Raw genomic sequence first — 72,089 nt, 5'->3', positions numbered from 1 at the left:
TTATTTTGATAATAAGTATTTCTTTATATTCACTTTGCATTCTTGAACCATTGTTTGATTTTTATTGCATAATTTCTTATCGATGTGATAAAGTCGTATGATCATGAACTTACAAGAATTATAAGCTTGTATATTTTCAACTATACATATATATGACTCATTCTTGAAAATGAAATATGTTCGTAATTGTGATTTATTGAACCTGAAGTTCAATGACCCAATAATATATACGAGTTTGAACAAATATTAATTTATTGTGATATATTGAAATTCCTACAAGTTGTATTAATTTTTTAAATATTCTCTCGATCAAGGGGAGAGAAATGAAGTTGGATCAATGAATATTTTGAAAAATGTTCCTTGCACAAAATAAGAACTAGAAGTTCAAAATGATAAAATCATACATATATATGCCAACTGCAAATCAATATTATTTAAATTGAGTCAGAATGAGTCTAATAACACTTGAAGCGTAAGTTAATAAAGTAAAAATTATGAAAACAAATGTTTATTTGGTTTGTCTTGAAGATGTTGTAAGTAAGAGACACTCATGAAGATACCTTAATTTTATAAAATATTGATAATTTGAAAATTAAATAAAAATAGTGCTCCTGAAGAGATTCCTTAAAGAAATTATAGACATAACAAAGTTGATAATAATTAAAGCCATTGAAGTGGTTATACCTGTACCTATTAATAATATACATGTTTGAAATGATATACATATCTTTAAGTTATGTCAATATGGGAGGAAATTATCATATTATGAATTATTGTCGGCAATTCAAATGTTTGCATAAGAAATAAACTAATATGACATAGCAAGGATCATGATATTAAATGGGTCGAGAATTATCGATGTATATATAATTTTGGCCAAAATCATATGACGCAATCCAGGCAGTATAAATTTACTTACATAAAGTGAAGTAAAACTTGTAGGGGTACAAATAAATATTTGTATAAGAAAGGATAATTCTAATGAGAATTTTGTATATTTGTACACAAATGAATTATTGTACAAAATTTTCATAGACAAGAGAATGATAAATAAGGGCATATACATATTGTTATGAGAAAATATAATCAATATTTGATTATAGCCTGGAGTATATATATTTTATGAGAATTGATATGTGTCATATAAACGTTGCAACACAAATTATTTATTTGGAGCTCCTAATAATATGAGAATTTAAAATATGTCTTATGAGCTCCTAATATAAACTATTGAAGAAGGATTTCTTAAATATATTATTTGGTTATAGATTAAATTATGAGTAGAGAAGTCCCAAAGAAATTTGTATGCATAAAGAATCATAGTGTATATCATCACTTGGTGAAGAAATTAAAGAACATGTAACGAGAATGCAACGAATATATGGTCCCAAAACACCATCTATATTTCAAATGAAAATTGATATTGTCGAAGATATTCATTCATGTGATCATATTTAAATTTCAAATTTTTGATTGAACATAGTCATATATAATGAATATCCACAAATATGATGCATATTATAACATTGTTGATATGATATGATAATGAACAATGTTATATACATGATTGATTTAATATGTTGAATAAATATTTATATTCCATTCTACATATATGCTCTAGAAGAGTTATAATAAATATGTGATCATAGATAATTTATGGTGATTTATAATTACAATAAAAATCATATGAGATAGTTGATCACGAAAGTTACCATGGATATATGCATGACGGAGAGATATATACGTGTTGCACTATTTTTCCCTTAGTTCAGGTTTTGTCCAACTGGGTTTTCCTGACAAGGTTTTTAACAAGGTAACTTTGAATCATGTTGAGGTACTTGAAATTAATGAGGCAAGGGGAAAATGTGTGATTGAGATCAATGAAACAACATATTTCAGGAATATGTTGATTATCACCCGATAAAGAAATACCGATAATTCTCTTTAAAGATAATGAAGCATATACTGCTCAACTAAAATGATAATATCTTAAAGGAGATATATTTAAATACATTTCACCGCAGTTCTTCTTCACACATGATCTTCAAACGAGTGGTGATTCGATGTTCATCAAATTTGATTAAGCGACAATCTTGTAGACTTATTTATAAAGTAATTACCAACATCAACGTTCGAGAAGATGGTACATAAGATCATAATGCGTCGATTAAAGGATCTTCAAGAGCGTTGAAATGAGGGGGAGTAAATATACACTGCACTCTTTTCCCCTTGGCTGAGTTTTTGTCCTACCGGGTTTTTCTAGCAAGGTTTTTAATGAGGCAGTTTTCATGGACATCCAATGGGGAGTGTTATAAATATTATATATATGGATGTCCATAATAATGAAGAATCACTAGGTTGCCAAAAGTAAAATATCAACATTAATTCTTGATTGTATTCAGAGTAGTTACCCAATTTCCTTAGGGCTTATTTATCTGTATATATAAGGGTCCTTTCCCCATTGAAATAACACATACAAGAGTTTCACTCTCTCTTTAAATCTCTCTCTATTACTCTGTCTATTTCTTTATACTTTATATTTCAGTATTCTTAATAGTTTTATAACATATATATATAAATAAATAAATAAATAAAAATTTTAAATTAATTAATTTATTTGAGTTAGAGAAAATAAAATTGGTAAGTCAAAAATAGTTTTCAAATTTTTTGTTTCAAAAAATATTATCATCATCTTCTTTATTCAAACTTTTTCTCAGACCATAATCCAAGCTCTCATGTGTTGAGAAATACTTGTGATTCCTAAATTACAAACCCATGTGCTCTATGTGCCCACACATATCTTGAGGTGTAGAAAACACTCCGAAAGATCGTGGTTTGAGTACTCAAAGCATTGGATAAGAAGATCAAAATATATATGAAAATGCTCAAGGACACTTGATAGGCTTCAAGAGGTAAATACTTATGTTCTTGAATATTCATATATATATATATATGTTTATATGTTATATATAAATATACTATATATTTATATATATGTTGCATGATTAATAATATTATATGTTAATGTTTCTGTCCAGATGTTTTCTTGATCATATAAACTGTTTATATGAGTGATGAAAATTTTTATTGCTGTATAAAATGGGCCCACCATGCCGATTCCTCTGCGTACTCTAGTTATTTTTCCAACAATTGGCACCAGAGCAAGTCATTAATCTATGCATATTATTAATTGTTGTGTGAGATTATGTGCATTTTTATATTATATGTGATATATGTTTGAATGAATGGATGATTATTTTCAAGATGACATATTCTTAAGGGATGTTTATCATGGTGTTTTTGGGTTTAGGAATTGTTCTTAAAATTTATAGAATGTAACATCCCGTATTTTGAACATCGTTAGTAGCCAGTTAGGGTCGGTGAAGAATTTTATGAAATATTATTTCGATAAATAATATTATGTGAAATTATGTTATTTCATGAATTTTATAGATGTTGTGCTAATTTGATAAAGGGTTTAGGCCTGTGCAAAGAAAATTGGACTTGGACCGAAGGGCAAACCCTAATAACGGAAAAATCTCGGATTAGGTAAAATGAGGGATACTATGGCATAAAAATATTTGGCAACTAGGACTGTATAGTCGTGCCAATAAATTTAAGAAAAATTGATTTAGGATTTAATTCCAATCTACCGGGTTTAAGAATGGAAATTCTTGCCCAAGCCTGTAAGGGCATTTTGGTCAATTTGAGTAAATTACCAAAATTATGTGTTATGTGACAAAATTTATTTTTGGTTACAATTATTTTATTTTAGCTTGGAGATATTTAAAAAACTATAGGGTAAAATTTTTGTTAAATATGGAGAGTGAAATTACCAAAGGGCCCTGGAGTGCATTAGAAGTGAGTTAAAAGGGGCAAGTGCATTTTAGTCATTTCCAAAGGAGGAGAGAGGGTGTGATGGGCAGCTAGGCTCTGCCTACGTGTACTCAAGTGTCTATGACACCTATCCTAGGAAGAGTAAGAGGCTACCTCACCCATTGGCTAATCCTCCAATCATTTTTTTTTTAATTTCCTTCTTCTTCCTCAAGAAAACAAAAGAAAAGAAACTCTCTCCATTTCCCTCCCCAAAACTGAGAGGTCTCTCTCTTCCCTCTCCATTGCTGCCATTTTCTCTCCAAGGAGCAATATCACTTACTCTTCATTGAAGGAAGGAAGAAAACCCAAGAGCACACTAGGCAAGTGTAAGTTTCGAATCTAGTACATTATTTCCTTCTATTTTTCTTTCAAACCCGAAATCCTAAGGGGTTTTACTATGCATGCATGAGATTCTAATAGTCATGCATGGCATGGATCTTGTGTTCTAGGTCTAAAGGGATGTTGTTCTAAGAAGATCTCAAAGATTTGAAGCTTGTTGATGTTTTAGTGAGAACAATGGTAAATATTTTATAGTTTTGGTGATTTTCCACTCATCTCCATTTTCTACTCTAACATTCCTTTTTTAAAAACTGCATGTGGAACCTTGGGGCTCGGTTTGTGTAAAGATCCCTAAACTACTACTTTGCAAAACGTCTCCATAGTCATAAAATTATAGAAAGAAACCACTTAAAATATGAAATCTAGTGGGGCTTTGATAAAACATGCAAGTTGGGATCAATAGTTTAAAATAAAAATAAGAGTACTTATGCAACGTTTAAAATAAATAAAGTTTAAGTCCCACTGATAGTTTTAAAATTTAAGTCTATAACATCATTCTTTAAAATCCGGCGCTTAAGTTGATCATTTATTCATCCATAGGATACCCCCACGCCATACACACTCTGACGTTGGAACTCTTCACATCATAGCATGTGCCAAAGAGAAACCCTATTTATTACCTAAAAGGGGGAAAGTAAGAGGGTGAGCTAAAAGCCCAGTAAGGAAGTACAAGCAACATACAAAGAAAACACAATACGAACATGATCATATCCTAAAGCTCATAGCATACATCATATCCATACATCATCATACATCGTAATTAAACGTCATCATTATACATCGTAATTAAAAGTCACCATCATACATCGTAATTAAACATCATCATCATACATCGTAAATAAACGTCATCATCATCATCATATTCAAACATCATCATCATATTCTTTGTGAAAATGCGCCTCTATTTTCCATGTCACATCTTGAGGTAACCAGTAAAAGCATAAAATTGGAAAGACCTCCTCTGTGAGGTAAACATGAGGCTCTGGTCCTTGAACAATCTTGGCACGCCTGCCCTATGAGTTACGTCATATCCTTAGTAACTCAAGTTACATCTAATATCCTTAGTAACCCCTTTCTTATTTCTCATTCAACACGCTAACAACCATTTGCTTTTTCATACAACATACAAACACATGAAATCCATTAAAAACAACACAAAGGAAAACACATATTGCACACACATTCACCGTAGCAGTTCATGATAGACTTCATTACTTAATATTTCATGGTCCTTCATCATACATAGCATATCATTATTCTCATAATAGACCATTCTAACCATTTCATAGCATAAACATAGAAATTCTATCCAACTTCCTTACCTCAGGTCCGAGCAAAGAAAAATGAGAAAAACTTCAAAACGAGCCTCTTGATAAACTTGCTTAGCCAAGACTCTAGAATCGTGTCTCTTTACACCCTCACCACTTATCACAATAACCTCTTCCAAATTTTTGAAAGCCTACAATCATCTTGGCTTGGTGGTCAACTTTTCTATGAGGGTAAAACTCTTGAACCTTTTGTTAGTACCACCCCAAAGAACCTAGTTCATAGAATCCCCAACAACTTTTGCTTAGAGCATAGAAGGAGAAATAGTGAAAATGGAAAAATAAGAATAACCCTTACCTCTACCTCCTTGAGATTTGAAAATTCTACCCTAGTGTTGATGGCAAGAACTAAATGAGAGACAATTTTTTCTCTATAGTTTTTGGCGGCCACGAGGGTGTTGAGAGAAAGAGAAAAGAAAATGTGGAAATAAAAGAAAAGGAAACCTTCTTATGCAGCCTACCCAAACCCTAATGCCCTTGGACCTAATTTTATGTAATTGATTTATTTCTTAATCCCCTTTTTCCCTTGGTTGTCTATGGATAATAAAGGAAATTATGTTATTCTCATAACTTCAGGGTCCTGCAAATTAGAGCTGAGTTTTGAACAATCTTCGTTGCGTTTTAGGGAAAATATGATTTCACAAAAGTTGTAGGAAATGTCATTAGCTTTCTAACAATACCAATTTTTTCTAAATTGGATATAGACAGCCCATGTTATACCCATTTTACTAAGGCTGGGTCCAGGGTTACGGGAAATCAGAAGAACACAACTCTCTTTTTCTAAACTTGTTTCCCCAATTCTTATTTGTGAACACAAAGCTTACCTTATTTACTTTTTCCATTAATTCTCTTTCTAATTTAAATAAAAAAAATAAAACAAAACTAATTAATTACTAAGGGAATAATCTAGAATAAAGCATGGGAAAAATCCTTGCATGCTCACCATGCAATCATGCATATGCACACACCAAATTGCTAAGGTGCATCTCTACTTACCATGCACCTTGGTGCATTTAATTAAAACTCATTTTATAGAAAAATTAACATATAAATACACACAATTCCTACCAAACAATTCAAACAACATTAAAAATAATAATTCATAACACTTAAGAATTAAAAATAAAAGAAAGCACAAAAAATTAAAAAAAAAAATTGGTGTGCTACAATATACCCTCCATAAAGTAATTTCGTTCCGAATTTCTTTCTTACCAAATAACTCAGAATATATTTCTCTCATGTATTCCTCCAACTCCTATGTTGCTTCTTGTTCCATATTATTCTTCCACAGGACCTTAACTAATGGAATCCTTTTGGATTTCAGTTCCTTGATTCCCTTTTCGATAACATGCTCGGGTTGTTCATCGTAACTCAGGTCCTGCTTCAACTATAACGGCTCATAACTCAAAACATGAGTGAGATATGACATGTACTTACGCAACATCGAGATGTGAAAAACATTATGCGTTTCGGCTAGTGCTGGGGGCAGTGCTAAACGGTACGCAACTTGCCATACTTTGTCCAAAATCTCAAATGGACCTATATATCTCGGGCTCAACTTCCCTTTCTTCAAAAAACACATAACACCTATCATTGGCGAGACTCTCAAGAATACAAACTCACCCACTGAAAAATTGATGTCCCTTCTGTTAAGGTTCGCGTAACTCTTTTGCCTACTTTGAGCGGTAAGCATCCTATGGAGAATTTTCTCGATCGCCTTGCTAGCTTCCCTAACTGCCTCGAGGCCTAATATGTTCTTCTCCTCAACTTCATCCCAGTGCAAGGGAGATCTACACTTGCGCCCATAAAACATCTCATAGGGAGCCATCCCGATAGTGGATTGATAACTATTATTATAGGAGAACTCCATTAGGGGTAGGTATCAACTCCAAGACTCTGAAAAGTCCAAAGCACAACATCTCAACATGTCCTCTAGAATCTATATAGTCATCTCAGACAACCCATCAGTTTGAGGATGGAACGCAGTACTGAACTTTAACCTTGTTCCCATAGCTTTTTGTATTCCCTTCCAAAAGTTTGATGTGAACACTGACCCTCGATAAAAAATTATCGGCTTTGGAACCCTATGAAGTCTCACTATCTCACTCACATACAATTCTGCATATTGGTCTGTCGAGTAGGTGGTCTTAACTGGTAGGAAATGGGCAGACTTAGTGAGTCTATCAATTATGACCCAAGCAGAATCATGTTGCTTTGTGGTTATGGGTAGTCCTACCACAAAATCCATTGCTATATCTTCTCATTTCCATTCTGGAACGTAAAGCGGTGGAAGTAACCTTGCTGGCCTTTATGTTCTGCCTTGATTTTTTGGCATGTCAAACATGTTATATTATTTTATAATATAATGTTTTAGATGAAATAAATGTGACAAAGAGTGTCACATTTTGTAACATATAATAGAGAGTTACAATATTTAGATATATGTGAATATCCAAATATGTAACATATTTGGTCTTACAAATTCAGTCACATTTTTGTAACTTCCAAATATTACCCAATAATGTGTAGATTGTAAGTTACACATTTGAGATTTGATTTCACAAAGCCATGATGAAATATGGCTGTTGGAGACATGTTTTTAACTCTTATTAGGTGTTTGGAGGTTACAAAATCATGTGGGAAAGGATTTGGGACGTTTTGGAAAAATGACTTTTTTGTGCTGAAAATAGCCAGTGGTCGCGGCTACTGACATTCCGTGGTCGCGGCCTGGAGGACAGAGGATAGTGGCCACAACCACTGATAGTCCTGGCCGCGGCCAGTGAGGCCGACAGCCAACTTGTTTTTCAGTTTTTTCCAATTTGAACGGTTCTAACATCCCAAGTAACTCCCAAAATCTCCATTTCAATTCCATAAACATCCAATTAAACATTGGTAATAGCCATGGGGGTTGGTGGAATTTGAAATTCAAAGGGGTATCTCAAACTCTATAAATAGGAGCCTAATGCTCACTTGTATGACACACTATTTTTCCATCCACAAAGAACTTGGCTGGAAAATACACCATAGAGGCTTGATAATTCCAGAGTGTTATTTCCTAGAGAGATCTCTTAGTGTGTAGAGAATAGGGGGAAATAAGCTTTTGGACAAAGGTTTTGAACCTTGTTCAAGTTGGTGATCCCCACTACTCTACACTTTGGTTGTGTGAGAGTTTGTTCTTTTTATTGGTTTTATTTTCAATCTTTTGATCTTGTTGATCTTATTTACTTGTATTATTATTGTTTTGAGTTTGTAATCTTCTTCGTCTACATCTTTCTATTTACTTGTATTTTGAGCAATTGAGTTGTAATATTTCTTTAATCAATATTATCTTGTCTATTGTATTTTTGCATAGAGTTGTATTTTGGTTTTACCATTTCCATTGAGCAATAAAATATATTCTCTAACAAGCAAAAGCTTATTCCTTTTTTGTTTTAATGGAAGGTGAGACCATCAAGATCATGAACCAAGACCTAGTGAGGTTGGATAGGTTTGATTGATCCAATTTCACTAGGTGGCAAGACAAGGTGAAATTCCTTTTGACAACACTCAAGATAGCCTACATCCTTGAGTCATCCGACAAAGACACTCCCGAGGAGGTGGAGAAAAGAAGGAAGAGAGAAGAGGACAAACTTCTTTGTAGGGGTCATATCCTTAATGCCCCATCTGATAGGCTATATGACCTCTATACCAATACCAAATCCACGAAGGAGAATTGGGATGCCTTGGAGAGTAAGTACAAGGCCGAGGAAGAAGGTAAAAGAAAGTTCTTAATTTCTCAATATTTTGAATTTTCTTTCATTGATGGGAAAACTCTTTTACCTCAAATTCATGAGTTACAAGTGATTGTTAACAAGTTGAAAGTTCTCAAGATTGAGCTTCCCGAGGCCTTTCAAGTTAGTGCAATAGTGGAAAAATTACCACCAACTTGGAGGAGCTATAGGAAAAGAATCCTCCATAAGAATGAGGATTACACTTTGGAAGAGATCCAAAAACACATCAGAATTGAAGAGGAATCAAGAATAAGAGACAAGGGTGTGAATGAGTCTAAAGATGAGACTTCCAAGGCCAATGCGGTTTCACACAAGCATCCCAATGGCAACAACAACAAAAAGGGTAGTGGGAACCCTTTAGGTCCAAATAAAGATAATTGACAATTCAAAGACGTGAGAGGTCATTGTTTTATTTGTGGAAAATCCGAGCACTATGCTTGAGTATGTAGGTACCGAAAGGACCCACATGAGAATGAGGTAAATGCTATAGAAAAGGAAGAAGAGATCCTAGCATGATTACCATGTTTATGTGCCTTGTTGGGAAATTGTTATTTTGTGATAAAGCTTGTACTCTTGAAAGTTATCAATAAAATCAAAGTATTATTCTATGATAATTCTTTATTTTTCTATGAGACATTTGTGTGAGATATTAACAAAGTTTCAAAATAAACTTGTTAAAATAGGTAAGAGTGTAGACCTATTGTTTCATAATGTGATTATTTGTTTGAGAAATTCTCACATTACACTTGTGTTCACATTTTTATTTTGTGAAATACATAAAAGAAACTAAGTAAAAGTTGCTTTGAAAGAAGTGTGCCTTGCTTTAGCAAGTAAATAAATCAAGATAAACATTAAGGTTTTATCTTGAGAGTTTATCATTTTGCTTAGAGGTCTCATGATGAACTTTGTGAATTATAAGTCTAGATCTATCTTGGAGGATAAATGACTTAATAGAAATGAAGAGATTTCTATTTTAAAGTGATTATCACTATGTGAGAAATGTGGGGGTGATTCTCCAAAAGTTAATAAATTTATTTTGTTGACAATAATTGATTAATTTGGTCATCCTATCAAATAGGTGATTTGGAATTCCACATTCTAAATCATATTGGCTATATGTGTATAGAATGAACAAATCTAGTCATGTTTGGTGTCTAAAGTTATTGTTTTGTAATATTTCGATTCAAGAAGGAATCAATTTAAAACACAAAGGAGAATTCTAGAAACAAATAGGTTTCTAGAATTAATAATCAAATGTTTATCTTGGATATTAAACTAGTGGGAGTGTAGACTATGGTCAAAATCATTATTTTAAAGGAGTAACTATTTTAATCAAGCTATGGCTAGCAACAAAGTTTGAATAAAATAAAGAGAGTGTTTAAAGTATGCATGCATGAGAAAGGAAATGACTCCAATAGAATTATTTCTACATCTTAAGGAGTGGGACTTAGACTCCATAAAAAGATTCACGGTTGATGGTAACCTATCTTAATACTAGTAACCAAACTAGTATTAGGTTCAAATAGGTAATAACAAGTCAATCAAGTGAATAGTAGTAGTACTCAAATTTTTTCCCATCTAAGATATGAGTACTAATGTGTTACCAAAATGAGGGTTAAAATCGAAAGGTTTTTTAATAGAACTCAGTCTTGAAAATACAAATATTTTAGGGTAACAAAATATTATAAGAGTTCTACCTATATAGACTTAAGGGTGGTGCCGACCCTCATGAGAATTGGGAGTCATTCTCAAGAAAAGTCTATGAATGGAATGTGCACATGGCCATTAACGGTGCAAAAGCGAGACATTGAGATCTCAAGTGAACATAGCAAAGGTGTGTGTGTTATCACCGGTTTGTTATCAAGGGATAGTGGTTCAATGCTTCGGCAACCAAAATTTCAACAATCTTTGTGATAATTACACTAAGGTAAAATTCAAGTGGAAAGACATTTTACTTTATGCACCAATGCAAAGGTTTCTATAGAGAGTGATTATTTAATAAAGTGGGGGAATATTATATTATAATATAATGTTTGATTGATTAAATAAGTGTTACAATAGATAACTATTTACTCTAGTGGGGGAATATTATATTATTTTATAATATAATGTTTTAGATTAAATAAATGTGACAAAGAGCGTCACATATTGTAACATATAATGGAGAGTTACAATATTTAGATGTATGTGAATATCCAAATATGTAACATATTTGGTGTCACAAAATCAGTCACAAATTTGTAACTTCCAAATATTACCCAATAATGTGTAGATTATATGTTACACATTTGAGATTGGATTTCATAAAGCCACGATGAAATATGGCTGTTGGAGATATGTTTTTAACTCTCATTAGGTGTTTGGAGGTTACAAAATCATGTAGGAAAGGATATGAGACGTTTTGGAACATTTTTGAAAAATGACTTTTTTGTGCTGAAGATAGCCTGTGGCCGTGGCCACTGACATTCCCTGGCTGCGGCCTGGAGGATAGAGGCCAGTGGCCGCGACCAGTAAGGCTGGCAGCCAACTTGTTTTTTCAGTTTTTTCCAATTTGAATAGTTTTAACATCCCAAGTAACTCCCAAATCTCTATTTTAATTCCATAAACATCCAATTAAACATTGGTAACAACCATGGGGGTTGGTGGAATTTGAAATTCAAAGGAGTATCTCAAAATCTATAAATAGGAGCCTAATGCTCACTTGTATGACACACTATTTTTCCATCCACAAAGCACTTGGCTGGAAAATACACCATAGAGGCTTGATAATTTTAGAGAGCTATTTCCTAGAGAAATCCCTTACTGCTTAGAGAATAGGGGGAAATAAGTTTTTGGACAAAGTTTTTGAACCTTGTTCAAGTTGGTGATCCCCACTACTCTACACTTTGGTTGTGTGAGAGTTTGTTCTTTTTATTGGTTTTACTTTCATTCTTTTGATCTTGTTGATCTTATGTACTTGTATTATTATTATTTTGAGTTTGTAATCTTGTTTTCTACATCTTTCTATATACTTGTATTTTGAGCAATTGAGTTGTAATATTTCTTTAATCAATATTATCTTGTTTATTGAGAAATAAAATATATTCTCTAACAAAACATCTGGCAACAAACTCAGCAATGTCCTTCTTCATTTCAGGCCACCAATACAATGCCTTAAAGTCCTGGTACATCTTTATCGACCCTGGATGTAAGGAATATGGTGTTTTATGCACCTCTTTCATAATACTTTCCTTAATCTCATAATTATTAGGCACACAAATCCTATCCTTATATAGCAGTAATCCACCGTTGGACATAGTGAAGTCACCGCTACCACTTTCCTATACCAAAGCCTCTTGGTTCATTAGAGCTTCATCCACTTTCTATCATTTTCTAATTTATTCCAGTAGGGAGGATTGTAACGTGAGGTTCCTTAGGCCTCCTGTCACGAACTCAATGCCAGCGTTTATAATCTCCTTATGGAGAGGCACCTCTATTGTGCTCAGAGCTGAGACACTCCCATGTCCCTGCCTACTTAATGCATCCGTAACCACATTCACCTTGCCTAGGTGGTATAGGATTTCACAATCGTAGTCTTTCACTAGTTCTAACCACCTTCGCTGTCTCATATTCAGTTCTTTCTGAGTGAAGAAGTATTTCAGAGCTTTGTGGCCAGTGTAGATTTCACACTTATCCCCATAAAGTTGATGTCTCCATATCTTAAGTGCGAACACCACTGCTGCCAAGTCAAGATCTTGAGTAGGATACTGTTGCTCATAGTCATTGAGTTGCCTGGAAGCATAAGCTACCACCTTCCCATCCTGCATCAACACACACCCTAAGTCGTTCTTCGATGCATCACAATATACCACAAATTTCCCGCCCTCTATGGGAACACAAAGGATAGGTGCAGAGATCAACTTATCCTTCATGGTCTGAAAGCTTTCTTCACATTTCTCGGTCCATGCGAACTTCTCATGTTTGCGGGTCAAGTTGGTCAAGGGTGTGGCAATCTTTGAAAAACCCTTGACAAACTTCCGATAATAACCTTCTAACCGTAAAATGCTTCGAACCACTGAGGCATTCTTCGACTGGGGCCAGTCTCTAATGGCTTCGATCTTTGAAGAATCCATTGCTATCCCATTCTTGGACACTATATGCCCTAGGAAATTTACTTGTTCCAGCCAAAACTCACACTAAGAGAACTTAGCATATAGATGATGTTCTCGTATTCTTTTTAGGGACAACCTGGAGTGCTCCTCATGCTCCTCCATGGACTTGAAGTAGATAAGGATATCGTCTATAAATACTACTACAAACTTGTCTAAATAGTCCTTAAATAGCCTATTTATCATGTCCATGAATGTTGCTGGGGCATTAGTGAGTCCAAAAGACATCACTAGGAACTCATAGTGCCCGTAGCGAGTTCTGAAAGTCATCTTTTGAATGTCTCCCTCCTTTACTTTCAATTGGTGATACCCAGATCGTAGATCAATCTTTTAGAATACTGGTGCCCCTTGTAGTTGATCAAAAAGGTCATCTATCCTAGGCAAAGGATATTTGTTCTTAATGGTGACCTTATTGAATTCTTGGTAATCGATGCACATCCTCATGCTCCCATCCTTCTTTTTCACAAATAGGACTAGTGTCCCCCATGACGAATGACTAGGTCTTATGAACCTCTTATCCAACAATTCCTATAGCATGATCCTGAGTTCCTTCAACTCTGCACGTGCCATTCAATAGGGTTCTTTAGATATCGGTGCTATTTCTTGTGCAAGTTTGATCAGGAATTCAATTTCTCTATCCAGGGATAAACCTTGTAATTCCTCGGGAAACACTTCTGGAAACTCATAGACAATATCAACATTTTGTGATTTCAACTATGTCTCCTTGGATTTATCCACCACACTAACCAGATATGTCGAACACCCATGCTGCATCATATTCCTTGCTTCCAGTGCCGATATTATGGGTGTACGAAAACCGCTACTTCTCCTTTAGAAGAATAGAGTTCTGCTTCTTTTGGTTTGAACTCCACGGTCTTTTCCTGACAGTCAATCGTCACTCCATGTTTTGATAACCAATCCATGCCAACTATGGCATCAGTCTAGTATGTCTAATTCTGTAAGTACTTCCGGGCACTCCCTGCCCTTTATCGCTATAGGTGCTGACTGTAACCACCTAGTTGACAACATCATGTCTCCCGATAGTATCATTGTACTAAAACTATGCTCAAACAATTTACAAGGCATACCTAATTTATCAATCATATTCATAGCAATATCACAGTGAGTCGCTATAGAATCAATAAGGACTCTACACATCATACTAGAAATAGGGAGCTAACCTATGACTACGGTGTTATTGTTGGCTGCTTCATTTTGGGTTAAAGCAAAAACCTGTGCTAGCACTAGGTTTTTGTCACTATCCTATCCCACTTTCCATTGTGAGCAATCTTTTCTAAGATGTCCTACTTGACCGCACTTGTAACATTTGTTGGTGCCCTCCTAAAATTCTCCCATATGTTGTCTCGAGCATTTAGGACAGCTGGGGTGCTCAACTTTATTGCTTTGGTGATTCCCATGGTTTCAATCATTATTGCGACTGTTTCGGTTGTTTTGATTTCCATTGGGAGCTGCGACCTTGGGCCATTTGTCAGTGCTAATGTTTTGACCTTATTAGGCCCCCTCTTGTTACTCTTTCGAAAGACTTTACTCTTATTGGTCTCTCTCCTTGCAGCACCGTCCTTCCATATACAACTCTTCATGTACTCAGTGTCTAAAGCTTTGTCCAGAATCTCAGCATAGCTAACTACCTCTGTACTGGTCATTTTGACATCTCTGGCGATCATAGGCTTCAGTCCCTTTATGAAATCTTGAACTCTCATGACCTTTGTTGAGGCTATCTCATATGAAAACCTTGTTAGTCTGTCAAACTTCTAGGCATACTCTGTGACTGGAAGACTACCTTGTGTCAATGTCACAAACTCATTAACTCTAGTTGCTAGTACTGTAGCATTGTAATACTTTTTTGTTGAAAACTTGTACAAAGTCAGCCCAGGTCATCATGTCTAAAGTTTGTGTCTTCTTAACCATGTCCCACAAAATTCTAGCATCCATCTTTAGGATTGCTAATTATCTTGTTTTCCCTAGAAATCCTTAGTCTATACTAGTAGCCTTTGTGTTATTTTGTCATGTCGCAGCTCATTACTTATTCTCGTTGTTGCATCAGTTTGTAGCTTGTCATTGTCCTCTATGTTGAACTATGTTATCATGGATTTACTCGTCATTCCACCTCCTTAGCCTCCATTTACTCCATCGAGGTTTTGCTGTTGTTTGCTACTAAATGTTGTGGCGTGTCCACTTTGTGTGCTCCTCTGCTCCTGCACGTATCTATCTAGTTAACAACATCACCTCGCAAGATAATGTTGTGGAGTAAACTCCCTAAACTATGTATTTATTAACAATCGCATCACAAAGTTTATGTGTCCTTTGATATTGATAGTGTCCAGTTATATTATAATCATCGTATTCCATTCTTTGCTTTACTTGAAACTTGATAGTGTCATACTTGCGATTTCCTATGATGCATCTCATCCATTAAATACGTTCATTCATGACAAACATCATTCGGGGAGCTGATATCCACTCATCTCCATCGTTTACATCATCAATAAAAATCCTTGAGATCCCACTGATCTCATCGGGATGTTTCTTTCTAGAAGTCCTAATTACTAGAGGCATACTTTCTACAAAGCAATTGCAAAACTACAAAATTTAAAAGTAGGAAAGAATATAGATAACATTTAGAGCAAGAACTTACGATGCGGTGAGGTGAGATTTTCCCGTCTTTAGCCTGTATGGGGAGGGTCCTTGGAAACATGGACGACCTAGCTCTTATACCATTTGTAAACCATCCTAAACTAATACTTTGCAGAACATCTCCATAGTCATAAAATTATAGAAGAAAACCACTTAAAATATGAAATCCAGTGGGGCCTTGAAAAAACATGCAAGTTGGGCCCAATAGTTTAACATAAAATAAGAGTACTTATGCAACATTTAAAATAAATAAAGTTTAAGTCCCACTAATAGTTTTAAAATTTATGTCCATAACATCATTTTTTAAAATCTGGTGCTTAAGTTGATCGTTTATTCGTCCATAGGACACCCCCACGCCATACACGCTCTAACGTCGAAACTCCTCACATCACAACGCGTGCCAAAGAGAAACCTGATTTATTACTTGAAAGGGGGAAAGTAAGAGGGTGAGCTAAAAGCCCAGTAAGGAAGTATAAGAAACATACAAAGAAAACACAATAAGAACATAATCATATCGTAAAGCTCATAACATAAATCATATCCATACATTATCATACATCGTAATTAAACGTCATCATCATACATCGTAATTAAACATCATCATCATACATTGTAAATAAACGTCATCATCATATTCAAACATCATCATCATATTCTTTGTGAACATGGCGTCTCTATTGTCCATGTCACATCTTGAGGTAACCAGTAAAAGCATAAAACTGGAAAGACCTCCTCTATGAGCTAAACATGAGGCTCTTGTCCTTGAATAACCTCGGCGTGCTTGCCCTATGAGTTACATCATATCCTTAGTAGCTTGGGTTACCTCTAATATCCTTAGTAACCCCTTTGTTGTGTCATGTTCAACAAGCTAACAACCATTTGCTTTTGAATACAGCAAACAAACACATGAGATCCATTAAAAACAACACAAAGGAAAACACATGTTGCACACACATTCATCGTTGCATTTAATGATAGATTTCAATACTTAATATTTCATGGTCCTTCATCATACATATCATATCATTATTCTCGTAATAGACCATTCTAACCATTTCATAGCATAAACATAGAACTTCTATCCAACTTCCTTACCTCAGGTCCGAGCAAAGAAAAATGAGAAAAACTTCACAACGAGCCTCTTGATAAACTTGCTTAGCCAAGACTCTAGAATCGTGTCTCTTGACACCCTCACAACTTATCACAAGAACCTCTTCCAAATTTTTGAAAGCCTACAATCATCTTGGCTTGGTGGTCAACTTTTCTATGAGGGTAAAACTCTTGAACCTTTTGTTAGTACCACCCCAAAGAACCTAGTTCATAGAATCCCCAACAACTTTTGCTTAGAGCATAGAAGGAGAAATAGTGAAAATGGAAAAATAAGAATAACCCTTACCTCTACCTCCTTGAGATTTGAAAATTCTACCCTAGTGTTGATGGCAAGAACTAAATGAGAGACAATTTTTTCTCTATAGTGTTTGGCGGCCACGAGGGTGTTGAGAGGAAGAGAAAAGAAAATGTGGAAATAAAAGAAAAGGAAACCTACTTTTGCAGCCTACCCAAACCCTAATGCCCTTGGACCTAATTTTATGTAATTGATTTATTTCTTAATCCCCTTTTTCCCTTGCCAGTCCATGGATAATAAAGGAAATTATGTTATATTCTCGTAACTCTAGGGTCCTGCAAATTAGAGCTGGGTTTTGACCAGTTTTCATTGCGTTTTAGGGAAAATATGATTTCACAAAAGTTGTAGGAAATGTCCTTTTCTTTCTAACGATACCAATTATGTCTAAATTGGATATAGACAGCCCATGTTATACCCGTTTTACTGAGGCTGGGTCCAGGGTTACGAGAAATCAGAAGAAGACAACTCTCTTTTTCTAGACTTGTTTCTCCAATTCTTATTTGTGAACACAAAAGCTTACCTTATTTACTTTTTCCATTAATTCTCTTTCTAATTTAAATAAAGAAAAATAAAAAAAAACTAATTAATTACTAAGGGAATAATCTAGAATAAAGCATGGGAAAATCCTTGCATGCTCGCCATGCAGTCATACACATGCACAAACCAAATTGCTAAGGTGTATCTCTACTTACCATGCACCTTGGTGCATTCAATTAAAACTCATTTTATTCACAAATTAAATTAATAAATAAATATAATAATTAACAATTAAATACACACAATTTCTACCAAACAATTCAAACAACAATAAAAAATAATTCATAACACTTAACAATTAAAAATAAAACAAAGCACAAAAATTAATAATAATAATAAAAAAATTTGGTGCACTACAATTTGAGTGTATAGAAAACAAGGAGGATGTTTGAAAGGCTAAGTGAACCTCATCTCAAAGCTAGAACCATCAAAGGTAGATTTTTGGTTGGTTCTTGAGTATTTTTGGTTTATATTAGTAGATCTGGTTGTATAGACTCTTTTATTGGTCTTTGGAGTTTATTTTATGCTTGGGGGTTAGATTGGTTGATTTGTTTATTTGCATGCATGCATGTGGCTAGGGTTTTGCTAGTTGTGTTTTTGTTTGCTAGAATTTGTAGAAATGCATGTTGCCAAGTTTTCAAACCTAAGTTATGAAGTTTTTGGCATATTGATGCAATTTGACAAATTTCTGGGCAGCATGCACTGTCGAGATTGTTTTGAATATTGAACACGTTTTACTAAGCCAAAAGCCATGAAATTTGGTAAATTCTTAGTTTAAATATGTATAAGGATCACAGAAAACGTTTAGAGGAAAATGAAAAATGGTTTAAGAGTAATGGTTTTTCATAGTTTGCCTAATAATCTGAAAATGAAATTTCTGGGCAGCAAACACTGCCCAGATTGTCTTAGATTTTTTAATAGGTTCCCCTATCATAAAAATTATGAAATTTTTGAGAAAAACTAAATTATATACGATTAAAGATTCTGCTAAAACTTTAGGAAAAACTGGGCTATGGTATAAGAGAAATAATTTTTCAAAGAACCTTAAAAATCTGAGAAAAACTTCTCGGCAGCAGGCACTGGCCTAATTTCTTTAAATGGTTTAATGGGTTTTTCCTTCCCAAAAATTATGACACTTGGTGAGAATTTTTTTAAGATAGGTATTAAGGCCCGGCTAAAATTTTATATTAAAATATGCCACGGTTTAAGAGTAGTAATTTTTCTGAATTACCTAAAACCGGTAAAACTATTAATTTCGAACCTTAACAAAAAACGAGTTTTGGGAGGTTAGTTCTCCTAACCTAAATTGTATTTTGACGTAAGCTTTTGTCTAGTTCCCGTCATTAGGATGCATAATACGTGAATGAGATCTTAAAGGGTTGTGGTTAGAGATCCTAACATTGAATATGAGCTTAATAGCAGGATTTTTATCATGTTAAAATGAATAGTGAAAAAGTTAGGTTCGGAATTGGAAATGAAGTTGTTTTAAAAAGTAGCTAAAGTTTTGGATATTTAAGAAATCCCAAATAAGTTTAAGGTTATTGATAATTCATTTTTACCATTTTCTAAACACGGGGTTCAATTTCCCTTTGTTGACCCTTGATTTGGTCAACGACCCAGAGTCACAAAAAACAATAAGAATTAATATACTCACTACAAGAATTAAACGACACAAAGATTTTATATTGGTTCGGCCCTAGAGATCGGTAACAAATTATGTCCACTTAGTAATTTTATTGATGTAAACTCTAAAACATACAATCAATGAACTAGGATTCACTAAGTTTCACAAACTTGAAAGTGGAATACAAAATCGTGTATAAAAGCACTTGTTCTCTCGAATACCAATTTTTTTGTCCCCTTAAATGAATCCCACAAGTCCTATTTATAGGCTCTAGGATGTACATATGGGCCTATGGGCCATGTTTAATTTTTGTTACAAGCATATTTGAATAATAACAAAAATAATGATATTTACATATGAAGAGAAACAAATATCCTAGAAATATCCAACTCATAACTGTATTTGAATTCTGGCTTCCGTCCTACGAGCAGATTCGGTCCCATATGTCAGCACATCAGCTTCTCTGTTACTCAGCATGTTTCTCACACCTATCAGGCATCTCAAATTTTTCTTGATCTCTTGGTCGTGGGTCAACCAGGTCTTCATTAATAAACAATCATGTACTATTTATGTGCGCCTCGACCGTGCCACGTCGTCATGCAAATATTTTGGGTAAACATTTTCCCCTCAAGTTTATTTTAATGCGATCAACATTTAATAAACTTATTCGACCAGATATCCAGCTGACCTATCACATCTGACTGTACTTACTTTCTCGAAAATGAAAGTAATCATGACCTTTATTACATAACAAATCTCATCATTACATAACAAATACCCTTGGTCGATATAAATACCCCTCTCCTTCCTCTATTCCATTTTTACACGATCATTCTTTCTCTTCAAGAACACTCAGAAAAAACCTCCAAGAACCTCAGACATTTCTGTTCGATCTGAGATGTTTTCGAGCAATTCTGAGCAAAACTTTCGTGATTTTTCTACAATCCGTACTCCAAGTAAGATTTTGAACCCATCCTCTTATCTTTGTAGCAATTTTCATGTATTTTGGCCACAATGTTTGTTTTCACAACTGGAATTTGAATGTTCTTGATGAGTTTTTTGGTAAATCAGGTTTAGGCAAAAAATACTCGGAAATATTAGGATAAAAATAGGTATTGTAGGCAACATAGTACATAAAAAAATGTTTAGAAGGAGTATTGATGTGTATTTACGCTGATTTTGGGTCCAAAATCGAAGTGAAAATTCAATTTTGGGTATTTTGGAAAAGTTGGGTTTTTCTTGCCAATTTTCAAAGTTGAAAAGTTTTTCTAAAAAAACTTTTCAAATTCGCTTTTTAATTCGTTTTCCCAACCTGCTCGTATGTTTGTTGTGTTTTTATCAGGACACTACTTGTTGTATAAAAGCTCAAATTTTACACGAGCAACACTATCCTTGCTTTTCTTTTTCTTCTATCTATTGGTCGTAGATTCTCACTTCCTCTTTGCTCTTCTGAGATATTCATGCATGATCCCTGGGAAGGTGAGAGACCAATAGACGATGATCTTCTCGCTTTGCTGTTCGAGGATCATGAAAAACCTTCTCTGCCTTTTTCAGAACCTCCGACCTCACACCCAAACCCTACAACCAGTCTTTTTCACAATCCTTCACAGAACAAACCAAATATGGGTTGTGTTAAACACATCACTCACAGAAAAAGGAAACCCACAAACTTACCTACTAGCCAGCATGTGTCCAATACTGACGGTCCCTCAAATGACCCTCAACCCTTAAATTTTGCACCACCAAACATTCAGCCCAAGGTTCGTCCACGCCATGGCCCTCGAGCAGAGGTAGCCTGGTACATCACCCCTCCAAGCGTCATATCGACCAGGAGGGTGGCTAAGTATCCCAAGAAATATGGGCTTCCTGGGATCACTTTATACAAACCTACACCCGACCAGAGGGCACATGTGCCCGGAGGCGCCTGGTCAAGGTACCATATAGAAGCAGGGGCAATCTTTCCCTTGCATGACTTTTTCCATGGGGTGGCCAATTACTTCGAGGTCGCCCCTTTCCAAATAACTCCCAACGGATATAGAGTACTTTCAGCACTCTATATCCTGCACAACCACAAAAATTCCCTATGCCTACTCCTCATGAGATCAACTATCTATTCGATCTTAAATCCAACCCTAATCAAAGCAACACTGGGTTCTTCCACTTCTGTCACCAGGAAACCACTCGCACATTCCTAAGTGGCATAACTTATAAGTCCAACGTGGGAAAGTATTTCCAGGAGTACATCCTCACGAACAACTTGGTCGCCGACATCATGGCCTTTACACGAGGAGATAAACTTTTAATCTATGTTCGACATTTATCTAGTCACTTTGCATTTTTCCCTTGTTCTTAGTTGGCTTGCATTGTTCTTAGGTCCGTGATACTGACCAGACCTGTAACGACCCAAAATTACTAATAAGGCTTAAGGGCCTTGATTAGTGTGACGGGAGGGCATAATTAGATTATATGTGATTTAAATGATTAAATGCATGATTATGTGAAAAGCATGCTTATATGATTATATGAATATATGAGATGCATGATTTTGAGTATTAGTATGCATGTAGGCCCTGTTTAGGTTATAAGGATATATTCGTAATTTTGGCCTGTTGAGGGCATAAATGTAAATGTTTGTGATAAATTGTTGAGACCACATTATTATGTGGATATATCTGCAGCTTGTGACTCAAGGCAATCCTAGTGAGCGGTTTAGCGGAAAAGTCATGGTGGGAATTTATAACCGGCTCGTGGGATCTCGGTGGTATTTCTGGGAAATATATTGGAGATTATTTGATATTGAGGAAAGTAATTTGTAATTAGTTAGGTGTCGGGATTTAAGCGATAATTGTTAGGAACACTCGAGGAATTAGCGGGAATTTGGAGCAATGACCAAAATTCCGTTAGAATGACTTAAAGGTTTAGTTATAATTGGGAGGGCAATATGGTCATTTGGTTTAATAATAGATAAGTGACATTCAGCCTTTATGACTTAGTGGAATGTTTAGAGAGTGTTAGAAGCTGAAAGAAAAAGGGAAAGAGACAAAAGGAAAGAAAGAAAAACATAATTCCCAAGTCAACCCCTTTTTCTCTCACTTGATTCTTTCTTCTTGCACCATTTTTTGGGGCTTTTGGAGTTGTGGTTCAGAGGAGGATTAGGCCAAAGCTTAGCACTTGGGACCTTGGTGAAGCTAGGAGGTTCCATTGGAATTAAGTTTAATTGAGGTAAGTGTCAAGATTCTTGCTAAGTTTTTCTGAATTTTGTTGAGGTGATTTCTAAACTTGGTTTTGATGGAAATTAAGGGAGATAAGCTTGAGGAACTGATGAGCTTAGGGCTAGAGAGATACTAGAGATAACATAAGGTCAAATTTCCCACTTGAGGTAAGAAATTATGAGCTTGAACACTTGAATTATGGACTGTTCTGGTTCTCTTCTGTTGGGTTTTTGAGCTTCAAGCTCAAATATTGTTTTTTTCTATGTTTTGGGGTGCATGTGGAAAAGTTCTATATGGTTGGGTTATGTATGGTGAGATATAGATGATGGTAGGCTCATTTTGAAGTATGGTTGAGGTTTGGAGGAGTTTTGGTGGGTTTCGATTCGAGGAAATTCGAAGGAGACAAATCTGGGAAGTTGAGTGTTGTAACTAGCATTGTAGCGCTAGCCTTTGGGCGCTACAGCGCTAGGCCAGGGTGCCTGGGCGCTTTTTGGCTCTATTTGTAGCGCTATAGCGCCCACTTTAGGGCACTGTAGCGCTACCCTATTTCCATAAGGGGATTTTTGGGTTATTTCTTAGGGTTTTTGCCCGGGGGCTCGGGGTTTGATTCCATCACCCTGTTTGGTGGAATTAGGACTTCCCGAGGGCTCAGGATTGGTCCCGAGGCTAGATTTTGGAATTGAAGTTTAGTGATGATTCTAATTTGTGGCTGTGACTAGGTGTACGCTAGGGCTCGAACGGGATTGTGCTTGAGGGTCGGTTTCGCTAATCAAGCTGTCAGAATCTAAAGGTAAGAAAACTGCACCCGGTTATGTGATTATGTTGGGACTAAGAGCTCCCTATATTTGTATGATGTCGTAGATGGTATTATGCCATGGGGACATATGATGAACGACCTAAGAGTGCCAGAATCAATATTTGCACACAAGGCGTGGCTCGACCACTGGTAGCTGAGGACAGCTTAATATTCACTGAGCTCAGTTAAGCGGGTCGAAGTCTGTGGGATAAGTTGGGGATGCGACCTAAGGGCGTCGACCCTGATTAATATATGAATTGGTTATTAATGTTAATTGATGAACCTGGTATGATGAATGCTTAATTATGTAACTATTATGGATTGTTGAGAATGTGGTTATGCTTTATGAGTTGTCTGATTGTTGGTTTGTAAATTGATTGCTTAATGATTATGCTCTGTTATCTGGTTTCTTGATGGGCCTTGGCTCATGGGTGCTACGCGGTGTAGGTAACAGCAAGGGAAAAGTGGACCAGTCCTGAGTTGGAGAGCTTTGGGGCTGAATGTACATAGTCAGCTGATCGGCCCCCACAGCCGAGGAGTGGTACAGGACGGGAAAAGCCTGAATGTCTGTTTTGCCCTTAGAGTGGCTAGTAGCTGTACTTTTGTCTTGATATTTTGTAAACTGTCTTTTAAACGTTATTAATTTTGGGATCCCATGTACAAAAATGTTTGATTATATAAAATGTAACTTTTGTGACCGAAATCTTTTAACCCTAGCTCAATTATAGTCTCAGTAACACGTTTCTAACTAAATGACTTGATTAGCAAGTCTTGCACCTTTATAAACACACAGTGTAACGGTCTTGGCTATCCAGGGCATTACAAGACCCTACTCTAGAAATGGAGATAAGAGCCGTAACCCTGGCCAACATGACGAATATAGAAAAAGGAGTCAAAGAGCTAGTGATAGGGAGAAATTTGAGGCTAGTCGGTCTTTTGGAGCCTTACTAGGAAGTGAGGGAATCTATTGCGGGGAGTGCCACTAGAGATGACACTGAAGCACAAGAAAACCCTGAGCAGCAACAAGATGTGTCACAGCACCAAACACGTCGGCTAATGGGAGTGACCATTCCAGAACCAAGTCCCAACACTCGTCCAGCCCGTACCCTTCCCCAACATGGGAGGGGAAAATAAAAATGACCTAAATATACTAGTCCTATACTTGAATCTTCTGATGAGAACGGTATAGATCTTTCACTCTTAGATAAATTTCCCATCCCTCATCATCTATTTGATAGGGAAGGCAACTTTAACTTTACGACTAGTAGTTTTAGTTTGAACTTCTTCGAGGCAGATAGTGATTGTAGCAGTAGTTCCTTAGATAATGTAGCGACCAATAATTGTAGTTTGAGTATATTACTTAGAATTCCTTTTAGTTTGTCTTATTATCATGCAAAACTCTTTCTTGATATATCTGCTCATTTTTTTTTTCTTGTAGTCATGCAGAGTGATGACGCCTTTGACATCTATACCTCTGGAGGGAAAATGGCCAGCTCAAAGAAATCAAGTAGGAAAAGCACTGGAGATGTCAGCGGTAAACCTTTGCGGAAAAGGATGTGATCAGAGGATCCTCTAGCACCTACTCGGTCCAGAACTACTACACCTCCTCCACCTCCTCGTGTCGTGCCCTCCAATGACTAGGTGGCTCTGGCAGAAAAGTCGTTGAATAATGCCTGTCACTCAGCCAACGATAGAATTCAAAAGCTATCCAAATACCATCGTAGCCAAGAAAATTTTGTTTCTCTCTCCTCACTGCCACATAACAAGATCCTTGGTCGGGGTTTAAAAAAATCCTCAGTGTAAGTTCCTAGTGTTTAGTTGTATCCAAACATGCTTTCTTTTTATAATTTTTGACGACTTTATCTGTCTTCTATTTGCAGGGAATTCTTACCGTACACAACGGTTGGCGCCACACCGAGGAGATTAATGCCAAACATGCTGAGGAGATCAAGGCGTGGGAGGCTGAAGACAAAGATGCCAATTTTACTAAGGAGCTGAAGAAGAGCCAAGAAGATCTGGCTAAGGCTGTTGCTACCAAGGAGAAGTTTAAGGAAGCCTCCAAAAACAACTACAATGAAGCAGCCAAGCTTCAAGAGGATCTGGAGGCAAGCATGAAGGAGGCGAACAACCTAGAAGGGCGAGTGAAGCTGCTCGAAGAGCAAAATGCCCAAAACCTGAAGAATTTCCAAGGAGCTGCCTTCACCTACTTTTATATGTTCTGGAAGAACAACCTAGAGGAAAACTTTCACTATCTTCCTGAGCAGGTAAAACAGGCCTAACTTGCCAAGTGCACTGCTTGCTTAGAGGAAGAAAAAGATGCTCTAGAGTCTTCTGAAGTCTCCTTGGAAACGGGCATCGATGGTGCCAAGGAAGAAGATGGTCCTTCAATCGATCAACAAACTTAACAAGACCCCCCTTCAGTTGCACAGTAAATAATTTTGTTTATGTAATCAAAACACCCGAACAGATTGTCTGTGGTGTTGATACAATTATTGCTTAAGGCAGTTTTATTTACCTTTTCATATTTTTAATTACATTTGAGCAGCAATTGCTCGTGGTGTAAACACTTTATTATGATTTCGCAAATTTAACTAAAAATTTTGAAAAATATTCTAAGTGTCGTAGTATGCTTTCCCTTATTTTGCTCATGTCTTTACATATGTTTATGATATGCTCTACTCACTTAGTATCTTATATGCCCCCCAAGTGATCGAGGAGCCTAAGGTTCTTGGTCTCTTGCCATGACCAAGACCTGTTCGAACATTATTGCCCACGTACTTTTAAATAATCAATGATAATATAGAAAAACAACACACTTAGTGAGAAACTACTTGTAATAAATACAATAATTGGCAAGAATAACTGGGTGTGCACATTTCCTTTTATTTCTCATAAAAATGGACAAAATTTGTGTCTGTACGAGTGATCAAAAATTGATCTTACACTTATAAGCGACCAACCATCTAACTGGCCAACCTTTGTTCAAAAACTTATAAAAAGTAAAATTAATACAAGCCAAATCTTTAAGAAGAAATGTTCATCGATAGTACTTGCGCAGGTGTTTACCATTCCAATAGCAAGGAATGAGATCTCCATTTAAATGAGCAAGTTTGTATGTGCCTGGTTCAAGAATTTCTTCAATCTGATACGGACCTTCCCAGTTTGGTTCGAGTACTCCAGCAGCCTGATCGTAAATGTTGAGAAAATCTCTTCTAAATACCAAATCTCCCACGTCAAAATTTCTTTCCTGTACTTTAGAGTTAAAATATCGAGCGACCTTTTGCTGGTAAGCCGCAACTCATAATTGGGATTGCTCATGCCTTTCATCAATCAAGTCCAAGGACTCCATCAATAACTGGTTATTTGCATTCTGGTCGTAGGCTATCCTTCTATGTGATGGTGGATCTAACTTAACAGGTAACATGACTTCATACCCATAGGCCAAGGAAAATGGTGTATGACTTGTTATTGTTCAATGAGATGTTCTGTACGACCAAAGCACTTCTGGAAATTATTTTGGCCATGCTCCCTCTGCTTCTTCGAGTCTTTTCTTTAGTGTGTCCTTCAGAGTTTTATTCACAACTTCAACCTGCCCGTTGGCTTGTGGATGGGCGACTGATGAGAAGCTCTTCGTGATACCATGCCCCTTGCAGAAATCGGTGTGTCATTATCTCATAAAATCTTTTTTGGTAATCATAATGTTTTTTATAATGAAATCCAATACTTTCTTGGTCGTGATTGTTGCGAGTGGTTCCGCTTCAACCCACTTAGTAAAGTAGTTGACAACAACTATTGCATACTTGACATTCCCTTTTCTTCTGGGCAAAGATTCGATCAGGTCAATTCCCGAAACTAAGAATGGCCATGGGCCTTGCAACTGTTTAAGCACATTTGGGGCTGCTCGAGTTATCTTGGAGAATCGTTGGTACTTATCACATTTCTTAATGAATTCCATGGAATCCTCGATCATTGTAGGCCAGAAATACCCTTGTCGGAGAATCTTCTTTGACAAACTTTTCCCACAGCATGATCTCCACAGAATCCTTCATGTAATTCTTGCATCAATTCCTTAGCCTTTTCCTTTGAGATACATCTTAATAAGACATTGAATATCCTTGTCTATATAAGGTTCCATCGAGCAGGATAAATCGAGCTGATTGCCTTTGAAGTGTCCTTGCCTTATTCCTATCTGCAGGTAACAATCCTCGTTCGAGATATTTTATGATGGGAGTCATCTATGTGTCGGACACTTGAATTACTAGTGAGGATTCTTCTGCTTGATGCTGGGTGGTGATAAACATTCGACCGGTACTATGCTTAAAGTGTCGACATCTTTGGCGCTTGCTAACTTGGCTAAGGCATCAGCGTTTGAGTTCTGGTCGCAAGGTACTTGTTGGAGAGTATACTTCTTGAACTATGCTAGTAAGTCATTTGCCTTGTTTAGATATGCAACCATCTTAAGACCCCCAGTCTGATATTCTCCAATAATATGATTAACAACTAGCTAGGAGTCACTATATATTTCTAGTGACTTTATGTTCATATCCTTAGCTAGTCTCAAACCTACGAGCAGGGCATCGTACTCAGCTTCATTATTGGAGGCTGTAAAGTTGAATCTAATTGCACAGTGAAATCGATGTCCCTCAGGGGTAATTAAAATCAACCCTGCCCTCGAGTTGTGCTCATTAGATGACCCATCTACGAATAGTCTCCAAGTGGGTGTTTGGTCTTGACTATTTGTGTCTAGAATTGGCTCGCTGGCAGGGGGTCCAATGAATTCAGACACGAAATCTGCCAAGGCTTGTCCCTTTATGGCTGCTCAAGGTGCATATGATATTTCAAACTACCCTAGCTCTACTGCCCATTTTAGTAATCGACCAGTGGCTTCTGGTTTCTACAAGACTTTCCGTAATGGCTGGTCGATAAAAACTACTATGAGGTGAGCTTGAAAGTAAGGTCACAGTTTTCTAGATGCCAATATCAAGCAGTAAGCCAATTTCTCTATAGCTGGATATTGTAATTCAGCTCCCACTAGCCTTTTACTTATGTAATATACTGCCTTTTGAATATATTTTTCCTCCGTGATGAAAATGGCATTGGCATCATACTCAGTTATGGCTAGGTATATGTACAAAGTCTCTCCTTCGACCAGCTTGGAAAAAATGGGGGGTTGCAACATATGGGTTTTGAGCGCCTGAAAACCCTATTCACATTCTTCAGCCCATTCAAACTTTCTGTTTCCTCTGAGAAGATTAAAAAATGGGACATATTTTTCTGTAGACTTAGATATGAATCTACACAGAGTCGCAATTTTTCCTGTCAGGATTTACACATCTTTGACTTTGGCTGGTGACTGCATCTTGATCAGTGCTCGAATCTTTTTGAGATTGGCTTCGATTCCTCGCGAGTTTACTATGAATCCCAAAAATTTTACTGATCCAACACCAAAGGAACACTTTAGAGGATTAAGCTTCATCTGATATTTGTTCAAGAAGTTGAAGCATTCTTGTAGGTCCTTGATGTGTTCAGCAGTATTTCTCGACTTGACCAACATATCATCGACATAAACCTCCATGTTATTGCCGATCAGTTCTTTGAACATGTGGTTTACTAGTTGTTGGTAAGTTGCACCAACATTTTCAAACTGAAGGGCATTACTTTGTAGCAGTAAAGTCCTGTATCTGTTCAAAAGCTAGTGTGGTCTTCATCAGGTGGATGCATACTAATTTTATAATAGTCGGAGTACACATCCATGAATGACAAAACTTCATGTCCTGATGTAGCATCGACCAGCTGGTCGATTCTTGGAAGTGGAAAGAATCCTTCGGACAAGCTTTATTAAGATTCATGAAATCCATGCACGTCCTCCACTTACCATTTGGTTTAGATACTAGTACGGGATTAGAGACCCAAAATGGATAAAATGCTACCCTGATGAATCCATTTTCCTTCAGCTTCTCGACTTCTTCCTTTAAGGCTTTAGATTTTTCTTTATTGAGCGGCCTTCTTTTTTGTTGCACCGGTGGATTATTCTTGTCCATAATCAATACATGGCTAATCATTGTTGGATCTATTCCAACCATATCTTTATACGACCAGGCAAAGACTTTCTGGTGCCTCCTCAAGAACTCCACCAGCTATTTCTTTATCACTGTCTCTAAGTTTTTATCGACTTTCACAACTCTGGTCGGATCTTTTTCTTCTAGTTGGACCTCCTCAAGGTCCTCCAAAGGCCCAAAGTCTTCTTCATAATCCCCAAAGCGAGGATCTAAGTCCCTATCCTCAATTTGGGCAACACCCTATTTGGTGACTTGTTCACCTGATTGGGCTTGTGATTCATTTACCACCAGCAACCTTTCCTCTGATGTGCTCCCCGATCCATCTCTTCTTGCCTTCATGATCGAGGAGTTGTAACACTCTCTGCCCTCTCGCTAATTTTGCAATACGCACCCAACATCTGCTTCGGTTGGAAATTTCATGGCCAGATGCTAGACCAAATTTACTGCTTGCAGATCGACGAGTATGGGTCTTCCGATCACAACATTGTATGTAGATAGAAAATTAACTACTGTAAATGTAGTGAGAAATATCCTATTTTCGGGTGCAGTTCCTGCTGTAACTAGGAGTTTGATCGACCTTGTTAGTACTAGCCCCTCGCCAGAAAATCCATAGATGGTTTGGTTGCACGGTTCTAAATCTTGCACTGATAATTTCATTCTTTCTAGTGAAGATTTGTATAAAATGTTGACCGAGCTTCCTGTATCCACCAACACTCGCTTCACCATCATGTTGGCGATCTAAACATCCACGACCAGAGGATTTGAGTGGGGGAATCAGACATGTTGTGCGTCCAACTCAAAGAAAGTTAGTAATTCTTCCTCTATTGGAGCTTTATGGGAGTTCGCTCCTCGAAGTTTAGCATTTCGATGTCCTGGTCGTGACGTAGAGTTTTGGCATATCTCTCCCTTTCCTTACCACTTTCACTAGATATATGTGGTCCCTCGTAGATAGTTAGCAATGTACTAGCAACAGGAGCTAGCTGCAGAGGAGGCGAGCGTTGGCACACAAGTGCTTACTCGTTGCCTCTGTGTCTCTCCTGCTGGGAATTTCCCCTACTCGTACATATCTCCTCAGATGTCCTTGTCAAATAAGGAACTCGATCTCATCCTTAATCTAGTTACACTCATGGTATCATGGCCATAGTCGTTGTGAAAATGACAAAACTTAGTCATGTCCATTTTGGATATGTCTTTCCTGATAGGGGCTGGTCACCTAAAGGGAGCTGTGGTATGACTGGCCTGATACATTTCTGCTTGACTATTGACCAGGGCGGTGTAATTGGTAAACCCCAGCTCATATATATTCTATTTAGGGCGCTTGTTCACAAATGTTGTTGGTTAAGAATTTGCCCTTTTTCCTCAATTATTATTGTTTCCTTTGTTGTTGTTGTTGGGTTTAACAGACCCACTGGTGGCTTTGGTCGAGTCGTCCTTGTTACCCTGGTCGGCCCTTGGAGACTTCCCTTCATTAGCTATATCCTCCTCTAGCTTAATATACTTGTATGCTTGGTCTAGAAATTATTGAGTGCTCTTGACACCATTTTTTCGCAGGCTAGTCCAGAGGGGAGATTGGCGTTGCACTCCAGCTGTGATAGCCATCATCTTTCCCTTGTCTCCAATAGTTTTCACCCGAGTAGCGGCTCATTCCTTCTGCCGAATGTCGACTAGTTGATTAGCCTCTGTTGGATGTATCCGACCAACATAAATTGTCCATAAAGGTCCTTCAAAAACATCTCCCACGAAACTATGCTGGCTGATGGAAATTTGTAGTACCACTCCTGATTAGAGTCAGACAAAGTGGCAGGAGAAATCTTGCATCGTTCATCTTCGGACACCTTCTAGATGTCCATTTGTATCAAAAATTTATTTATGTGAGATACCAGATCTTCTTTTCCAGTGATGTTGGGCAGAACTAGCATTTTGAATTTGCTTGGGATTTCTGCCACAACAATTCTGTTGACGAATGGGGTACCCTTTCATCGCATACTATATGTAGGACATTTTATTTTCGACCAGCTGCTGCACGACTTGATTCAGGGCATCTATCTGAGCTTGAACAACATCTGGTATTTTAGGAATGGTTGGAGCCGGGGGGAAATATTTGTTGTGTCTTTCGCTTCGGTCATTGAGTATATCTCTAAGATCTTCATCCCTATGTGTCTACTCGCTTGCACCAAGTCAGTCAAAGATGTTGGGTTGTCTACGCTGTCCCCCAGCATTTTGACTTGTTGGTTGGTTATCCCATGGGGGAGAATTTTGTTGTCCGTCCCTTTCCTCCTGCTGCCGACCATTGTTCCTCCTACTAGAGTCTGCCTCATTGTTGTCATGGCCGTCTCTGAATTGCAACCTGTGAGTGCGGGACCTGCTGTACACATTGTTCCCTTCTCCTCTTCCTGGTCCATCCCGGTAAATAGGAGAGGGCCTACATTGGTCGTTGGGTCCCCTGACATTACTCTGTTGTAGGGGGTCCCAGACAACAAAGCCTGAGTCCACTTGCCTGATGCTCCCTGAGGGACGCTGTGCCCTACCAGGAGGGTTCTGTTCTCCAGCTGTTTGGTGTCTAGGGCTCCTGGGATGCTACTCATCCCTGTTTTGTCTGTGCTGCTGAGTGTTATCTCGACCAACATGAGCGGGTGGCTGTTGCTTGTTATTTCTGTTAGGATTCTGGGTTCACCTGTAATGCCCCAAATTTCCTAATAAGGTTTAGGACCTTGATTAGGAGGCCGGGAGGGCCATAATTGATTTATTATGGTATTTAATGATTATACGCATGTTTACGTGAATTATATTACTATATGATGGTGGATGCATGCATATGGGTTCACATTTTAATTATGAGGGCATTTTGGTAATTTGGCCGCTATGGGCGTAATTGTGTATTTTGGGTGCATGGTTGTGATTACTTATTATAGCCACATTATAAGGTGGATTAGGTTTGAGCTAATCGTCATGAGACGATCATGAAATGTAAGTGTTCGGTCTAGTCATAACGGATTTAAGTTCGGGGATCGGGGTGAGTCTCGGGGTCATTTTGATGACTAGAACATTACCGGGAATAAAAGGGTAATGGGATATGATTTATTGGTATGTGAGAATATTGAGAATAGCGGGAATTGGAGAGCGTTAATTATAATTAACAAGATAGGCGGGAAAGGACGGTTTTACCCTCGGAAGTCTTTAGAGGGATTTATTTGGTTTAAGGGCATTATGGTCATTAGAGCTTAAGGATTTATATCACCCTTTGAGTGTTTAGAAGGCTGTGGAAAACAGAACAAAACAGAGACTTATCTCCTTCTCTCCCGTACAAGTTTTCCTTCATTCTTTTCTTTGAGTTTTGAGAGCCATCTTGAGGAGTTAAGCTAGGTGATCAAAGGGGGAAGCTAGGGAACTTGTCTCAGCCATTAAAGGGGATTCAAAATCGAGTTTGAGGTGAGTTCCAGTCATGTATTTTATGGTATGCTCTGCTTTTCTTTTAGTTTCTCAGATTATGAATTCTTGTTGAAAGTTTGAATTAATAGAAGTTTAGGTGATGTTTACTTTGGCTTTTGATGAGGGTGAGTTGTAGAGGGTGTTTGGTTGTTGAATTGGGTGTTAGGTTGAGGATTGGGACAGGTTTGAAGGGCTTGGTTCCAAGGGAAAACGCAGGGGAGGCGAGCTGGTGCGTGCTGAGTTTTTGGCAAAATTGGGTATTGAGTCGCGGCATGGCTGTGGTGCGCCGCGGCTCAAGGTGTCTGGTAGAGGGGGTTACCTCTATCTAGGGGGTGCGCCGCGGCGCAGCTAGGGCGGGCCGCGGCCCTTAGTGACCTTTTTGACCAGAATGGTGTTTTTAGCTTGGGGATTCAAGCCTTAGGCCTCGGGGCTGAACCTAGTATCCGGTTAAGTGGGGATTGATGTCCCGGGGGCTAGATATTGGTTTGGAAACTTATGTTGATCATTTTTATTGATGGTATCTTATATTTGGTTATGACTAGGTGACCGCTAAAGGACTGAAAGTTGATCGTTCTCAAGGGTCGTTCTTTTAATCATTATTGCTCGAATCTGAGTTAAGAAAACTGCACCCTGTGTATATGTGACATGCATGGCTATTCTTGATGCATGTTGGTTGATTATTGAACGTGACATGCATGGCTATTATTGGTGCATGTTGGATGGTTAAGTATGATGCATGTGATGCACGAGAAACATGTGATTAGGACATGCTTTGTATACTGGGTATGATATCGTTTAGAGCTTGAGCCTCTGTGTTGTGCATGGACCTAATTGTACTAGTACCTGTTAAGTAAGCATGATGAATGCCTTGTTTATGGATATTGGACATGTGATATATGTTTGGTGGCATGGCTTACCTGTGTATGGCGCTGGCTTATTAGTCAGAATCGGCAATGATGTTAGATCCGTTTGTGAAGCTGTGACTTATTAGTTAAGTTCACCACGGGCTGAGCACTGGTCGTGTTTCACTGACCCAAGAATCAGAAGTGGCAGTGCGTTGTGAACGCGGGGCCAAATGGAGATTAGATCTAATCGAGGTTGGCATTGAATGACCCATATAGGGTATTAATGCTGGACCGACTGGAAGGTCAATGAGAACTATAAGCGCTTACCTGGTCTAAGACCAGATGTTCACACCCAAGGTATATGACCCCGGTGACTGTTTGTCACATGGCTGGGGGACGCTGTCCTTAGTTACGACTCTAGAGTCAGGAGGATGGTTATGTTGGTGACCAATCACCATGCACCTATCTTGATCAAACTTATGAAGGAACCACTTATCAATTAAGCCCTGGTGACCCTATCGTCACATGGCTAGAGGGAGCTGTACCCATTTCTGTGACTTTTGGCTACTGTCACCTATCTGTTTTGGACCGTTGGTCCTGAATGGCTATTATGATTATTGTTGATATTATATCATGCTTTATTGGGTTTTCTTGCTGGGCTTCGGCTCACGGGTGCTATGTGGTGCAGGTAAAGGCAAGAGGAAGCTGGACCATCCTTGAGTTGGAGAGCTTAGGTGATGATGTGTACATATGCAGCTGCTCGTCCGCCACGGCTGAGGTTTAAAGAGGAACTAGGGTTGAACCCTGTTTTTCCCCTTAGAACGGCTTGTTGTAAATATTTCCTGTAATAGTCTCTAAAACTATATTTTTGGGATCCCAGTATATATGTTAAATGTTCTAATGAAACGTTACATCTTATCCAAAGTTTTTAATCCCTAAACTGTTAATCATACTTAGTTACACGATTTTGGCCAAATGACTCGATTAGCGAGTTTAGCACTGTTTACAAAGCACACCGTAACGGTCCCTGGAGTTGGGGCGTTAGAACTTGGTATCAGAGCGAGCCAAGGTTTATGTTTCCTAAAGACAAGCTGGGCATGTACACTCATCACTGAAGATAGCTTCACTCAAGGAATGGTAACTATTTCTGTAGCTATGTGCATAGCTGTTTAAATAAAATGTCAATGCTTTACCTGCACATTGTATTAGGGAGCATGAGATTCTGATAGAGCCTGGCTCTTGACTATATGATTATATGCTCCGTGAATATATATATATATGACTGTGATCATATGATTACCTGCTCTGTGAATATATAAAATTGTGTTATTGGATGCTGGAGTTGAGGCATGGTGTGAATGTTGGAAGAGCAGGGATTATGAGTGATGTATGAATGCCATGGGTATGTTTGTAGCACTGCAAGTGGTTTATGATTGTGGTGTGGTGAGATTTATTCCGTGGGGAAAGCCCTTGATATGCTTATTGTGATTAATGGGTCAAGTTATTGACTGCAGATTGAATCAGCAGGTTTATATTTAAGGAAGATTATGAGGCCTGGTGATAGTTATACAGGGGCTGGGAATTACAGCCAGGGTATTAGTTCTTCGTCTGCATCTATGAATGTTCATCAGACGCTTATAGATTTGCAATTAAGATTGCAGAGGCAGGAGGAAGAGATCAGGTATTTGAAGAAACAGCGGAGTCTGTTGGGTAGTACCTCTTCCTTTGCCATGCCAGGGGTGGCATCAGTTTCATCTCAGCCTAGGGTTGAAAGTAGATGGGAATTCCTCTGTGGAAGATTCCTGAAGTTTTATCCTTCAATCTTTGAGGGAGGCCTAGATCCATTCAGAGATGAGCGATGGATGGGCATGATCAGCTCCATTCTTGATAGTATGGGACTGGTGGGTCACGATAGAGTGATCTATGCTACATGTGTGTTGCGGGATGATGCTCGGATGTGGTGGGAGGTAATATCCCAGACACGAGACACAGCTGTGATGGACTGGAAAGAATTTAGGCAGCTGCTTAATGAGAAGGATTATTGTGTTGTAGCTAAGACGGCTAAGATGAATGAGTTTCTGAATTTTGTTCAGGGTAATGCGTCAGTGACCGAGTATGTTACTGAATTTGATGAGTTAGCCAAGTTTTCTCTTGATATGGTACCCACAGATATAGCTCGGAAGGAAAGGTTTATTCAGGGGTTGAATCCTGGAATAGTTCAAGGCATTAGAGTTGCCTCAGTGCATGAAGTCTCTACCTATGCTCAGGTGGTAGGGAAGGCTCTTGCTGTTGAGAGCGCAAGACATCAGATTGGGCAGCAGAGTGCCAGGGTGTACAGAGCTCAAATAGTGATACCTCCACTTATTGGAACAAGTAACAAGGAAGGTTGGAAGACATATCCGATATGCACTTGGTGCAAGAGGCATCACCTTGGAGTATGTCGAGCAAGGGCATGTTTCTCATGCAGGATGTTTGGACATCATAAGAAGAATTGCCCACTGCGGAAGAAGAAAGAGCAAAAGGGGACGGACAGCTCGATTCCAACTCGAGTGTTTATTTCGGGGCAATCAGAGTGTGAGACCGAGACTAGTTCCTCGGAGGTGACAGGTTAGCTTTCTAGTTCTGAGTTCTGAATTACGCTGTTTGGCTTTGGTGCCATGCTATTCTTTTGTTGGTATATATGTAGAGAAAGGTATAAAGATGGTATATATATAGATCACATGGTTACGTTGTGATGGGGAATGTAAGATGGTGTTGGCAACTTAAGGGATAGGTTGGGTTATGGAAATGACTCATCAGTGATTTTGATAAAGCTGGTTATGACAGGTTCGGGTTTGATCTAGGATATGGGTTGGTTAAGTAATTATGGAGCAATCTTGAATGGCTAGGAAAGTATAGTAATTCTTGGGCTTGAGAGCGGAAAGCTTTGTGTTGGTCAGTTTGGTATATGGTTTTGTATGCTTATGAAACTTATAGCGAGAGCTAGAGTTTTGTGTAGGGGGATGCATGGAACTCTTAGCTAGTGTGATGGATATCACCTACCTAGGTTGTGCCAGTGAGATCAGGACAGACTGGATTAGTCTGTGAGTTCTGAATGTGTTACCAGATGGTTTGTCAGGGCTTCTTGTTATAAAGGAGACTAGAATGGTGATTGGATTAGTGTCAGAGATGGGATCAGATGTAAACACTGTGTTTGAGTGGCTTAGTGGAGTTATAAGAATAAAAGGTTTAGTTGCTGAGTAAGATGGAATTCTTTAAGGTGGATCTTGGATCTGGTTAGGACCAGTTAGAGATCAGAGAGAGGAAATTATATAAAAGATCGTGTTGGTATCAGGTTAGAGCACTGCGAGTGCTGAATATGTCTTGAGAATTGGTTTGATGCTAAGTGTTTGCGAATCAGATGAATAGAGCATTCAAAGGTTTATTTGAATGTAAGTTATGATCGTCTTGGACGATGGTATAGTGGTGTTTTCTCTGCGGAGATGTGCCAAGGTTGGAGAGTGCCTTGGGGACAGGAGTGTCCCTGGATGGTAAGGATGTTTCAGGTGCCTTGGGAAAGTATTTTGGGTCTTTTGCGGACCAGGATTAGTTAGTGGATGGTTATGACATCCTAGTGATAGAGAAAAGTGACTACCTATGCAACATGTTAATTAAAGAATTTGACCAGGACTGGAGTAGAGTTTCTGATGGGCCAGGTGGCCAGTTTATTGTTGAGATTATCATCTCAAGAAAGATAAAAAGGAAAGATGGTTAAGTGAGCCACGGATAGGAAGGATTGAATGGAAACTCTAGCTGGATTAGCTAGGAGTTGTATAGTGACAGATATGAATTTATTATGGTATAGAGATCGGACTTGGGATCCGATGGACATTGAAATTAACTGAGAGATTCTGGATGAATCTCATGCTATTCTTGTGTTCGCTTCATTCAGGCATCGTAAAGAGGTAACAGGTTATGAAGGCTTTATAGAGATGGCCTGAGATGAAGAGGGAAGTAATGAGATGCAGAACGAGAGAGAGAATATCAGGAAACAGCAAGGCCATTACAGCCTTTGGGTATTTCATAATGGGAATAGGAGAGCATTGCGATGAGTTTCACGGTGGGATTCCCAGGTTGATGGATCGGTATGAATTGGCATTAAGTCTTTGTGGACTGGTGGTCCAAGTGAGTTTATTTTATCAGTAAGGATAGGTGAATAGTACGGCTGATCAATATTCGAGTCTTCTTGTGAGAAGGTTAGAGAGCCTTCGTGAACTCAAGGTCTATCTTATCAGATAAAGACTTTATTGTGACTTCCAGGTTTTGGAAGGGTTAGGAAGGCGATGGGTATATAGATGGAACTCAGTATAGTTTATTACTCTCAGACTGATGGTAAATCAGAGAGAGAGGGTTATCTAGCTATTATTGGGAGAACATCTTATAAGATGAATGCATTGATGTATATCTGGATCCTGAGGTGGTTCAAGGGATTTATGAGATTGCTGGAGCTTGAATTTTGGATGCTCACTTCTCAGAATAAATGGAAAAGTGTTATTGAACTGGAAAGTAGGAACGTGGAATTCCAGGTAGGAGAATGTATCTTCTCTAAGGTATCACCATGGGAAAAGGGGTGAGGAATTAAGACAAGTTAAGCTCTAGTTTGTTTCAGCAGTTGGATCCTGATTGGGTCTGAATAGGGTGACTCTGAATCAGTTTACTTTTGGCACTGACAGTTGTATACAGTGATTTATGTGCTTCCATGCAGTGGGCATGGGCCGAAGCAACTTATGAGTTGAGTTATTAGAATCTGAAGGTTAAGGTTAAGTATTCCAGTAAGGAATAGCCAGTTCAGATGGTGACATAGGCAATGAGATTCGATTGAGCAGAATGTACCTTGGGTTAAGGTAAGGCTATAGAAATAGTGAGGTTAAGGAATGACTTAAGGAATTTGTGTCACTCGTGTGGAATTCTTGTTCTAATCTGTTGAGTAAATTTCGAGGACGAAATTTCTGTAAGGAGGGAATAGTTGTAATGCCCCAAATTTCCTAATAAGGTTTAGGACCTTGATTAGGAGGCCGGGAGCGCCATAATTGATTTATTATGGTATTTAATGATTATACGCATGTTTACGTGAATTATATTACTATATGATGGTGGATGCATGCATATGGGTTCACATTTTAATTATGAGGGCATTTTGGTAATTTGGCCGCTGTGGGCGTAATTGTGTATTTTGGGTGCATGGTTGTGATTACTTATTATAGCCACATTATAAGGTGGATTAGGTTTGAGCTAATCGGCATGAGACGATCATGAAATGTAAGTGTTCGGTCTAGTCATAACGGATTTAAGTTCGGGGATCGGGGTGAGTCTCGGGGTCATTTTGATGACTAGAACATTACCGGGAATAAAAGGGTAATGGGATATGATTTATTGGTATGTGAGAATATTGAGAATAGCGGGAATTGGAGAGCGTTAATTATAATTAACGAGATAGGCGGGAAAGGACGGTTTTACCCTCGGAAGTCTTTAGAGGGATTTATTTGGTTTAAGGGCATTATGGTCATTAGAGCTTAAGGATTTATATCACCCTTTGAGTGTTTAGAAGGCTGTGGAAAACAGAACAAAACAGAGACTTATCTCCTTCTCTCCCGTACAAGTTTTCCTTCATTCTTTTCTTTGAGTTTTGAGAGCCATCTTGAGGAGTTAAGCTAGGTGATCAAAGGGGGAAGCTAGGGAACTTGTCTCAGCCATTAAAGGGGATTCAAAATCGAGTTTGAGGTGAGTTCCAGTCATGTATTTTATGGTGTGCTCTGTTTTTCTTTTAGTTTCTCAGATTATGAATTCTTGTTGAAAGTTTGAATTAATAGAAGTTTAGGTGATGTTTACTTTGGCTTTTGATGAGGGTGAGTTGTAGAGGGTGTTTGGTGGTTGAATTGGGTGTTAGGTTGAGGTTTGGGACAGGTTTGAAGGGCTTAGTTCCAAGGGAAAATGCAGGGGAGGCGAGCTGGTGCGTGTTGAGTTTTTGGCAAAACTAGGTATTGAGCCGCGACATGGCTGTGGTGCGTCGCGGCTCAAGGCGTCTGACAGAGGGGTTGCCTCTGTCTAGGGGGCACGCCGTGGCACAGCTAGGGCGGGCCGCGGCCCTTAGTGACCTTTTTTACCAGAATGGTGTTTTTAGCTTGGGGATTCAAGCCTTAGGCCTCGGGGTTAAACCTAGTATCCGGTTAAGTGAGGATTGATGTCCTGGAGGCTAGATATTGGTTTGGAAACTTATGTTGATCATTTTTATTGATGGTATCTTATATTTGGTTATGACTAGGTGACCGCTAAAGGACTGAAAGTTGATCGTTCTCAAGGGTCGTTCTTTTAATCATTATAGCTCGAATCTGAGGAAAGAAAAATGCACCCTGTGTATATGTGACATGCATGGCTATTCTTGATGCATGTTGGTTGATTATTGAACGTGACATGCATGGCTATTATTGGTGCATGTTGGATGGTTAAGTATGATGCATGTGATGCACGAGAAACATGTGATTAGGACATGCTTTGTATACTGGGTATGATATCGTTCAGAGCTTGAGCCTCTGTGTTGTGCATGGACCTAATTGTACTAGTACCTGTTAAGTAAGCATGATGAATGCCTTGTTTATGGATATTGGACATGTGATATATGTTTGGTGGCATGGCTTACCTGTGTATAGCGCTGGCTTATTAGTCAGAATCGGCAATGGCGTTAGATCCGTCTGTGAAGCTGTGACTTATTAGTTAAGTTCACCACGGGCTGAGCACTGGTCGTGTTTCACCGACCCAAGAATCAGAAGTGGCAGTGCGTTGTGAACGCGGGGCCAAATGAAGATTAGATCTAATCGAGGTTGGCATTGAATGACCCATATAGGGTATTAATGCTGGACCGACTGGAAGGTCAATGAGAACTATAAGCCCTTATCAGATGTTCACAGCCAAGGTATATGACCCCGATGACTGTTTGTCACATGGCTGGGGGACGCTGTCCTAAGTTACGACTCTAGAGTCGGGAGGATGGTTATGTTGGTGACCAATCACCATGCACCTATCCTGATCAAACTTATGAAGGAACCACTTATCTATGAAGCCCTGACGACCCTATCGTCACATGGCTAGAGGGAGCTGTACCCATTTCTATGACTTTTGGCTACTGTCACCTATCTGTTTTGGACCGTTGGTCCTGAATGGCTATTATGATTATTGTTGATATTATATCATGCTTTATTGGGTTTTCTTGCTGGGCTTCGGCTCACGAGTGCTATGTGGTGCAGGTAAAGGCAAGAGGAAGCTGGACCATCCTTGAGTTGGAGAGCTTAGGTGATGATGTGTACATATGCAGCTGGTCGTCCGCCACGGCCGAGGTTTAAAGAGGAACTAGGGTTGAACCCTTTTTTGCCTCTTAGAACGGCCTGTTGTAAATATTTCCTGTAATAGACTCTGAAACTATATTTTTGGGATCCCAGTATATATGTTAAACGTTCTAATGAAACGTTACATCTTATCCAAAGTTTTTAATCCCTAAACCGTTAATCATACTTAGTTACACGATTTTGGCCAAATGACTCGATTAGCGAGTTTAGCACTGTTTACAAGGCACACCGTAACGGTCCCTGGAGTTAGGGCGTTACATCACCTTTCCTACTATGCAGCTAGAGGTTGTTCTGGTCTTTACGGACTCCTTGGGTGTGGTGGATTTTGATGACACTAGGGGTGATCTGACTGCGGATTTTGATGAGTGTGAGAGTTTGGTGGCTGATCTGGCTGAGAGGTTGGTGCAGGCTGTCCTCGAGCTTACTGAATGACTACCTCTAAAGCTACTGTCACATCTCTCTGCTGACGATCCATGTCAGCCTACTGCTCATTCAGTTCTCGGCACTGCCAATCAATCTCCATTTGTTTCATCACTATAGTTTCAGCCACATTCTCCTGGTTAGCTTTCAGAGTAACTAACTCCTCTTGCATCACTATCAAAATTGTTCGCAAGGTTTCAACATCCATCTCTTCCTTTTCCAGTTCCACTTGTGGCTCGTCCTCTACTACACCTTGTGGAGAAGGTTGATTTTGAACACTTTCAGATGTCTGCCCAGTTTGACCTGCTCTCCTGGAATTCCTTGCCATTTTTTATCTTGAAGTTCTTGAGTTCAACTCTCAATGAAAGCACCAAAATGTTGACCCTTGATTTTGTCAATGACCCGGAGTCACCAAAAACGAAAAGAATTAATAAACTCATTGCAAGAATTAAATGACACAAAGATTCTATAGTGGTTCGGCCCAAGAGAATGGTAACAACCTACGTCCACTTAGTGATTTTATTGATGTGAACTCTAAAACTTGTGATCAATAAACTAGAGTTCACTAAGTTTCACAAGCATCAAAGTGAAATATAAAATCGTGTATAAAAGCACTTGTTATTTCTGAATACCAATTATTCCGTCCCCTTAAATGAATCCCACAAGTCCTATTTATAGTGTTGACGCGGTTTTCTGCCAATAGTGAATTCAGCAAATAACAATGTTGATTAGTGCTTGATAATAAATCGAAATAAGAAATTAACTCTCAAAGACACAGATCTTTTTATGTGGTTCAATGGTTAAAATCCACCTACTCCATGAGTCTATATTATTACTATGTTTCTCTCTTTATTTTGGTAGAGTTTCAGTATTATAGAATCATCGTCCCCTTCCCTATCCAATATTCTCAGTATTTATAGAGAAATTCCTTGGACAGGTTTGGGTAACTACGTGAGTCAATCACAGATTTACATATTTATTACATTTAATATAAAATATTCCCATTTATACTAGGATATGATCAGATCACGAAATAAATGGTCTCCTATTATCTTGGACATTAAATATTACAGGCTGGCCATAAATGATCATACAAAAATAGCTGAGTCTTTGGGGATTCGTGGGTACGCAAGATATTTGAGTTACCACGAGATGGATATATCTCTAAGCTTTACTATGGAGGCCATATGAATTCTAGAAGTGCCACACAACCTCGCACCCCAGCACATTGGGAAGACCTTCCCGAACAACAGGAATTCTCGGTGCAAGAAGACCCATTGGTGGAAGAAACCCACTAGCTGATGCATTTAGAACAGAACAGCCGAAACCAATCTCGAAATGGTTTAGCGCGGAAAACTCCACTTGTGTTCGAAGGAACTTCGGACCCCCTGATGGCAGAGGAATGGGTCAGCATGCTAGAAATAATCTTTGACTTTGTGGCGGCTACCGAAAGAGAAAAGGTAATCTGGGCAGTGTATATGTTAAGGAAGGATGTCCGCATATGGTGGGATATTGCTACAAAAGGACGTGACGTGGCACGAATGGAATGGGCAGAATTTCTAGTCATGTTTAATGCCAAGTACTACAACCAGACAGTGATAGATCAGAAGGTGGTTGAGTTTGCCAACCTAGTCCAAGGGTCATCTAGCATACAGGAGTATGTGCAGAAGTTTGACCATCTCTCAAGATTTGCTCCGGATCTGGTACACACTGAAGCCAACTGAGTAAGTAAATTCATGAAGAGGTTGAAAGAGAGATAGCTCTGTTCTTGGACATAGGGAAGACCAGCCCGGATACTTATGATGAAGTTGTAGGGCGAGCAATCCACCAAGAATCCTGGTTAGTACAAGAAAAGAAGGAGCCCTACTAGGCTAAAGAACGAGCATATTTTCCAAAAGATTGAGGAAGATACTCTAACAACCAGAGCGAATGTTCTGGGAGATTTGCATCCAGAGGAAACCAAAGTATGGGGAAGACCAACACTCCAGGAAACTCTCGGTTTTCCAATGGTGGAAATAGTAAACGAAGAATGGAGCCACCAAGGCGAAGTTAAAACTTCAACAAGCAGCCAAGGAGAGAAAACAACTATTGGCCGCAGTACAACAAATGCAATCGGTGCCACCCAGGCGAGTGCAACAACAACAATTGCTTCACCTGTGGAAATCTGGGTCATTTCTCCAGGAACTGCCCGACTCGTAGTCAAAAGGAAGGAAACAACCAACCAAAGCAAGTAGGAACTGTACCACGAGTCTATGCACTCACCCAAGGTGATAAAGGAGATGAAACTTCTGACATGGTGTCAAGTCAGCTTCCTATGGCTAATAACTCAGCATATGCATTAATGGACATTGGTGCATCACATTCTTTTATTGTTGCATCTTTTGTTGATAAGATCGATAGGAAGCATGAGACTATGGTAAATGTATGTGGTGTATCCTTACCTTTGGTGGAGGATATGATGGTATGGTCTTGGGTTAGAGCCGTACTAGTCTGGGTGAAAGGTTTGGAGTTGACCGTGGATTTGCTAGTGTTATATTTACATGAGTACGATGTTTATTTTGGTATGGATTGGCTAACCAAATACGGGGTCGTTGTAAATTGCAAACAAAGAAATGTGACTTTTAATCCACCAGGGGAAGAACCGTTCATGTTCCAAGGCACAGCCCGCGAGAATAATTTCGCTATAATCTCCACCTTGAAGGCTAGGAAATTATTGGAAGATGGATGTATCGACTACTTGACGAACGTAATAGACAAGGATAGGGAGTCTAAGCTACAACAAACTGAGGTAGGCAAATTTCTAGAAGTGCTTTCTGAGGATCTACCAGGGATCCTCTCGGACTGAGAAGTTGAGTTCAAGATCGAGTTGATTCCAGGCACCACACCTATTTCAAAGGCACCATACCGGATGGATCTGGCATGGCTTAAAGAGTTGCAAGCACAATTACAAGAATACCAAGGATTTATATGACCAAGTCATTCTTCTTGGGGAGCCTCGATACTATTCATGAAAAAGAAATACGGTTCCATGAGAATGTGTAAAGACTACCGCGAACTCAACAAAGTGACAATCAAGAATCGATACCTGTTGCCCAAAATTGATGATCTAATCGATCAATTATAGGGAGTATCAGTATTCTCGAAGATCGACTTGAGATCTTGATACCACCAGTTGAAAGTCAAGGAATCAGATATTCCCAAGATCTCATTTCGAACTTGGTATGGCCACTACAAGTTCGTGGTGATGTCTTTTGGACTCACCAATGCGCCCGCAACATTCATGGATCTTATGCATAGGATACTGGGTGAGTATCTAGACAAATTCGTGATCATGTTTATAGACGATATAATCATATACTCATGATACAACGAAGAACATGCTCAACACCTAGAACTAATCTTACAGCGATTGAGTGAGAAAAATTTGTATGCCAAGCTCTCCAAGTACGAATTCTGGTCGAATCAAGTGACTTTTCTAGGACACGTGGTGTTGGGAGATGAGATTGCAGTCAATCTGGCCAAAATCAAGGTGGTGAAACAATGGAAACCCCCAAAGAATGCACAAGAGGTCCGCAGTTTCTTGGGTCTAGTAGGGTATTACAGGCGCTTTGTGGAGGATTTATCCAAAATATCTACCCCTATGACTGCGGTGACCTGGAAGAACATCAAGTTTAAGTGGACGGCAAGTGCGAACAGAGTTTTCAAGAGTTAAAACCCAGATTAAAAACTGCTCCAGTGCTCACTCTCCCAAAACGCATACAGGGTTATGCCATTTACAGTGATGCCTCAAGTCAGGGACTCGGAGCAGTATTGATGGAACACGGGAAAGTGATCGCGTATGCCTCCCGACAAGTGAAAAATTATCCAACTCAAAACTTGGAGTTAGCAGCAGTAGTGTTCAAATTGAAGATCTGGAGACACTATCTCTATGGGATCCACTACGACATATACACAGATCATAAGAGTCTGTAATATTTCTTCGCCCAGAAAGAGTTAAACATGAGACAATGGAGGTGGTTAGAATTGTTCAACGATTACGATTGTGATATATTGTACCACCTAGGAAAGGCTAATAATGTAGCTGGCGCGTTGAGTCAATAGCCAATGGCTTATGTAATTTCAGTGAAAGAAATACCCAAAGAACTACAAACCAAAGCAATATATACAAATTGGATTTTGAGATAGTAGTGGGTAGATTGGCAAAGTTATCCATGTAACCCAGGATCATGGAAGCGATCCAAGGGGGACAGCTCGTAGATCCGTGGATCCAACGACTAGTGCATGAGATGATGAAAGACATGCGACCAAGGTTTCACATCTCAGAGAATGGAATGTTGGGTTTCAAGAGCAGAATATGTGTGCCCGATGATGAGGAGATCAAGAGGCAAATATTTTATGAGGCTTATAATACTCATTACGATATGCATCTGGGAACCACTAAGATGTATCCGTATCTCAAAAGATACTTTTTGTGGGTAGTAATGAAGAGAGATGTAGCAGAGTACGTGTCAAACTGTTTGACATGTCAACAAACCAAGGTGGAGCATCAGCAACCCGCAGGGTTATTGCAACCGCTAGAGATCCCTGAGTGGAAATGGGAAATGGTCAACTGTGGACTTTGTTACTGGGTTACCACACACTCTGAAGGGGCACGATGCAGTTTGGGTTATCTTGGATAGATTGAAAAATTTCGCTCATTTCTTACCCATTAAGATAATAGACGATGCAGATAAATTGGCAGACTTGTACATTGCTGAGATATTGCGATTACATGGGGTTCCCATCTCTATAGTGTCCGATCGTGATGGAAGATTTACCTCCATGTTTTGGAGAAGAATGAAAATGGGATTGGGAACTAAACTAAAGTTTAGTACTGCCTTCCATCCACAGATGGATGGCCAAAGCAAACGAACAATTCAGACCTTGGAAGACATGTTGAGAGCTTGTGCACTAGATTTTCAAGGATCATGGAGTGGAAAACAAACCAATATGTTTAACATATTGGTATGTTAAGATAACAAACCAATATGTTGATTGTCGTCGGAGATCATTAGAATATGAAGTTGGGGACAAGGTACTATTAAAAATAGCTCCACTGAGAGGAGTTATGAGGTTTGGGAAAAAAGGCAAGTTGAGCCCTAGGTACATAGGACTTGTTGAGGTTCTAGAACGCATTGAAAAGCCAGCTTACTGAATAGCCCTTCTGCTCGTGTTCTCTAGAGTTCACAATTTATTCCATGTGTCAAAAATAAGGAAGTACGTGAATGACCGCACAAATGTGCTAAGTTACGATGAACTTAGCATAGATCCTCGGCTAAGCTATGAGGAAAAACCAGTCGCGATTTTGGATCGGAAAGACAAGAGGCGACCTGGGAAATGGAAGATGAGATGCGGGAGCAGTACTCCCATCTGTTTTGAGTTTAGGGGATGAAGCTTCTATAAATTGTAGGTATTGTAACATCCCATATTTTGAACAACGTTAGTAGCCGGTTGGAGCTGGTGAATAATTTTATGAAATATTATTTTGATAAATAATATTATGTGAAATTATGTTATTTCGTGAATTTATAGTTGTTGTGCTAATTTGATAAAGGGTTTAGGCCAATGCAAAGAAAATTGGTCTTGGACAGAGGGGCAAACCCTAATAACGGAAAAATCTCGAATTAGGTAAAATGAGAAATACTATTGCATAAAAATATTTTGCAACTGGGACTGTATAGTCGTGCTAGTAAATTTAAGAAAAAGTGATTCAGGATTTAATTCCAATCTACCAAGGTTAAGAATGGAATTTCTTGCCCAAGCCTCTAAGGACATTTTGGTCATTTTTAGTAAATTACCAAAATTATGTGTTATGTGACAAATTTTTTTTGGCACATTTATTTTATTTTAGCTTGGAGATATTTAAACACTATAGGGTAAAATTTTGGTTAAATTCGGAGAGTAAAATTACCAAAGGACCCTTGAGTGCATTAGAAGTGAGTCAAAAGAAGCAAGGGCAGTTTAGTCATTTCGAAAGGGGGAAAGAGGGTGTGATGGGCAGCTAGGCTATGCCCCAGTGTACTCAAGTGTCTATGACACCTATCCTAGGAAGAGTAAGAGGCTACCTTACCCATTGGCTAACCCTCGTACCATTCCTCTTACACACCCAATCATTATTTTTTTTTAAATTTCCTTCTTCTTCCTCAAGAAAAAAAAAGAAACTCTCTTCATTTCCCTCCCCAAAACTGAGAGGTCTCTCTCTTCCCTCTCCATTGCTGCCATTTTCTCTCCAAGGAGCAATATCATTCACTTTCCATTGAAGGAAGTAAGAAAACCCAAGAGTACACTAGGCAAGTGTAAGTTTTGAACCTAGTACATTTTTTCCTTCTCTTTTTCCGTCAAACCTAAAATACTAAGGGGTTTTACTATGCATGCATGAGATTCTAATAGCCATGCATGACATGGATCTTGTATTTTAGGTCTAAAGGGATGTTGTTTTAAGAAGATCTAAAAGATTTGAAGCATGTTGATGTTTTAGTGAGAACAAAGATAAAGATTTTAGAGTTTTGGCATTTTTCCAATCATCTCCATCTTTTTACCCTAATATTTCTTTTTAAAAATCTTCATGTTGAACCTCGGGGCTCGGTTTGAGTGTATAGAACACAAGGAGGAAGTTTGACAGTATAAGGGAATCTCATCTCCAAGCTAGAACCATCAAAGATAGATTTTTGGGTGGTTCTTGAGTATTTTTGGTTTATATTATTAGATCTGGTTGTATAGACTATTTTATTGGTCTTTGGAGTTTATTTTATGATTGAGGGTTAGATTATTTGATTTTCATGCATGTATGTGGCTAGGGTTTCGCTAGTTGTGTTTATTTTTGCTAGAATGTGTAGAAATGCATGCTGCCAAGTATTCATGGTCTGACTTCCAATATGTTAGATCGTACCCTAGTACCTATGTCTGTGGAAATAATTTGTATGGTTGCATATTTATAGATGATTACTTGAGTTTTGGCTTTGGAAAATCGAGAAAAAAGTGTTTTCAAACCTAAGTTATGAACTTTTTGTCATCTTGATGCAATTTGAAAAATTTCTGGGCAGCTTGCACTGCCCAGATTGTTTTGAATATTGAACACGTTTTACTGAGCCAAAACCCATGAAATTTGGTGAACTGTTAGTTTAAATATGTATAAGGATCACAGAAATTTTTTAGAGGGAAATGCAAAATGGATAAAGAGTAATGGGTTTTCAAGTTTTTCCCTAATAAGCTGAAAACGAAATTTCTGGGCAGCAAATACTGCCCAGATTGTCTTACATTTTTTAATAGGTTCCCATATCCTAAAAATTATTAAACTTTTAGAGAAACTAAATTAGATATGATTAAAGATTCTGGTAAAATTTTAGGAAAAAAATGGGCTATGATGTAAGAGAATAATTTTTCAAATAACCATAAAAATCTGAGAAAAACTCGTGGGCAGCAGGCACTGCCCAGATTTCTTTAAATAGTTTAATGAGTTTTGCCTTCCCCAAAATTATGAAACTTGGTGAGAAAAAATTTCAGATAGGTATTATGCCCCTGGTAAAATTTTATATAAAAATATGTCACGTTTTAAGAGTAGTAATTTTTCTAAGTTACCTAAAAACGGAGAAAAATAGTAATTTCGAACCTTAACAAAATACGAGTTTTGGGAGGTTAGTTATCCTAACCTAAATTAAAATTTTGATGCGAGATTTCACCTAGCTTCGATCATTAGTACGCATAATATGTGAATGGGATTTTAATGGGCTGGGGTTAGAGAACCTAATATTGCATATGAGCTTAAAAGCGGGATTATTATCATGTTAAAATGAATAGTGAAAAAGTTAGGTTCAGAATTGGAAATGAAGTCTTTTTCAAAAATTGCTAAAGTTTTGGATATCTAACAAATCCCAAATTAGTTTAAGGTTATTGAGAATTCATTTTTACAATTTTCTAAAAACGGGGTCCAATTTCCCTTTCTTTTAAAAAATGACGTAATAAAGATCGTGTGTTATGGATTAAAGATGGTAAAAATGGGAGTTAGGTTTTATAAAACTTTAAATCAAAAAGTATTGTCATTAACAAAAAATAAATTGTAAGAGGTCACGCGATATTTTTGGGTAAAGAATGGAAACTGGTAAATTCCGTACTTGAGTAGAAAGAGGGTGGTTTTCTAAGATTAAGAGTCGTTTAAAAATCCTTCTATAAGTAACAAAAATACGCGTTATACAATTGAGAGAGTCATCTAGAGATAGAATATTAAAATGCACAGCACGGAGAGCATGTTGCAGTAAGGACGATTTTTCTCAAGAAACCGTAAATTGATATAAAGCGGGATCTGGTCTTATACAATGTAAAGTGTATAAGAAAAATGTCAGTATAGAGTCTCTAAGAGCACTTCATTGAATGTAGCTATCATAGAATATTAGCTATACTAGCATGTCATAGTTTAATCTGAATACACTGTATTAATTACAGTAATTGCAAAAAGGGAAAACGAATAGTGGTGTTAAAAATCCAGATAGGAGCTAAGGACTCCAAGTAAAATAGCCTCTCTCTTTCTTGGCTACAACATGAATATACTAGTGTGTGCTTGTAGTAGTAGATTACACTAGTTTTGTTTGAGTTGTTAAGACCAGGGTACGCTTAATTCCTACCTTTGCAATGCTTATGCATTATGCAGCTTAATGGTAAGTGAGTTCGTGTTGGAGCTAGAACCTTATTATAATATTGTCCGGGTTTGAGCCAGGACGTGGTGAAATTATAGTCCGGGTTGGAGTCAGGATATTGTGAAATTATAGTTTGGGTTGGAGCTAGGACATTGTGAAATTATAGTTCGGGTTGGAGCCAGAACATTGTGAAATTATAGTTCGGGTTTAAGCCAGCACATGGTGAAATTATAGTCCGGGTTGGAGCCAGGACATTGTGAAATTGTAGTCCGGTTTGGAGCCAAGACATTGTGAAATTATAGTCCGGGTTGGAGCGAGGACATGGTGAAATTATAGTCCAGGTTGGAGCCAGGACTTAGTGAAATTATAGTCCAGGTTGTTGGAGCCAGGACTTGGTGAAATTATAGTCCAGGTTGGAGCCAGGACATGGTCATATAGTCCAGGTTGGAGCCAGGACGCTAAGAGTGAATCTGGGTTGGAGCCAGAATCCTTTGTGTTTGTTTGAATTGATTAAATTGTATAATTATATATCTTGAATGTTCTGGGATTTTCTGAGTGCAGGTTATCATGGTATGTGTAATGTTGTTTCCTAGGTACAATCAAAGTATTTGATTCTAATTTGGCTATTGTTTGAGAATTGTATGATAGGGTTGGGATTTATCCAATACCCTAATGATCGGTAGTGATAACTACCTTAGGGAATCTCGTTATTAGGTTTAGTATATTTGTGTGCAAGGCTATTCTTACTAAGTTTTTTTTCTTACCTAGTCGTTTCATGTTGTATGTAAGTGCAAAAGCAAAGTGAGAAGTGAGCGCTGGAGTCTGCTTGTGGATATGTACATGTGACCCGACCTGGGGAGGTTTTTGATAGAACACATTTTGAAAAAAAAAACGTTGGGAGAGTGTTATTTTTTTTATGATATTTATTTTGCTTTAACTCTGAAAAAGAGAAGTTGTAATTCTGTTTGCTAAAACTAAAACTGTGCGCACACGATCTTTTTAAAAGTTTTTATTTTTTAATATGGATTTTTAGTACAATGAATTAAAGAAAAAATTTAGATTTTCGTATGTTTTGAGGGTCGTTACATAGATGAATTTTGTAATTTTTATTTTCAAAATTCTTAGTGAAATTCCAAGACGGCCTGAGCCCCGAGCCATCCCCCTATGCCAGCCAGCCCGTGCGAGCATGCACTCCGCACCCCTGCGCGCCAGTTTGTGCCCCTGCCGCTCCGTGCCTGCCAGCCAGTGCCCTTGCGTGCCCGCCAAAGCTAGCCCACGCCTCTTGTAGAGTCCAAGAACTTTACTTAGCTAAGTTAGATACTAGTATAATAGTAATAATAGTATTATCTTTATAACTGTGGATTTTTGGTTCACACCGGGATTTATTTGGACACTCATAGTAGTACTTGTAGATTTTCTAAGTTTAACCTATAGTTTAGGAATATTAATTTTAACCTAAGGTTTGATTAATATGACTGATATTGAGGATAATATTTATTATACTATAAGGTTTAGATAAGAACCAATAATATAATAGCACATGTTATGTATAGGTTTATTAATGATTAAGTATTTTGAGGATTAAATTTATTAAGGTTAAAATTTGAATACTCTAAGGTCAGTCAGCAGCTTTGAAAACGTTAGAGGGCTTAGTCAAGGCTGTTTACTCATTTTAAATTAATCTAAAAATGTGTAATTTCGTGTTTAAATAATCAGTGTATGCCGATATATCACAGCTAGAGGGGGCGATATATCGCAGCGCGAAGATACAAAAAACACGAAATGTTGCATGATTGCCTCGGGCATACTGGCCCAGGCGATATATCGCCTCCCTCAGCATATTTTGAAAGTTTTCAAAAACGTTTTCCATTCAAACCTTCAACCTCTTGATAAGTCCAGCATCTTTCTGAACGAGTCTTCAGCCTCTGCTGAACGATAATTCAAATCATTTTCACTTAAAAAGCCATTATTTTTATTCAAGTTAAATGAGATCTTTTCATTCCTAAACTCTATAAATAGGACCTAGTACCCAGCCATTTATTCATCTATTACTCTAAGTTCAGAGGCTGCAAGTTGCTAGGTGAGTGTGAGAGTGTAAACACTTGGGTTGGGAATTATAAGCTTGATCATTATAAGTTATCAAACACTTGGGGAAGTGAGGTTTATTCACATTTCGGTTCAAGGTTTAGATTGATCATATAAGTCTTCAAGGTATTTCCAAACTCTAGTCCATTTCTGTATTATGTTCTTTAAGTTCTCATAGTCTTCTACTCATTCTAACCTTATTCTTATTCTTGGTTAGGAAATCCAAGTTCTTAAGCACAAGGTTTTTGGTAAGTATATAGCATAGATCCTTCTTCACTTTCATCCCTTTTCTTCAATATACTCACCATATTTTAAATGGTTTTTAGGAGTGTTCCAAGGTCCCAAATCAGTTCTCATATCCCGGTTATTTTGGTAAGGAAAGTAGGATAGGATTTATGTGTTATATGCTTTTATATGTTATCTTATGATTTTATGTTATGCAATATGTTATGTTAAGTATGATTGTAGACTTGGGCATATGACCTATATGACTAACAAGCCCCAAATAGATTATGGGCATATGACTTGCTTAGCTAGCAAGACCCCACTAATCTAATGGGCATATGACTTGTTTAGTTTATGGGACCCCAAGTAATAATGGTCATTATAGTATGTATGTGACATAAGTGTTATGGTATGTTTTATGTTGCATTATGAATTTTTATGTGTATGGCTATATGTTAGATTTTCCTTGCTGGGCATTAGGCTCACTCCTTTTTGTTTATATGTGCAGGATAATAGTTCTAATGGCGGGAAAGGTTCTTGGAAGCTTGGGGAATGTGTGTTGAGGCGGAATGGATTCAAAGAACTGAGAGTTTCGATTCGAGGATGTAGTTTTGTTCTTATGGTTTTTTATATGTATTTTTCCGCATTTTATTATGTAATCTTTTTTTTTAATTATCATTATGTCATGTTTTGGTTTTAAAACAATGGGATCCCATATCCTAACTTAAACTTTATGAAAGTTTGACCTTTGTTTTTTTTTAAGTTTTAAGAAAGTTACGATCTTATCACTTGTAAGTGTTATTAAGAATTAGTGTTTATGTATAGTTTTCGTTAATGGTCCAAAAGTCTAGAGTAGTTGGGTCATTACAGTTGGTATCAGAGCAACGGTTCCTTCACATGAAGTTCTCCTCGATACACACACTCAAAAGCTCCGAATCTGACCGCCAAGTAAGTATTTAAGTTATAGTTATTTTGCTTATGAGTATAGCTAACAATTTTAGTATTTATGTTTTCAGTTAAGTATGAACGGAGCATTAAGCAATGAGGATATCCGAGCCATTAAGGCTTTAAAAAGAATAAGGGAACCAAGAAATCACTCAGAGATTGATTTTGTTCCACAAGGAGATAGACCATCTTCAGATTACTAAGAAAATCATGATGAGAGCTGCAGAACAATATGTCCTAGTAATTAGGCTTTTAAAAGATTTTCCTTCAGTAATTTCAACTTTAGAAGAAATATGGAAGACTATAAATAATGATGATGACTTACAAGTAGCCCTAAGATATTATTCTCTCATACTTAAGTTCACCTATAATTTAGAGTTTCAATTCACTAATGAGCAAAAACATAGGATCTTCTTGAATCTTCCCCGAGGAAATTTTGAGGCTCAAGACAATGAGGATTATGAAGAACTGGATGATGATATGTTAGATGAAGGGTCGGATGTAGAAGATCCTGATTTTTAGAATAGTAGTTTTCATTGTTTGTTTTATTTCTTTCTTTATTTTATGGTTGTAATAAGTGAAAACTATTTTTCCAAATTAATATCATGTTATTTTATTATCATGTATGAGTTTGATTTTATTTTTGCAATCATAATAAATACTAAATAAAATGAATAATGACTAAGTTCGGTGAGGGGGGATACAAATCAATGAACCAAGTTTCCTTATTGAGAGTTAGGGGGCCTTAGTAGTGGGAACGATTTTACTGATCCCAGCCCTCCCTCAATATGGTTAACTTTGGAACAAAGATGAGTTTCGAGCATGAGAATTAAGTCATATAGGATGATTAGAAACAGACTTAGAAAATAAAGATGGCTTGTTTTTCTAAGTATAGAAACCCACTCTAAATAATAAATAAAGACTTATATAATTTTCATAAGAAGTCATAATAAATAGGTTCGAGATATGTTTGTTTCAGAATAAGTTTTGCCTTAGAGCCTATTAGGATAAGTTCTAACATGTTCTCGACTGTTAGAACTTTGTTGATGATGTCGCTCCGAAGATCTGCACGCACCAATAGAACCGCCTCCAACGTTGTTCCAGCGAACAATGAAGCCCCTCCAATTCGCAGAAGGGGAGTGCGTGCTACTACTAGCCGCAACGCGCCGGCACCGCCAGCTGACAACACTGCGGAGATCGCCAGACTGCGACAACAAGTCGAGGAACTTTTGCAGCAACAACGTCAACAGGCGCAGACTCAGCCTCAGCCTCCGCCGCAGCCGCAGCCACAACAAATGGCCCCAGCACCCCAACAAGTTGGTCCATATGGGGGATGTCCAGTGACGAACTACGCGCCATATCCAGTACAGAATATGGAGCCAGTGTATGAGAGGTTCCACAAGAAACATGCTCCAAACTTCGAAGGGACTACAAACCCTTTTGAGGCAGAAGAATGGCTAAGGAACGTGGAGCCGATTTTGACACACATGAATCTCAGTAATGCAGACCACATATCCTGCATCTCGTCATTGCTCAAGAAGGATGCCAGGATATGGTGGGACTTGGTCCAGCAATCGCATGATGTTGCCACCATGACATGGACTCAATTTGTGGAGCTCTTCCACAAGAAGTACTACAACTCGGCTGTACTCGCTTCAAGAGTTGAGGAGTTTGCCAACTTGAAGCAAGGAAATTTATCAGTGGTAGAGTATGCTCGTCAGTTTGACCTCTTAGCTAAATTCGCATCTGAGATGGTTCCGGCCGATTTTCTGAGGGTGAACAAATTTGTTAGAGGACTTCGACCAAAAATCGAGATGGGGGTTAAGTTAGCAAACCCGGGGAATACTACATATGCCGATGTTCTTGAGACGGCAATAGAAGTAGAGAGGTTGCAGGCTAATGTAAGTAAAGAGGAAGCCAGTAAGCTTGAACCAAGACAGCATAATCAACCTAAAACTAGTCGGAACAACAACCATAACGGCAACAATCAGTCCAGCAATAATGGTAACGGCCAGAAAAGACGGCATCCAGATAACAAGCAATTCGACAGCGATAAGAGGGCACGTACGAATAATGGGGGAAATAGGTCGGGTTACGTGGAATACCCACCATGTGCTAAGTGTCAGAAGAAGCATCTTGGAGAATGACGCGCAAACACAAAGGAATGTTTTAGCTGTGGTCAGGAAGGACACCGGAAAAGAGATTGTCCTCAGCGAAAGCTAGAAGGAAAGAAAGACGACAAGATGGTTCCTGCTAGGGTTTTTACTTTAACCCAAGGAGAGGCTGATGCTAGCAATAAGGTGGTCACAGGTCAGGTTTCTATCCTCAATAACTTATGCTATGTATTATTTGATTCGGGAGCCACTCATTTGTATATCTCGTTAGGAATGATAGAAAAACTAGACAAACCTTGTGAAAGATTTAGAACTAGGTTTGTAACCGAGTTTCCTTCGAGCAAAGTAGTTCTATCATCACAGATAGTACGAGGCGTACCGATCAAGATTGAGGACATAGAACTAGAAGGAGACCTGATAGAACTAGTGATCAAGGACTTCGACGTGATATTAGGCATGGATTGGCTAGCACCGCATGGCGCAACCATCGACTGTAAACGGAAGAAAGTGATGTTCGAGACTCCTGACGGCCAAAGACTATGCTTCATGGGACAAGCTTCAGGATTACGCACCCCGTTAGTATCATCTCTTAAAGCTCAGAGAATGATGGAGAAAGGATGTCAAGCGTTCTTAGCCAGCATCACAAATGTGGAAAGGGAGACACCACTTAAGGTTGGAGATGTTTGTGTTATACGAGAATTTCCAGAGGTATTTCCTGATGACTTGCCAGGATTGCCGCCAACTCGGGAAATAGACTTCACAATAGAATTAGTACCAGGCACCGAGCCTATCTCTAAGGCACCATACCAGATGGCACCTACAGAACTCAAGGAGTTAAAGACGCAGCTACAAGAACTCCTAGACTTGGGTTTTATTAGGCCAAGCCATTCGCCATGGGGAGCCCCGGTGCTATTCGTGAAGAAGAAGGACGGAAGTATGCGGATGTGTATAGACTATCGTGAGCTGAACAAAGTAACGATTAAGAACAAGTACCCACTACCTCGGATCGACAATTTGTTTGATCAACTCCGAGGCGCGACTATATTTTCAAAGATCGATTTACGATCCGGGTATCATCAGCTCAAGGTAAAGGGAGAAGATATTCCTAAGACAGCCTTTAGGACTCGTTATGGACATTACGAGTTCTTGGTTATGTCCTTTGGTCTTACTAACGCACCAGCCGCATTTATGGACTTAATGAATAGGGTCTTCAAGGATTACTTAGATAAATTCGTCGTTGTGTTCATCGACGACATTTTAATATACTCCAAGGATGAAGTAGAGCACGAGGAACATTTGAGGTTGATTTTGACGCGATTGAAGAAGCATCAACTCTACGCCAAGTTCAAGAAATGCGAATTTTGGCTTTCGCAAGTGGCGTTCCTCGGGCACATTATATCGAAAGATGGAGTTGCAGTAGACCCATCAAAGGTAGAGGCCGTGAAGGATTGGCCCAGACCAAAGAACGCATCTGAAGTAAGAAGCTTTCTAGGGTTAGCAGGTTATTATAGGAAGTTTGTCGAGGGCTTTTCAAAGATAGCCACTCCGCTTACCAACCTGACCCGAAAGCAACAAAGATTCAACTGGAATGATAAGTGTGAAGAAAGCTTCCAGTTGCTCAACAATAAGCTTTGCTCAACACCAGTACTCAGTGTACCGACACCCAATGATAAGTTCGTAGTCTACTGCGATGCATCAAAGCAAGGATTGGGTTGCGTGCTGATGCAAAATGACAAGGTGATAGCCTACGCCTCACGACAATTGAAGGAGTACGAGCAGCGCTATCCAACTCACAATATGGAGTTGGCATCAGTGGTCTTTGCATTAAAAATCTGGCGCCATTATCTTTACGGAGAACGGTGCGAGATTTATACGGACCACAAGAGTTTAAAGTACTTCTTTACTCAAAAGGAGCTCAACATGAGGCAGCGCAGGTGGTTGGAGTTAGTAAAGGATTACGACTGCGAAATCCTATACCACTCGGGGAAGGCGAACGTAGTTGCCGATGCACTTAGTAGGAAAAGTTATGGAAATTTAGCAGCTTTAGCCGGAATAGAAAAGCCGCTACAGCAGGAGCTGATCAGTGCCGGAATAGAAGTAATTGTAGGCAAGCTGGCTAACTTGTCTATTCAATCGAATCTGCTAAAGGACATACGGATTGGATAGAGACATGACGACACACTAGCAGTACATATGGATGCAGTCAGAGAAGGCAAGGCTACAGATTTCTCAATATCTAGCCAAGGTTTATTGAGATATAAGGATCGGGTATGCGTGCCAAATAATCAATGGATTAAGAGGACAATTCTGGAAGAAGCACACAGTTCCCATACTCAGTTCACCCAAGGTCAACCAAGATGACTCATGATGTTAAGGAAATCTACTGGTGGCCAGGGATGAAGAAGGACATAGCAGAGTATGTATCTAAGTGTCTTATATGCCAGCAAGTGAAAGTAGAGCATCAGCGGCCTGCAGGTTTATTACAACCGCTTAGCGTACCAGAATGGAAGTGGGACGATATAGCTATGGACTTCGTGACGGGTTTGCCAAGGACGAATAAGCAGCATGATTCCGCTTGGTTAGTAATAGATAGACTAACCAAGTCGGCTCATTTCCTACCTGTTAAGACTTCATACACGGCAGACCAATACGCAGACATCTATAGCCAAGAGATTGTACGGTTGCATGGAATCCCCAATACGATAGTGTTGGATAGAGGATCGGTGTTTACGTCAAGATTTTGGGGAAGTTTACAGCAAGCTATGGGTACTAAGTTAAGTCTTAGTACAACTTTTCATCCTCAGATAGATGGGCAATCCGAGTGTACGATTCAGATTTTAGAGGATATGCTACGTGAGTGTGTACTTGATATCGGAGGGTCATGGAATAAGTACTTGCCATTGATAGAGTTCTCCTACAACAATAGCTACCAGTCAACGATCGGGATGGCACCTTATGAGTTTCTATATGGAAGAAGGTGCCGATCGCCATTGCACTAGGACGAGGTAGGAGAAAGGCAGCTTCTAGGTCCCGAAGCTGTTAGACAAGCTCAAGAAGCACTAGTGCTTATTAGACAGCGTATGGTTACTGCTCAAAGCTGTCAGAAAAGCTATGCGAATGCCAAGTGACGCGATGTGGAATTCCAAGTTGGAGATCAAGTCTTCTTGAAGATATCTCCTATGAAAGGTGTAAAGCGGTTTGGAAAGAAAGGCAAGCTTAGTCCCCGATTCATAGGTCCTTTTGAGATATTGGACAAAGTGGGAGCAGTTGCGTATAGACTAGCCCTACCGCCAGCACTAGCAGATAGTCACAACGTGTTCCACATCTCGATGCTACGCAAATATGTGTCAGACCCATCTCACGTCCTCAAGTACGATACGATAGCACTCCAGAAAGACTTAAGTTACGAGGAACGACCGGTTAGCATCCTGGATAGGGGGATGAAGCAATTACGGTCCAACAGCTTTCCTATAGTCAAAGTCCTATGGAGTAATAGTTCTGAACAAGAGGCAACGTGGGAGTTGGAGGAGGACATGCAAAGCCGGTATCCGGAATTATTTGGTAAGTAAATTTCGAGGACGAAATTCTTTTTAGTAGGGGAGAATTGTAGAGTCCAAGAACTTTACTTAGCTAAGTTAGATACTAGTATAATAGTAATAATAGTATTATCTTTATAACTGTGGATATTTGGTTCAGACCGGGATTTATTTGGACACTCATAGTAGTACTTGTAGATTTTCTAAGTTTAACCTATAGTTTAGGAATATTAATTTTAACCTAAGGTTTGATTAATATGACTGATATTGAGGATAATATTTATTATACTATAAGGTTTAGATAAGAACCAATAATATAATAGCACATGTTATGTATAGGTTTATTAATGATTAAGTATTTTGAGGATTAAATTTATTAAGGTTAAAATTTGAATACTCTAAGGTCAGTCAGCATCTTTGAAAACGTTAGAGGGCTCAGTCAAGGCTGTTTACTCATTTTAAATTAAGCTAAAAATGTGTAATTTCATGTTTAAATAATCAGCGTATGCCGATATATCGCAGCTATAGGGGGCGATATATCGCAGCACGAAGATACAAAAAACACGAAACGTTGCAAGATTGCCTCGGGCATACTGGCCCAGGCGATATATCGCCTACAGGGGGCGATTCATCGCCTCCCTTAGCATATTTTGAAAGTTTTCAAAAACGTTTTCCATTCAAACCTTCAACCTCTTGATAAGTCCAGCATCTTTCTGAACGAGTCTTCAGCCTCTGCTGAACGATAATTCAAATCATTTTCACTTAAAAAGCCATTATTTTTATTCAAGTTAAATGAGATCTTTTCATTCCTAAACTCTATAAATAGGACCTAGTACCCAGCCATTTATTCATCTATTACTCTAAGTTCAGAGGCTGCAAGTTGCTAGGTGAGTGTGAGAGTGTAAACACTTGGGTTGGGAATTATAAGCTTGATCATTATAAGTTATCAAACACTTGGGGAAGTGAGGTTTATTCACATTTCGGTTCAAGGTTTAGATTGATCATATAAGTCTTCAAGGTATTTCCAAACTCTAGTCCATTTCTGTATTATGTTCTTTAAGTTCTCATAGTCTTCTACTCATTCTAACCTTATTCTTATTCTTGGTTAGGAAATCCAAGTTCTTAAGCACAAGGTTTTTGGTAAGTATATAGCATAGATCCTTCTTCACTTTCATCCCTTTTCTTCAATATACTCACCATATTTTAAATGATTTTTAGGAGTGTTCCAAGGTCCCAAATCAGTTTTCATATCCCGGTTATTTTGGTAAGGAAAGTAGGATAGGATTTATGTGTTATATGCTTTTATATGTTATCTTATGATTTTATGTTATGCAATATGTTATGTTAAGTATGATTGTAGACTTGGGCATATGACCTATATGACTAACAAGCCTCAAATAGATTATGGGCATATGACTTGCTTAGCTAGCAAGACCCCACTAATCTAATGGGCATATGACTTGTTTAGTTTATGGGACCCCAAGTAATGATGGCCATTATAGTATGTATGTGACATAAGTGTTATGGTATGTTTTATGTTGCATTATGAATTTTTATGTGTATGGCTATATGTTAGATTTTCCTTGCGGGGCATTAGGCTCACTCCTTTTTGTTTATATGTGCAGGATAATAGTTCTAATGGCGGGAAAGGTTCTTGGAAGCTTGGGGAATGTGTATTGAGGCGGAAAGGATTCAAAGAACTGAGAGTTTCGATTCGAGAATGTAGTTTTGTTCTTATGGTTTTTTATATGTATTTTTCCGCATTTTATTATGTAATCTTTTTTTTTAATTATCATTATGTCATGTTTTGGTTTTAAAACAATGGGATCCCATATCCTAACTTAAACTTTATGAAAGTTTGTCCTTTGTTTTTTTTTTTTAAGTTTTAATAAAGTTACGATCTTATCACTTGTAAGTGTTATTAAGAATTAGTGTTTATGTATAGTTTTCGTTAATGGTCCAAAAGTCTAGAGTAGTTGGGTCATTACACCTCTGCACTAGCCATGCACGCCTTGCACCCAACCAAGCCTCCACCGCCGGACCACCATGCTGCCGCCGCACCACTTGGTACACACCTAGGGTTTGTATCTTACAAACCCTAATGTGTAGTTACCATAATTGTTTTGATTATTCATTTAATTAAAAATCAAAAATTGAATTAAAATTTTTTTAATTTGGAGATTTCTTTAATTGAAATAATATGGATTATTTTCCTTAATTAAAATTGTTTTAATTGTTATCTTTCATAATGAAAATTATTTTAATTAAAATATCCAAAATTAAAATTATTTTGAATTTTAATTTATTAAAATTAAATTGTTTAATTTTATATTTGATTTAAATTATCCAAATTCAAATTGGGCCTTAGAAACTTTTTGGGTGTTAAAACACAAAGTTTAATTATTTTAAAAGTTTGTTTAAAATAATAAAAAAGTTGTATAACTCAAAATGGATATGGAAAAGGGTGGCATTGGCTCAACAAGACTACATCTCAAGGTTCAAGATCAAAGTGCTCTTCATTAGGCCTTAAATAACCAAAAGTTACCATACCCACTTTTATTTACTTATTATAAATGTTTGAATGTGATTAAATTGTTTAATATTTTGTCATGAATTATAATATGTCATTCATATACCCACACAGTATGCAATTAGCATGCATTACATTCGTTTAGAAACATGCTATTAGGAACGTCCTATATTTTTTGTTATATGTTTATATATGATAAATCATATAATAATAAATTTAGTCTTAATTAGTTAAGAAGTTAAATCAAAATTAATGTTGTTTAATGTGTTGTTTTAATGAAAAATATTTTATTAAAATAAAAAAAATGATATTCTCTTAATTAAAGAAAAATTAGAATTAGAATGAAGGGCACAATTTTGTTTTGTTTTGCTTAACTGGATTAGTAATTATTAGAATATCATTTGGTAAAAAAGAATTAAATTTATTTTACAACTAAATTGAAAAATATTGATTTTGTGAAAAACACACTTTTCCAAAATAGTGAGTGGGAGAGGAAGTTATGACAATAAGTAGTAGTAGCTTGTAGTATTTTAGTTTTTGTGGTTATTGGTTCAAGCCGGGATTTATTTGGAAACTCATAGAAATAGTTATGGATTTTATAAGTTTAACTTATAGTTTAGAAATAATAATTTTTGACATAAGGTTTGATTAATATAGTTGGTCCTCTAAATATTATTTATTATAACCTAAGATTTATATAGAATAATTAAGAACGTGACACTTGTCACATGCTTGTTTATTTAAGGATTTAAGGATTTTACATGAATAAATTAATAATGGATGAATCTAGAAGCTCTAGAACCTTCCAGCAGCTATTAGGATCATGTTTTACTTAGTCAAATTTGTTTTAACAAACTTCAAATCTAACAATCCAAATTCGCTAATAAGGCTTAAGGGCCTTGATTAGTGTGTCGAGAGGGCATAATTGGGTTTAATGTGATTTGAATGATTTTATTGATTTAAATGCATAATTCTATGATTAATAATGTTTGTATGATAACTGATGATAATATGATATACATATGTGATATATGTGAGAACCACATTATTATGTGGGTAGGTCTGCAGAGCACGACTTAAGGCGATCCTAGGGCTAGTTAGTGGGGAAAAGTCACAACAGGGCTTAACAGATAAGTCAGGGGTATTTTAGGTATCGGGTAGTTATTTAGACTATCGGGTTATGAAAATAAATATATGGAGATATATTTGAGGTTAGAAAGTCTAGGCGGGAATATTGGGGGATTTTACCGTTTTGTCCTCGGGGACGTTTCCGGCACCCCGAGCCTTAGGTTGTCCTAAGTGATAAGGATAACTTACTAAAAATAGAAAGTTGTAGATAGAAGAAATAAACCGACTTAGATTTTCTTCTCAGCTCTTCTTTCCTCTCTCTCAAGGAAAGCAAGGAAGGAAAAAAAACAGAGAATTTTTGGGACTTTAAGCTTGGAATTTGCTAGGAATTCAGTGGGAATTTGAAGCTAAGCTCAGAGATTATTCAGGGAACAATTAATCAAGGCTAAGGTAAGAATTAACTGTGTTTTGAAGTTAGAAGCTCTGATTTCTTAGCTGGGTACTAAGATGATTGTGTTGTTAATGTTTAAGGTTGAATTTGAGCTGATAAACTTGAGACTTAGCTGGGAGTTTGCTTAGAGAAGGAGTGCAACTGAAGAGGTAAGCTCTAACTCATGATTAGAGGTGTAAATTGGAGTTTTGCATGGCTGGTTGGGTGTTTTGAGGTTCTTGAGTATCAGAGATTGAAGCATGGATTTCTATGAGTTTTAGGCTGAGTTTTCTGTTGAATTATGTTGCTAAAGTCATCTTAAAGGTGTTGGGAATGTTTGTTTTTGAATTAGGAAGATTTGGGTTGATTTTGGGTAAGGTTTTAAGGATTGAAATGGTGAAATTTATGGGCTCAAAGGGAAGGGTCGCGGCTCTGTTCTAGAGCGCTGCGGCCCTAGGATGAAGATGAGCCAAGGAGGCTCGACCAAGGGTGAGCGTCGCGACGCCCAATGCAAGGGCCGCGACGCGTGTCTCCTTCTAGGCAAGCCCTTGGTTCTATTTTGAGGGCAGGGCCACGGCTAAGCTTCAAGGGCCACAGCCCTTGGGTGCACACTTGAACTTTTGGGGATTTTAGGCATGGGAATGTGGTCTAGCATACTCGGGATTGATTTCACCACCGTGCTTGGTGGAATTCGGATTCCCGGAAGTTAGATTTGTAACTGGAAAACCTAATTTGAATATTAATGGAACCCTATACCTTGGTTGTGACTAGGTGATAAAGGCTTAGGCTTGGGAATGAATCGTGCCTGAGGAGCGTTGCTCGTAATCCGAAACCGTAAAGATTAAAGGTAAGAAAACTGCACTTGGTTGAATATACGTAACGGGACTAAGGGTTCCCTATTGTGTATGCTTGAAAAGATGGTATTATGCCATGCAAGCTAATTAGTGAACCAACGGCCTAAGGGTGCCAAGGGTTACACTAGCGCACAAGGCGCAGCTTGGTCACTGGTAGCCAAGGACAGCTTAATATGCACTGAGCTCGGTTTAAGCGGGCCAGAGTCAGTGGGGTAAACAGAGGGTGTGGCCTAAGTTGTCGGCCCTGATTATTATGTGATATGAATGTTATAAGTGTTTGATTGCATCCATGATTTCGAATATATGCTGAATGATTAATGTGGGTTACTTGATGAGAGTTCATGCTTAGTGAGTTTGCTGTCTGTTATTACTGTTTGTGTTGCACATGTTTTCTTGCTGGACCTTGGATCACGGGTGCTACGTGGTGCAGGTAAAGGCAAGGGCAAGCTTGATCAGCCTTGATTAGAGAGCTCTACGAGCAGAATGTACATGGACAACTGCTCGGCCGCCACAGTTGGGATTTAGGCAGGGACGCGAGACCCAGAGATTGTCTATTTTGCCTTAGTATGGCTAACAACTGTTTATGTATTTTTGGAAGTCTGTAAACCAACTTTTAACTCTGATTCTTTTGGGATCCCATGTATATAACAGTTTAATTATATAAAATGAAGCTTTTAAGACCAAAACCTTTTTAACCCTAGCTCATACATGTTTAGTGACACATTTTTAAATTAATGACTTGATTAGGAAGTCTTACACCTTTATAAGTACACAGTGTAGCGGTCTTGGCTATCCAGGGCGTTACATAAAATATGCTTAAAGTGTGCAAAAACGTGTTTAAAATATCAGCATATGCCGATATATCGCAGCTATAGGGGTCGATATGTTGCCCATGGAAGATACGGAAAACACGTCAAATTCGCACCAACAAAACCACAGAAGCTTGAGACATAGGTAGGGGCGATATATCGGCTCCTGGAGCCAATTTTTGAAACTTTGTGGATGTATATTAGAAACAACCCTTAACCACATGGACTTGCTCTTGAACATTTTTGACTGAGTTCTGGGCATCTGTTGAACAGAACATAAAAATCTTTTCAATTATTATTCATTTATATATTCTTTTTAAAAAAGGGTTAGTTTCACTCCTTGAACTCTTTAAATATGACCTAGTACTCATCCATTTCATTCAAGCATTCTTTAGAGGCTTCAAGCTGCTAAGTTTATTCTAGAGAGAAAACACTAGGGTTTGGGATTTAAAAGCTTTTCATTCTAAGCTTTATAATCACTTGGGAAGTAAGATAGAGAGTTATTTCAGTATCGAGGTTTAGATTGGAGTCCTAATTCATTCAAGGTATTCTTATCCTCAGGTTTATCCATCATAATTCTTTTATTTTCTTTCATTTTCTTTCAGATCCTAACTCATTATTATGGCTTTTGGTTAGGTGTTTAAGTTTCTTGAAACTTAAGGTTTTTCAGTAAGTTTCTATCTTGATGGTTTAGATCTCTTTTTCACCTCCATTTCTTTAGAAACTCATGATTCTTATTGTTGATTTTAGGAGTTTTCCAATCCCGTTCTTGTCTCCAATATCCCGGTTTTCGGTAAGGAAAATATGTTAGAATGTATGTGTTATGATATGTTTATGTGTTATGATATGTTATGTGCTATGTATATACATATGAATATGTTTTGTAGTCACTTGGGGCTTATAGTTGCTTAGATAGCAAAGCCCAAGATTTTTATCATTATCGTGTTTAGAGTTATGATTTACCCTACCTCGATTAGTAGACTGAAGACCTAGATGGGTTATCATAAACTACCTAGTGATCTAACCTACCTCGATTAATAGACTGAAGACCTAGATGGTTTTATCACATGCTACGGTAATGAGTTGATGGCCATTAATATTGTAGTGCTATATGATATACATTTTCACGTCATATGTTTTATAATATATGTTTTATGATATAGTCTTATGATTTATGATATATGTTTTTAGTAGATTTTCCTTGCTGGCATTAGTCTCATTCCTTTTATTTTAGATGGTGCAGGAAAATAAGCTTGGAAGGCGGGTTGGATTCCTGGCAGCTTGGCATGTGTATTGGGGATGGACTAATTGAATGGACTGCTGGAAGATCAAGGATGAAGTTATTTCAAGTCTTTTAATTTATGTTTTTATGTATTTCCGCACTTAGTTTTTAAACAATTAATTAAAGATTATGTTTATGTTTTTATATAAATAACAATGGGATCCCATACCATATTTTGTATTTCGTACTGTATTTTGGATTTATAATAAAGTTCTATTATTCTAAGCATATATGTATTCCAAAATAGTAGCTATGTCTTAGTAGTTTTTAATGGTCTGAGGTCTTAGAATTAGTTGGGTCATTACAGTTGGTATCAGAGCCCACAGTTCATATGCATGAAGTTCTCCTTGATACACACGCACAAGCTCCAGATCTAACTGCCAATGTAAGTGTTTATGTTATGATCATTATGTTTATGTTTGTAGCTAACGTTTTAGTCATTATGTTTTTAATTGAGAATGAATGGAGCTTTGACCTGTAACGACCCGAATTTTCAAGACTCGATAATGCGAAAATATAAATGTTTTCATTTAACAAAATGTCTCAAAAACCCGTATAAAAAAAAACTTCTTAAAAGTTGTATGGCCATACTTAACATTTAATACAAACATAGTTATATGAAGATTAAAGTGAGCCTAGTTTATGAAAATAACACAACATTTCCAAAAACAAAACGGCTTCCCAAAAGGTCCACATGTACATTCATAAGGTAGACTCTAGCGCTCACTACTCTGCCTTGCCCTTGTTCTTACCTACAACCGGAAATAACTAGGTAAGTGAAAACGCTTAGTAAGTTCAACTTTAAAACAAAATCATGCAGAGAAGACAGGTGGTCACTGATCAAGTTACTGTCCACAAATAACAATAGCGCACAAAAATTAGGGTTCCAGATCCATCCGGACCCTACGCAATCAATTTCAAGAACGAAAAGCATCCTAGCAAACTTATGGTTATGCTTGATAACCAATGACAAACTATTTCTGTAAAGAACGCCCTAGACTAATACTTACAAAACATTCGCATAACATAGTTTATAAAAGAATACCATCCATTATTAAAGTCTCAGGGGGACTTATTTAAAATCATGCAAGTTGGCGCCATAAGTTTGAAATAAAACATAAGTTTTTATGCAAAGTTCAAAGAAAACCAAATAATTTAAATAACAGAGTCCCACTGGTAATTTAGGAAAGTCTCTTAAAAACAAAACATAATTTAAATGGCGTTCTACGTTGATCGTTTTATCGTCCATAGGATTGCCCCACGCCATACACCCCATGATGAAAGAACTCCTCACGTCACCACGCGTGCCATAGAGAAAACCTATTTGCTACCTGGAAGGAAAGTAAGGGGGGTGAGCTAAAAGCCCAGTAAGGAAGTACAAACAAATAAGCAAGTAAGAAAATAACAAACAACCAAACACTAACGTTCATCTAAAACATCATGGTATATCATAACATAATCGTAACATTTCATCATATCATAACATAAATATGACATATCATCATATCATAACATAAATATAACATTTCATCATATCATAACATAAATGTGACATATCATCATATCACAAACATACAGCATACATGATGAGCATGGAACGCTAGTTGTCCATGTCACCCTATGAGGTAAACAGGAGATCACTGGTCCTTGAATAACCTCGGCGCGTCCGCCCTAGGAGTCACGTCTCAATGTCCTTAGTAACTCGTTCGATGTATCTGACATCGAAATCTGTTTGATGTATCTAACATCGTAATCTGTTTGATGTGAGCTACGTCTCAATGTCCTTAGTAACTCGTTCGATGTATCTGACATCGAAATCTGTTTGATGTATCTAACATCCATACACATATCACATTCAACATATCGTCACATTATGGCATTCATAATTTCATAACAGTTCATTCATATAACAGCCTTACCATTCATAGCATAAAATCATAAAATCTATCTAACTTCCTTACCTCAGGTCCAAGCTAAGAATTTCACAATCTTTCAACGAGCCTATATCATAATCAAAATAACATTTCTTAGGTTCATAAAATTACTATTTTGCCCTTCCATACAACTCATGTGTGCATGGGCCATGCACTCATGATAACAATTACACTAAACATGCAATTATCGCCAAAAAGAATAATGCTCGTTCTACCCATTTTACTAACATGATTGTTTTATAAAAATTACATAGTTGAATAATAATCATGATTTTGGACGTAAAAGTTGATTTGCATATAACATGCATACGTGGGAACATTGCGTAATAAAGACGTTTTCAAAAACGATAATTCTACATTTCTTTTATTATTTTAAAATCAATAGACATATTACACGCTTTATTTTCTTAAAACTTCTAAGTTGATTAAATTTCTCAAAAACTTTATTTTATTTTATAAATTTATTTTATTTTAGCTCAAAATAAAATATGTGACATTTTCATTAAATAAATATTAATTTACCAAGAATTACCCAACAAGCTTGGATTTAATTAAAATACCTATTTTAATATGTTTCTTTAGAAAAATATATTTTATCATTGTGTTACAAAAATGATGTGAAAAATATATTTTAAGTGTGGAATAATACATTTTGATTTAAATTACTTAAGACTTAGTTTTTATGTAGCAAAAATCCATATGTGACAATTTAATAACAATTTTTAACCTTTTTAAAACAAACTTTCAGCCACCATTTATTTTATTCAAAAATCACAAATAAATAGAGTCTAAATATTTTTCTCAATCAAAATAAATGAAAAATCATTACTTATCAAAATATGCATTCATACCATTAAAATATCATTTTTCAATATTACCATAACTTAGGAAAAATAATTTATTCCAAAAATTAATCAAATTCATGTTTAGTGAAACTTACTTCATATTTTATTACAAAATTCCAGCAACTATTATTATCATTAAAAATCACCATATTCAAGTTTATAAACCCATATTTTCCCAAAATTCAATAAAAATTATGTAGGAAATTAATTGAGTAAAATATCATAACATGAGACTTAAAATCCTCTTTTAATTTCATAAAAATTAACATATTCATCAAGAACATTATTTATGCATGCAACTCATCTTTTTATCAACTTTTACCCAATTATTTACAAAAAAAAAAAAACAGCAAGCTTAATTCTTTATAAAACTCAACTTTTGTCTCAAAAATTACATAAAATCATACATGCTTAACATCTCATTATACTCTTATAATATGCATGATTCTAATATCACTAACATATTCACATGAATCCTTTTAAAAACCATTTGTTGCAATTCCATGAAAACCAACAAAACACTATCAATAAAATAACATATAGTAATTTATAAGCACCATATTCACATATGCCTTATATTAACCTAACATGTTTCTATCATTATTTTCATGCATCTTATAATTTAATCATTCAAAATATAACATGCATCTAACAAAATTTCATGATCAAAATATCAAGATTGCCACTTATTCTCTTACCCATATAACATAGGTCCTAAAACATAGATCTAATATATTGTAAATCACACAACATCACACAAAATATCAAGAACACCCTTGGGTAAGCCTAGGCCGAAATCACCAACATGCACTCATAGATTATCACAATTTTTTTATGCATAGCAAAATCAACATCACAACCCTTTAACACAAATCATACTCTCACAATATCCAAATCCTATACATCAATCCTACCAAAATCAACGATTAGCATTATTAACAAAACCTCATAGACAACCCACCAAAACAAATATAAGGGCTAAGAAAAGACCATTACCTCTCTTGATTGTAAAATCAAGAACACAAAAGATCAATACCCAAACTCCACACCCTTGTTCAAGCCTAGGGTTTTTATTGGAAAACCACCATGAGGAGAAGGAAGAACCCAAACACACACAAAAAATAACACAAATCAATAACATATTATCAAATAAAGAGATTATACAAATGAGAATAACAAGAGGACATACTCTAAGAGGGGTTCCTCTTCACCTTCTTCTTCCTTCTTCCTTTCTTTCTTTCTTCCTCTCTCTCTCTCTCTCTCTACACGCCACTCTCTCTCTCTCTCTCTCTAGGTCACGGCAGCCACCCAAGAGCAATGGCTCTTCTCTCCTTTCTTATCCCCTTTATCAAAATCCTCCCATAAAGTCTCCCCTAACACAATAAGGTAAGTTTCCATTTCCCATTTATTTTCTCTTAATTTCTCTTTATTTAAAAAGATATAAAGGAACAAAATGATCATGCCTATCCCCAAAATAATTATGGTCTTCAATTATTGATTTTTTTATCATTTTAAGGAAATCCTTCCTTTCCCACTAGGTCACACGCCCAAACACCCTATTTCCCTTTTCTTTTCCCTTTTTTTTTTATAAATAAATTAACCCAATTAAAATCTAAAATAAGGAAGTATAAAATGTGTAGAAAAATCTACACATGTGCACCATGCTACCATGCACTAGCACACACTAAATCACTAGGGTGCATTACTATCTATCATGCACCTTAGTGCATTCCACCATAGCTCACATAATTACCTCATTTGTCACACTTAATTAAAATGTAACATTAATAGTAAAATAACATGTTACACAATTATTCACTTATTAAATTAATTAACCAGACAATTCTAACAATTAAATAAAATAATAAACAGTCAAATAAAACAAATAATCAACCAAATAAAATAACAACACTTAAACAAAACAATTCATCACACTTAACATTTAAATCAAATAAATCACAAAAATTTAAATAATCTAAAAAAAATTAAATTTTGGTGCACTACAATTTCATATAAACAAATAAATCCCCACACTCAGAAAAAAAATCCCAGTGCAAGCAGATATAATATATCACAATATAATTCGAGACCAACGCTTGACATTTTCCAAAACTTCGGGCGTATCACGCCCTCCAGCATAATTGCAAATCTATAAGAGAGAACCGAGTCTCAACACTAAGATCTAGCCAATAAATATCCCCATCAAGGGTAACTATCAAGTTACCTAGGGCATCGCTACTTATCCAATAGTAAATCCCTCACAAGGGTAACCATCAAGTTACCTAGGGTATTGCTACTATCCAAGAGTGTAATCAAAGTTACACGAGTTTACAGAGATTTCTATGTTAATCAGTGGTGCTAGTGAGCAGTTGCCCCTAGGGTGTTCAGCCTCACTCAAACTAGGCAACCCCTAGTATCTCTAGGCACTCTCACTGAATGGCCAATATTCATGGCTACTATTCGGGAATAACTTATCAGAGCACTTGCTCGGGTTCCAACCGTTCACTGATTAAGTAAGCATGAGGGCCCCTAGGTCCCATTCATTTTGGCGCCATTAGGTTTAAACTAGCAATACTCACATCTTGGCCACTCGTCGCAGTAGTGAACTAGACATAATAAAATCAAGCAGTGTAACGGGGATCAGCCGTCTAGAATATGACAGATATCTACCGGTCATATTTTCTGAATCAGCACCAGACTAACGTCTCTATGCAAACTTTCTACGACAGTGTATATATGTGCATGTGTCTCTATACAAACATACAATACAATAGTCATTTCATGTTGTAGCCACACAATAGAAGTTGACTTACTTGGAGTCCTTTGCTCTCAACAAGATTTCACCCTCCAATGTATAGTCCAGTTATGCTTAGCCAATATTGTAATTATCCATACAGTATACTTGGATTAATTATGGCACATCATAATTCATTATTATTATTTT

General features: G+C 37.6%; 1 protein-coding gene across 1 annotated transcript; it reads left to right on the top strand.

Moving 5' to 3' along the window:
• The first annotated feature begins 43,120 nt into the window (after positions 1–43,120).
• Positions 43,121–44,664, top strand: LOC133825004 (uncharacterized). Its single transcript, XM_062258008.1, has 3 exons — positions 43,121–43,522; positions 43,744–43,862; positions 44,001–44,664. The coding sequence occupies exons 1-3, from the start codon at positions 43,121–43,123 to the stop codon at positions 44,662–44,664; spliced, it is 1,185 nt and encodes a 394-aa protein (XP_062113992.1).
• The last annotated feature ends 27,425 nt before the right edge of the window (positions 44,665–72,089 follow it).

The sequence above is a fragment of the Humulus lupulus genome, chromosome 3, assembly GCF_963169125.1.
Source record: "Humulus lupulus chromosome 3, drHumLupu1.1, whole genome shotgun sequence".
NCBI classification, from domain to species: Eukaryota; Viridiplantae; Streptophyta; class Magnoliopsida; order Rosales; family Cannabaceae; genus Humulus; species Humulus lupulus.
Note: the sequence above shows the minus strand (reverse complement) of the source record. Positions and strands in the feature narration are given on the sequence as shown.

Coding starts and splice junctions, on each gene's coding strand:
- LOC133825004 (XM_062258008.1), top strand. CDS start 43,121: ATGCATTTAGAACAGAACAGCCGAAACCAATCTCGAAATGGTTTAGCG. Junction 43,523..43,743: donor CAAGATTTGCTCCGGATCTG/GTACACACTGAA, acceptor TCTAACAACCAG/AGCGAATGTTCTGGGAGATT. Junction 43,863..44,000: donor CGAAGAATGGAGCCACCAAG/GCGAAGTTAAAA, acceptor TCATTTCTCCAG/GAACTGCCCGACTCGTAGTC.